The sequence below is a fragment of the Peromyscus maniculatus genome, chromosome 2 (genome assembly GCF_049852395.1).
Source record: "Peromyscus maniculatus bairdii isolate BWxNUB_F1_BW_parent chromosome 2, HU_Pman_BW_mat_3.1, whole genome shotgun sequence".
Taxonomy (NCBI): Eukaryota; Metazoa; Chordata; class Mammalia; order Rodentia; family Cricetidae; genus Peromyscus; species Peromyscus maniculatus.
The window spans coordinates 1,389,796-1,461,884 of NC_134853.1; the positions used below are offsets into that span (position 1 = coordinate 1,389,796).

The window sequence follows — 72,089 nt, forward strand, 5'->3', positions numbered from 1 at the left end:
ATATGCCCATACACAGAAACACAAAACAAACAAACAAAAAACAAATTAAAAAAACAGTATCCAATATGGTATCATTATTGCTAAAGTCATTTTAGGAATGAATTTAGTCATTACATCAACTATAAAACTTCACTCTTGCTGGGTGGTGGTGGCACATACTTTAATCCCAGCACTTGGGAAGCAGAGACAGGTGGATCTCTGTGAGTTCAAGACCAGCCTGGTTTACAGAGTGAGTTCCAGGACAGGCTCCAAAGCTACAGAGAAACCATGTCTCAAAAAACCAAAAGGGGGGGGGGAAGCTAATCATAAAAAAAAAAAAAAAACAATTTCACTTTAAGATCCACTGAAATGTCCACCAACTGGGAATGTACTTCATATATAAGTTCAGGAAGAATGGAGCCAGTGAAAAAAGATGGTGTGTTCTGTGAACAAATGAACATGTGCATTTCTCCCCACCACCAACTCATTTTCTGTGTCATAAACTTGTGGGTGGTAGCATATATTTGCTAACAACACTGTTGGCAAGACTGCAGGTATAGTCCAGTGGTAGGCTGTTAGCTTGGCATGGACAAGGCTCTGGGATCCACCAGCAATGGCAGAGGGATAAGTAAATGAAGATGGAGGTATTAGAGTCAATGTTCATTCTCCACACTCTCGCCTGTCAATCACCTTGCTGTACTGCACCATCAAACATTTGCATGGTTTGTCCCTTTGTGTTTCACCTGTTATTGTTGATGCTTTTGTAGTTTAATATCCAATATCCCAAGACATCATTTGCCCTTGTCTCCTACCCAATTTTACAGTTTAGATCCCCCTTTGTGTGTGTGTGTGTGTGTGTGTGTGTGTGTGTGTGTGTGTGGTACATACACATAAGTGTGTGGATGCTTGCACTTGCTTGTGTGATTATCCATACCTGTGCACTCATATATGCAGAGCTCTAAGAAGGACGTGGGATGTCACGAGCGCTCCTCTATCACTCTGTTCCTTATTGTCTTGAGACAACGTTTCTCACTGAATCCAAAGCTCTCCATTTTGGCTAGGCTGACTTACCAGCAACCTTGTGGGATCTACATATCTCTGCCCTTGCCTGTGATGCTGGGGTTACATGCACAGGAAACCCTTCCAGGCTTACTCCATAGACACCCTCTGGACATACAGGGATTCAAACTCAAATCTTTGTGCTTGCAGAATAAACGTTCTTACCCACTGAGACTTTTCCTCAGCACCAAGATTACATTTCTTAAAGCATTACTTTGTTGTATGTTGTAAGAAGAAACTGCCAAGAATCTACAGTGGATACTTTTTGCACTTAGAATCAATTCCATGAGTCTTGGCCTCACATGGAGGAACCCTTAATCTGCCCAACACTTGTACTTTGGCTACCTATCATACCCTTGCATATTATCGTAGTTTTGCTCCAACTTTGCCCCTCCACAGCATATTTTGTATTTATTCCTGGTCTCAGTGTCTTTGTGCTATGTGAAGAGCTTGCTTTGCCTCTTTGTTTTTGTTTTGCAAAATTTGTTTAAGTCAGGTAAATGTTTCTTTTCTTACGCGGTACTCCTTGCTTCAGAATTTTCCTCCCTCCTGCTTTCTCAAAATCCTTCACTATTCAAATGTGGTCTTTGATCTAACAGGTCAGCATTTCTCTGCCCTGAGTAGAGCTTCAACAGTTCAGGCCTTGCTCCAGCCTTACTGAATCAGACTCTGCAGTTACAAAGACAAATCTTAAGCCATTTTATATGCACACTAGTTTGAGAGGAACTATTATAATATAGCACCTATGTGGCAGATATTAAAATGATGCTTTGCATTACTCTACATATAATTTAGCAAAGAAAATAGTGCTTTAGACGATAAAAACAAATTTCTAGCACTAGTCCTGACTCCATTTCTGTTTCATATTTGTGAAGCCACTTAATTTCTCTGAATTCCAGCTTCTTCTACTATAAAAATTGAGAAAATAATCCATAATGGGATATTTGAGAACTAAATGGCACTACTTCTCTACAAGCGTGCTGCATTCTAGCTGGCACATAACTTAATAGACATTGACCTCATGTTCTCTATCCCTTCTTGCTACACTGAAATTAGTTAGAGAGGAGAAATTACTATTTATGGACGTTTTATGTTACTTAGTGACTTAAGAAGGTGTAAGTGATAGCTAAAATCCAAAAGGCAGAGGTTTGTGGTTGGTGTGCCACCTCCTCCTAATCGAAAAGTGCCAATACGTATATGATGGTGAGAGAGGGTTGTCTTATAATGAATGACTGGTTAAGATTAGAAAGCTCTAAGAGGATTGGAAAGAGCTTGGTGTGGTGTGCACGCCTGTTATCTTGAAACTCGAAAGACTCTGCCTCATAAAATAAATGAATAAAAGTTTAAAAATCATAGCTTACTTAGCCTAAAGAAATGTGGGGTGACAATAATACAGTTTTGTCTATGTCTATGAAACAGAGAAAGTAATATGTACATTTTTCTATTGTTGTAAGTTCTTGGGATATAGATAAAAAGCAAACTGCAAACAAGTTTTGGATTACTCCATATATTACATGGCTATCAGTGATGCTGCACACAAGGATATGATCACACCAAGCTGCAAGTATGACCTAGTGTTTCTATGCCATTTCCAATGCTCAGTCTTAACAGCAGGAGATGGAGCTCAGGTAAACTTGCCTTTATGTCAAGAGAGTTGAAGAAACTGTCCCTTTGTGAGATCAGTTTCCCAATGGGAAAATAAAACAATTCTCCACATATGAAGGGTTCTCATCTTAGTTCAATGGTGGTAAAGAATTACAAATATAAAATGAGTCATAATTTCTGCCAAATTGAACAATGAAAAACCCATGTTACACATGAAAGAACTTATTTTCTAGTAAGTCATTGTTGAAAATTCTTGGTTACACAAACAAACAAACGAAGAATAAACCATAAACCGACTGGTTACTATGAAGAGTTGTAACCACCTCCCCCCCTACTCCATTTAAGATCTTGCTAATGGGACTGAGTGATGGATCCATATTTGCAGATAATAATTCAGTTACTCTGAATTTCAATCTTAGAAACTTGTGGTTGTGTGCCTCAGCAAGACTGATTATCTCAAAGCACACAAATCAATAATTGGTCCCCTTTACTTTCTGCAGCTCTTCATCTGACACTGGTTACTAACTACCTTCCTATTCCTGAAAGTTGCAGGACTCCAGATCTGTGACAGTTAGTATCACACCCCTTGTCCTAACTACATTTATAGCTCAAATCAGAGTGTTTCTTCTTGACTAGTGAAGACTCAGTATCCTATTTCACACAATGCAATTTCCCATAAACCATAAATGACCTTTAATGCTTCAATGGCTGTATCAAATATTATGCTAAGTTTTTAAATGACTGAATAATTTGTGGATAACTGTAAGAACATAAAATACCAAAAGACAGATAAGGAAAAAAAACAAGGCTTTTTGTTATTTATTTATTTATTTATTTATTTATTTATTTATTTATTTATTTACTTATTTACTTACTTAACTTTATTTTACTTACTTATTTTATTGTCAATAGGGTTAAAAGGACTTTTCTAGTTTATCAGGACTATCTCCCCTGGCCCTCCACAAGAAAAGGAGCATCTTTAGCATCCTTTTATTCACTTTCCCTTATTCCTTGCTTTCTTCCTTCCTTTTCTGAGGCAGGGCTTCATATATCCCAGGTAGACCCCAAACTTTATAGACAGTAAGAATAACCTTGCAATTATGGTCCTCCTGCATTCACCTCCTAAGTGTTAAGGTTACAGGTGTGTTACACCATATTGTTCATGCAGTACTAAGGTTGAACTCATGGCTTCCTCCATGCTACGCAAGCATTCAACCAAGTATGCTATATCCACAGCCAATTTTTAGAATTTAACATTATATAATCTACAAGAATCAAAAATGTTTTGAAATATATACCTGTTCATTAATCAACCATACTCCAAACTTCAAAAGTTTATGCCAGGCATGAAGAATATTGTAGATCCTGACTGCATATTTTCTTGGAATATAAAGCAAGGTTTACACAAAGAATTGAGCTACATTGAGCAAAATAGACTAAGGGTTTTACCAGTTCAAACTCCAGAATTCCAGCAGAGAAAGCTCAGCAATTACTCTCACAAGTACAGCCTCTGCATACAGCCTCCATCTGCCACACCTCTCCTATTCCACCAAGTGTCCTATGCAATGTCTCTTTGCCAACAGTTCCCTCTGCAAGAGCCCAACTCCAGATTCTGGCTCTTTTCCAGAAAGCTCTAGCCTTACAAAGATCTGGGAAATAAGCTTTTAGCTATGATTCAATTAATTAAAAAGTAAATACAGTTGTAGAGTATATATGATCTCAGTTCACAGTTCCTGGATAAGTACTTGAATCGTCAGATTTGGAACCTATGGTATTTATATAACTCTGTTGCTTCCAGTACATGCAAAATGGTAAATTCAAAAGGAAGGGGTCTGAAATACAATTCAGTGGTGGATCATGTGTCTATAAAATGCAAGACCTTTGCGGGGGGAGGGGGGAGAAGCTAGATATAGAAACACTAATAGAGAAACAAGTACATTTCAGTGAATATATTAGAAAAAAACACCTAATTTTGGTGGAGAAATGAGATGATAGACTGTCAGAGAACAAAAAATTGAAGTTATGAATATAATTTCAATAAGTATGAAATGCTTTCATAGTGAAGAAAGATGACAAATATAGTCAGGTAAATGTAAAAGCACATTATGTATTTGGTGAACACCATACTGAAACAATTAGAAAATAATAAGCATGGGGAAATGCGAAGTGAAATTAGAGAGTGACCTTAAATCCACGGAGTCATTCAACAAACCATATTTATGTGTTCACCATATGCCAAGGACGTCCCATTAGGTGATGAGTTTAAATGGAGAACAAAGGTTCATGTGAGGTCTTGTTCCCCTCTAATTACATCATAATGCTGCCACAAATAAACAAAAATGGTGAAGTCTACAAGCGAATGAAGGAAAAGCCCTCATCATGAAGGCCTATTACAAAAGACCTGTGTGGAGGCCTGGCCTACTTTGGTGGGTTCAACTATATGAGGCTTAAAATCTGTAGGATTGTGTGTTTTTAGACAAATGGGAGAAAAAAAAACTTAGAGAAGGCTTTTCTAGCACACAGTCATGGGGGGCCTGAACCAAGAAAGTTTATGGCTACGTTATATTTGAATGTGTTTGTGAATTATTTTATAAGAATATTTAGATGAAAACAACATATTTTGGGTCTTCTAACAAATTAAAACATTATATTGAGTTTATGGATTTTTGCACATACTGTTGGAAGTAATAAAATCTTCTTTTTTTATCCTCGGCAATATTATTGTGTGATGTACCAATTGACTTAGAGTATTTAGAAGAATGTGGTTTTGTGCATAAAATATATGAAGGCAATAGTAAAGTAAGCCAGAAAAGGAGCATCTGTAGCCTTATAATCACAAAATACATGCCAAGTTGAGAAAAGATGTCCACTAATAGGAAGTGCCACACATCACTTCTATTATGAGGTCTGCATTTCAAACCAATAAGATTTTAATGAGTAAGTATATATGCAAATGAAGTAGCTAAGAAACAGGGCAAGATTAACATCTTGTGTTATTTTGTGTCTTGTGAAATTTACAAGGGGAGGAGAATAGAGCAATATAAGGGCTCTGAATAGAAAGACAAAAGTGAGCTTACAAACCCAGTGCTGACTTGAGTGTGAAGTAAGGAAGAATCTACAGAGCCTAGGATCCTGAAGTCTCTGCTTTGCTGTGTATGCATATTCAGAGCATGAAATTGTTGATTTGGACCTGAAGGAGAAATTCTAAATAGGCAGATAATGGGATTCATTCACTTGACTATTGTTAACTGACCTGGACTGCAGCAACTGTAGCCCTTTTCTCCCTTGAATACTCCTCCTACCCTTTGATACCTCCTAAGAAGTCCCAGCCAAGCCAAGAAACTTGGAATAAGAAAGAGTCAAGGGAAAAGTACTAAGAGTATGTGTCTTCAAAAACAATCCAAATTCAGGACCACGTGGATGGCTCCATAGGTAAAGGCACTTGCTGCCAAGCCTTCATGACTTGAGTTTGATCCTCAGAACCCATGTGGTACAGGGAGAGAGCAACTGACCAGTTGCTGCACCACACATATGAAAAAAATAAGTAAATATAACTTTTAAAAACCCAGATTCATTGTGGAGAAGGGATCGACAGGAGCAAGAACAGATGGATAGGACAGGATCTCTTCACATTACCATAAATAATTCTGTCCTGATTCTGTGTCCCTGGTCTGCTGAAGTGAAGTTCCACTCCACAACAGAATGTGGGTTGTCTCTTCTTGATGCACCATAAGCAAAAGAAACAATTCTGCTGCTTTTTCCCTACTCCACACTACTCAAATCTGTTACCCTCAACATGCTAATGTTTTATAGAGTCACATCATCTGAAATTGGAGATGAACTTTCAGGAATGCTCAGCATCTTTTTAGTTCCTCTGTCAGACCTCAGGATATTGAACATCTGATGTCAGGCAGCACTCAAGTGTGAGGATGTCTCTGTGTGACACTATACAATGTTGTTTTGCAGAGTGTGTCACAATAGCGCTCCAGGGTGGGCAGAGGAAGCAACTGTCCCCTCTTTCTGAAACACACACACACACGCACATGCACACGCACACGCACACGCACACACTCGCCCGCGAGGAAGATGGAAGTGGGGCTTAGAAAAATCGTACAAAGGTAGTCAATGATCAGTTTGGTTTGCACCCTTATTTGACCTCCAAGTCCTGAGCCTTTTGGACCCCGTGGTGCTGCCCCCTAGTGGACCACCTCTCTTTGCCTTGGTATGCCTAAAGCAATTGCTGTAATTTTTGAAACACTGTTAAATTAAGAAGAAAATAGTGTCCTGAATAGAGAATACTGTGGAAACTGAAAGGAAGATTTATTCTTTTTAAAGATTTTAATCTCTGTTTATTATTGCTCAGAGAGAGTTGATCAATATACTCACTGGGTCATTTCTTACAGTTTGTTTTTGTGGCACCAAGAATTTAAGGTTTTTACAGTTCAAAAGGATTCTCTACCACTACTGGTGACAGACAATGAAAGGAAATACAAGATGTCATGTGTAGATGACAAGAAATGACTTAGTAAAATGATCCCGGATGACAGACACCCATTGAAAACAAGAGGGAGAAGGAGCAAGTGTCCCAATTGGCAACATCAGTAAAAGAATAAACTGGCTACACCACCACAGCATTTATGAGGCTCTTTAGATACCTAATCCTCTAGTCTCTTGGGATGCACATATTTCTGTTTGTTTTCCTTGGAAGAAAGCTCAGACCTAGAGAAGTCAGGGAACCTGCCCAAGGATGCACAGCTCATAAGTGAAAAGTCAAGATTATAGCCCAAGTTTGCATGGTGGAAATGTCTTTGCTTTTCACCTAAGCAATCCTATCCCTCTCTAAAAAAATCTCTATGCAAAAAGAGTTAGGGGAATTTTAAAGTTATTTATGTAAGACATTACAGGAAATGCAGAGGAAAACAAAGTTGAACAGAAGAGAAATAAATCATGGTGGCTCCTTTTATAAGTTAATTGTCAAAAAATTCTCTAAAATATTAAGTATCTGTGATACTCTTATGGTCTAGCCAGACCTTTAAAATCTATTTCCCTTATACTGATGAATGGTGCTTTCCCTGTGCATAGTTCCATTTTAACTTCAAGAGCTTATATTTCAAAATAAAGACATCAATGTTTTTAGATTTCATATGGAGCATTTGTGTAATATATATACACGTGTGTGTGTGTGTGTGTGTGTGTGTGTGTGTGTGTGTGTGTGTACTTCTCCGAATTAATCCCTAGGTCATGCATTTCCCTTAGTCTGCCATTTCCACATTAGTTAACTCCATAACACAATAACAAATTGTCATTGGGCTACTTGAGATGCAATATTAAGAGGGCTTGTTATTACTTTGGTCTTCCTTTGGCTTTCAAGTTTACAATACTTTTTATTTTCTTTTAATTTTCAGTATTCTATTTAGATGCCTCTGAGCTGGATTTTTGCAGAACCTCAAATGTATTTCAAATGGAAGAGAAATGAGTCATTGCCCGTAAGACTTAGAGAAGAAGGGGATCCCCAGAGATTTGGGACAGAGAGATGCTCAGTGAACTAACTGCCCCCAACTGCAGGGATGGCCTGCCTCCTGTCCAAAGTAAAGCCCTCTGAAAGCTCAAAATAAAGAGAGCATAGAACAGGAGTAGAAGCTGTTCACCATTTGGGACTTCAGTGTGCAAGGCAAGCTTTTCCTCGAGGGACCACTCCACTCTGGGGTTAGTTTCTCTGTGTCCTACATCATTACCTCCTTGCAGACACCTGAACAGTTCATGTCCTCTTAACTGGAGCTGTGTTGTTAAGAGTAACCTCAAAAATCCTTCATTGCAAAGCAGGTCATTATCCAGTGGATAGAAACCTTAAGACAAAAAATCCTATATCAACTGGTGGTATAATCCCCAAGGGGAAACAGACTTTAGTTGAACAATCAGAAACCTGCCTTGCTTTATGGTGTTTACACTGCTGCTTGCTAATGGATCACCATAAAGGAAGCAAAAGAGCTCTTACACCATTGAGTAGGCTATCATGGGAGTCTTCTGAGTGTGCCTTTTTTATTTGCTGCAGTCAGGTTAATGAGCTCACCAGCCCACTTGATGTTGAGGACTTTGTAACAAAGCAATCTCTCATTAAATGCTGCCTGGCACCACTCTCTTGAAGCAAAGGGACATTCAGATTATTGAATGCCTTTGTACTCCTCATTCCTACCAGGCTATGGAGTCCAGCAGTGGCATCAGTCCCACACACTTCCTGGCAGGCATCCAGTCATCCGCCTGCCCTCTTCAAACTGCATGGGCATTTGCCAATCTAAGCAGCACTGGTAGGCAAACAAGCATGGCACACGACTCTCCTGGCTGAGAGCCAAATGTGCAGCTGAACAATCTAATTTGTTTCTACTGTAGAGGAAAACATTCTTCCCTATTCTTCCCTATTTGGTTGAATTTACATGTAAAAGTTTTGTTATGGTACAAAGGAATGTGCACTTATCTACAATTCCTTTCTGCTTTTACACCTCTTTCATCTCAACAGTACAGGTCATGATTTTGTCTGTGGCTTTTTTTTTTAGTACCTCCTGGCTGACAGTTTCTTCAATGAAATGACCCCAGAGTGTTATCAGCTAGCTAGCAGGTGTGTCTCTATTCAGAATCTTGCAGACAGAAGTGCATCTTGGGTAAAGAGCAATCTATGCACAATCCAGTTTTTTCCCCAACATTACTCATGAGATTTAATGGTTTGTTGTCCTAAAAAAAAAATCTAAACAAAATATTCTTCCAAGTTTGATGGCTTTACCTCAAGACATGCTGACCTAAGTTAAGATAAAAAAAATCACATAATTATTTTTAAATGCATTTAATTTTATTTTTATACAAATTATGCCTGATTATTAATTTCTTTTTCCAAACCATTAAATACTTAGTTTAAAATAAAACATGAGAGTAAATAAAATAATGCTCAAAATTACATGTATTTTTAACCCTGGGCCCAGATGAACAAGAAGGGATATTCTGAGATCAATTAAGTAAAGTTGTAACCACAGTCATACAAATTTTATTCTGTTCAGTTTTTCAAATGGAACCTGTACAATGTTTCTGTGACTATTTTAGAATGGTTCTTTCATCTATTCTTTAGAATCGATGAAAATAAATTATCATCTCCTTAAAAAGCAGGAATATGTTGCAGATTTTCACATACTCAGAAAGAACCATGACTATCAAAGCAGTAAAAAGAGTCTACTCCTGTTCTTAAATTTCTTAATGGGATATGGAATGCAAATTCAAAATTACTCTATAGAAAAGTTTCAAATGTAAAACCGAACAGACAAAAATTAGATATAACTGTTCAGTTAACTATACTGTAAATAGCTATAAGAAAGAAAACAATCACAAAACTAGTGTACATTTTTCAGATGCATTTTAAATACTAAAATGAAAATAATGACTAATACTGGCTGCATTCATTTAAGCTGCCATGCTCTATCATATTTCCATTTGTCTCAAAGATATGCACTTTATGAAATAATAGCTTTGTGGAATATAAACTTAAAGCTTCCCTCTGTAGATGGTTCATACTGCTTATTGCATTGTTTACAAGTACATGTTTACACTTTGTTTAATTAATGTCAATTCAAATGCTTCTAAAATTTTGGCATCAAATCTAATTGTTATTTAACTTTTATATATTTAACATCTATGTATCTTCTTTAAAAATAGTTTAATTTCCATTCATTCTACTATATATTAATGCCTAATTCTAGATGGCATGTATTTAAGTTGTAGAAGAAATTATTATTTTAAAAAACAGTTTATTATTTGCTATAGCCTTTTTTTTAAAGAAAGTGCATTCATACTTTTAATCTACTTTATTCATCATTTTCAGAAACAATTAGATTTGGATATAGTTTGTATTGCCAACCTTACTCTTTACTAACTAAGAGGATACAAGTATTTAAAAACACAAACTGCAAGAAGAAAAAGAGATAGTTAGAAATTAGCAGAATGTAGAATGAGCTTTTCTACTAGATGGGTGCTCTTTGTTGTTCTTAAGGATGCTTCAAACTGATGAAGCTTCACTCTACATCCCAGGTTTACACACATTCACATCTTAGTTGAGCTTGTACAGTTAAAGTCTTGGGAGCAAAGCAATCATTTGCTCATCCAACTTGATTGAGCTATTTTAGCTATTTTTGTAAATTTTTAGAGAGCCTCTTTTAATAGGTTTCAAGGAAGTCTGTTTTGGCTATTTGAAGTAGTAATATTCTCTATTCTTATAACTCAATGTAACTTCCTATCAGCTTTACTGATACAAAATTTATAGGAAATTTAGAAATACCCCAAACACAAAGGATTGTAATATTATTCAGTATAATATGAATAGCTTGAAATTTCAGAGTACTTGTAAAGAAATTGATTCATTCCAAAATACAGGCATGAAGCTCTCAGAGAAAATTGCATAGAAGAATATTACAATATGGCTGATTACATGTGAAATATGATTAAAGAAAATGTACATGTATCCTATCTTCTTGTCTTTTTCAAGTACTAATTTCTTTGTTACCATTTTAGTTCACTTTTTAAACCTTATTATTATTTGATTATTTATCTTACATTATACATTATTATTTGCCAATTTGTTTTCTAAAATAATAATTTAGATGACATCAGGAAATCTATATTATATGGACATGCATGATTACATGTGAGGGCATAGCCTGCTCCATTGGATGCTAGCCAATATTCATTTTTTACACTATCTTTTTAAAGAGTGAAGCTGTCATAACATTATTTATAATAAGCATATTGCATATATATTAGAATATATCTCTCCTTTTAAGATAATAGTTTATGTTGAGAATCATGGATAACTAAATATTTCAAAAACCAGAATCCTAGCCTATCTTGAATGATTTGGATAAGCAAATTGGTTGGCTAAATTCTCTGCAATAGTCTTCAATTTTTTATCTCACTATTTATAGAAAGCTGCAGAAACAGCTGAGCTGACTGAAGTGATGTCACATTTGCTGATTGAATGGTTTACTCCAGAGCACGCTCAGAGGCTGCATGAGTCTACTTAAGGTTTGGTACGCAACCCTAAGCAGTGAGAAGGTGTAAACATGGGCATTTTTCAGCCCAGCCAATCAATATTGCATTGATGACTTTTTACTGACCTTTAACCTCATGAAGAATTCCAATAGCACCATACTGAATCTTCCCGTCTTCAAGGGCTGCCTAGCATAAGCTACCAATTTTACAATCGATCAAAAGTCATCTCTGTGAATAAAGCTTGAGATTTCAAGCAACAGCAAGCAATTTTTAAAAGGTCAGGGCTAGGTTTTTATTTGCTTGACCTGTGCTTGCAACTTGTATCATAGTTCTTTATAACCACTAAAAGTAGTAAGAAATTTTCAGATTTTTCTCCATGTATTTTTAGTAAGCCTTTGGGCATTTTCACTGTCCCTAAAAGAATATGGTTGCATGGCAACCTTCGCAGTTGCTATGGAGACTCCATGTGTAAGCAGCTGCTGCAATCAGCATTAACTCCAGGCTTGCAGGTTTGTCATTCCAATACATAGGGAGGGGGAAACAAATAGGACAGCACACTGCCGTAAAGGGGAAGTCACCTAGATAATGTCACTCACAAACATATGTTCCACAATTATTCTTTCCACTGTTTTATTGCTGCAATTATAGCTAAGCTAAGATTACAAAATTATATGGTTTTAATTTGCCTCTATTGACTATGTTTCACTTCCATTAAAATTAAGTCTGAACTCGTTTATGTAGAGAACTGTAGGCTTTCAAAAATATTTTTTGCTTTCTTATTTAATGTCAACAAGGAAAAGTAAATCAATGTCCAGAGAAATCTTTGTATGAAACAAGCAACTCAGCCAAAATATAAATTAACCTATCTTGCCAAGCACATCCCTATCTCAAAGTTAGATCTGTACAGTTCTAATATTTTCAGTTGTGTCAGGATAGACCTCAAAGATTCCTCAAATGACACTGATCCAAGTCTTTCAAATGTAAGCAGAAATGCTGGTTAAGCCATCTTAAGCCCCTAGCCTTAACTCATCGCATCAAGCTTAAATATTGCAGCATGTGATCTCAATAGCAAAGTCCTTAAACAAGAAAGCCCAGGGACAGAGGTTGTACGAAACTAGGAGTGACACTTCTTTCAGACTAATTTTTTAACTAATCCTGATAAGCCTGGATAGTGTGGGAATCCTTAATATTATCAGATAAATTTATTCCATAAAAGCTGCAATCTCATAATGCATCAGCACAATGTTATTAACGTAGGAATCATTTGTGAAATAAGGTAAATTCATCACATTTTTGCAGATATGAGGTTAACATCACAAAAATAAAGAAAAATTGCTAACTTTAGTCTAATACTTCAACTTCTTATTTATAAAATCCTAGGGATTCCACTAAAAAATTATCATGCTACACAAAGCAATGACAGTATATGCTTTGTAATTTTTATGACACACTAGCAAACAAGCAAGAAGGCAGTGTTCAATATGTTGCGTCATGTTCTAGAGATACTGCGTACTTTTATTCTGTGATACAGAATGGTTACTTTTTATTATACCTTTGAAGCTTGAAAATAATCTGCAAAAAATATTGATCAAAGGAAATTTGAATATACATAAATAACTGAACAGAGCTATTTTAAGACAGAGTGAGCATTGTAAAACTGTGGGAAGTTTTAATATTTATGTAACAATAATCAATGATGTTTATAATATGAATCACCTAGAAGGTCACATGAATACATGCCTGAGAAGATATTTCTTGAATGGAATAGTAATGTATGAAGCCCATGCTAGTGTGTATATACACATGTATATCTGATATCAGTGGTGTTATCTTTATATTGTAAAATAGCACATGATAATAATGCATAATTGCTCATTCTAAAAAGTCTCCCTTATATACACTTTAAAAGGTGAAATTTAACAATAGCTAAGAGGCATCACATTATCATGTTCATAATTAAAGTATAGCAGAATCCAGAAACTTGTAATTACCATTTTAATAGATCTTTAAGTAGATATCTAATTGCACAATTCATAGATTTTTTTTTGAAAAAAAGTCCTGAATTTTGCATTATTGAATATTAGGATGATTGTGTTAATCTCATGTTTTCATTTTTCACCTCACATCATGTATTGCAGCAAACATTCATTTTTTTAAATTGAATACGATACAAGAAACAGACATCCCCTCATGGACCTTCCTTACTCTCATTTGGATGCAAGTTCATTTAGGCTTAGAGAATCAAGATCTAGGTTGGGAGCCCTTAAAATGAAAACATCAATAGATCCCAAAGCACAATAGCATTAGCAGGTGCCGCTGTAATACACAGATCCAGGTAACATTAAGTGACCCATTTTTAAAGCCTGTCTGAAAAAAAAGTGACATCAAAGAATTGAATTTTCTGTCCTTAATAGTTCCTTGTCATGCAGTCTTTACGTCAGAAAGTGTGATCACTGAAGAATGACCCAACCTTATACACATAACAGGGGCATCTTGTGCAGTCCTGCAAAGCAGATCTTATGGCTCATTCATTGCAGTTCATGGCTCAGTACAATACAGGGCAGAGCATGCATGTGAGTCAGTGCAAACATGCTGACCGGCATTTAAAGCCAAACACTTTGGATAACAACAACAAAAGTATAAAGCTGTATTGAGTGGTTGTTTTAAGGAATGATCATTTTTCAACACATTTTTATATTAATCTAATATGTGCTATATCTTGATTTACATAATAAATATATTTTAATAAAAAAATTGCAATTTGTACAATTTTAAAGCAATGTTATGACCCCAATTTGTCATTGCTACACTAATCAAGGCACTGTAGTCTTGAGTTTCATAATCTAGGAACCTACCCCAGTTAAAGCAGGAAAATGTATTCCTATAGTCATAGACTCAAAATATACTTCAGAGTGTGTCTCTGAGGAATGAGATATAAGTGCTACTTGCACTAAAAGTGACATGAATCTATAAGGCAATTATTTGGATGATTTTGAGTACTAGACTCTGTAACTACAAGTGAGGAGGGTATATTTAGTTTGAATAGTAGGAATTAACTGTATATACACAAGTATAATAAACAAGTTTCAACTGAATTGTTTTTACAGTTCACTAAAATAAGAAACAAACATAATATTTCTACATTTTACTTACAAACTTCATGTTATAGAAAAATCTGAAATAAAATAGCAAGCACTCATATATTTTTCTCTGACTTCAACAATTGTAAGTATTTTGGTATATCTGTTCTCTTCCTTAGCTGAATTTTGTGATGTAATGTGTCAACCAAAATCAGATTTTTTTCATTGAAACTTTCAAATTTAAGTGATAAAAGCAACATGACATTTTACCTCTAAGCACTTCGAAATATGCTTACAAAATGCAAGGGCAGTGTACGCAGTGAATCACAGTGTTGTTTTCTACTCAGTAGATTCTCCATTGTTACAATAATGCTTTCCCTTATAAGGTTCATAGACATGATTCCTCCAGTTCTCCTGGCTTCAGCTGAATATTTGTATGAAGGTGTTTAATACAGTCCAATAGTGTGGGCTATGCATCACATCTATCTATGTGTGCCTCTAGTTGTGTTGACCCTGGAGCAGGCCTTCAGCATGTACTGTCTATGCAATGAACTTGTTGGAAGAATCCATGTCACTTTCTTAAAGGTTTTAAGTTTTAATTTCTTCTGTTGCTTTCTGATGATTAGATTTATGTTGGACATTTTGTGAAATAGTACTGCAAAGGTCAAAGGTGATAACTGTCTGGCCATAGAAGATGACTGCTTCATATAAAAGCATAAGGACATACCTTCTTTCCCCCGATACGTTCATTTTTCTGATACTAATTTGAATGAATTGCAAGAAAAGCATAGCCATTTGCAACTGTCACTAACAATATGAACACTTACAATTCATTTACAATAATTTGACTTATTAGACTTTGAACTAGATTCTCTCTGTGTCTTGCGTTGAGTTATAATGAAATGTTGAAGTGTCTGAACACTTGGAATTGAATTCCCCTTCATCAATCCATCCAGTTCTAGAGAGCTGACATAATGGCCAGACTTTAAAATTAGGGTCGAGGCAACACTCTTGTTTCTAAAGATAACACAATGAACTCTTCTCCATCACTACTAAATTTCTGTTTATAATATTACATCTTTGGAATACCTAGGAAAGGAAGAAAAAATGAAAAGTATTTGAAAAAACAAAAAATTTCCTTCTTTATTTGAAGGTCAAGAGAACCAAAAATTTTTAACCAACAAATACAAATATGTTTCATTGTTTAGAAAATTTTGTGGAAAAGTATTTTATTAAAAAAGAATAAAGGAACTAGAAACAATGTAAAAAATCCAGTGCCAATCTACTTTAGTCCACCTGGTAATATATGAGTGCAAGTGGGCATTTATTATATTTTAAATATATTATAAAATCATACAATTCTTAATGCCTGCATTCTAACCCCATTCTGTACTGTGCTATCCTATGCTTGGTTCTGATTAGCCAATGAAGAATACATATGGAGCACTTGCATCCAATAGGCCACTTGTATTGGCTAAAGTATGCAGATCTTGCAGGCTGCACAAAGCCTTTCTACAAAATGTAAAATAATGCATATGTGTTCCATGCTAGGATATCAAATGTGAGGCTAACCCAAATGCCCTCGTGATTAGATTCTTTAGCATTTGTGAATTTTTGTTCAATTACATCTGAGCTTATAGGATCTTGCATATGGTGATGGTTTGTAAACTTCAGGTCTTCATACAACTGTGGGAACACAGCCTAAGTGGATGCAAAGGAAATGGTTGAAAACTCCAACTCTCACTTTTATTGATTGCACAGTTGTTGGCAAATTTGAACACTGATTGCCACAATAATAATAATAATAATAAATAATAATAATAAATAATAATAATAATAATACCATTTAATGATTAAGTATATAAAATGTCATGGCAGAGATTGGTGCTCAGAAAGCTGTGTTTGTAATCTCACAAAAACCATAGACATCATCTTTATTTCATATACTAAGCTACTCATAGCTCATAGTGAGACTCCTTTAGATGAGAGTGTAACACAGATCTGTTCTATATCTTCTTAGAAAAAATGTTACTTTGGAAATATATGTCTAACTTCGACACACAAATGCCTAACTAAGTACACAAACACAGCTACACATGTAAGTAAAAAAATTCAGTGTAACCAAAGTTTGGCAATAATATGATGTTAGTAATTGAAGTGGGACCACAGCTCAACAGCAACATTCTTGCACATACAAAGTCCTGGACCTACAGCCAGCACTAGAAATTGTATATTTGACCAGCAGGATGTCAACCATACATGCTGTTTTTGAGAATACAGACATACCTGCATTTAAACCTATAAACATACAAACTTATTTGAAAAAACAAACTTTCTGCTTATGTCCCTATGCCCAGGATTTTGTCCAAAAACCATGGTTGCATCCTTCTAGCATGTGTATTAAACCCCAAAAGGGAAATAATCTAGAAACCATCAAAATCTACCATTAATTTCACAAAAATAATGGAAAGCAGTGGGAAATGCTGACAAGGGGCTCATTGTTAAATATACTTGTTGTCATTCCATTGTACCTTCATTTTTACTTCAATGCATAACCTCACCCATGCCATTCAAAGCAGTCAGACAGTAGAATGTACTGGTTTCCACTTTCACTTACAAGTTCTATTTAATGGAAACCATAAGGATTTTAATTTCAACCAAGAAAGAAAAAATATTTTTGAGTGATTTATGGTCACAATAGAGATAGGTTTTAATGAATAAAGATAATAGCATTATATAAGTATATAATTCCAAAAAAGTACTACTTATTTAATAAAGATAATTTTGAAATTGAAAGTTGCAAGGAGGAAGAGGAAGAGGATGGGAAAAGGAAAAGATGGAAAAAGCACAGAAGTTTTTAGAGAAATAAGTTGAAACTCTTCATGTTAGCGCAGTTCTCACAATGACTGCACAGTTGGAAGATTCATAACAAACTACAAAGTAGCACTCCATAGAAAAGACTCAGCTTTCAAATAATTTCTGTTCATTACATGCTCACTCCTCCTATCAAGCTTCACTCTCTGGTTGTAGATAGAGGACTTTGCAATAGATTGTATTTGCTCTTTCATGATTTGCATTAGCTAAAGGTATGACTGGCTGAAACTTTATAAATTAAATAATAGTAGTGTGAATTCTAATAATGAAATATTGATCAACTAAAATAGTATAAAATTACTTAACACAATTTCTATATTTTATATCAAAACCGAGTGGTATGTATCACAATACTGTCACAATAAATATTCACTGATTCATTTATATTGAGGAAGGGGCGGGAACTTAAGAGCAACCAGTGTTATCATAAAATAAGTGTCCAAATTATGTATTGCCTATAATCAATCCTATTTGCTTGTCAGGTGTCAGTATAGATTCCAACCTACCATGATACTAATAGTAACTGACTCTGGAAATGATTTTCCAAAACAGCATTTGTTGTTTAAAACTTACTTGTGGCACTAAAATACAACAGTGATTAAAGTACACCACTCAAAGTCATCCTACTTGTTTTTCCTTGTGTTCAATTTAAAAATCTTAATCATCTTCTAGCTTTCCCTTAGTAAAACAAGAATGATTAGGTAAAAAAAAATGACTCAAGGTTTTTTGTTTGTTTTATGTTTTTAATGTAAACATCCTAAGTGGTGCTTGTGTTAAGTAATTTTATACTATTTTAGTTGATCTCTCTCTCTCTCTCGTTCTTTCACCCAATGCCTTTCTCTCAGCTTATTTTTAATCAAAAGAAAAAAGGAAATGTTTACATTAGCATCTACTATGCCCTTAAAATGTTGTGAACATGCAGCCTTTACTGATCGCAGTTTGCTATTACCGTCCTGTTGGTCTTTTCATGTTTTTCAGATGAAATCCTTTCTGGTTCCATGAGGTATAATGCCCACTCTCATTCATGAACCATTCTGTCATTATAGAGCCTCATGCCAATCAAATCAGCTGAGCAGAGGTATAATCTTGACCCAAACCCATCAGATTTTTCGTGGAAAAAGGATAATCAGATTCTAGGTTATTTTGCGGGCTTTTATGGGAAATTCCTTTTAACAAAAAGTGATAAAAATGATATTCACGCAGCAAGAGAAAGAACAGCAACTAAAGGTTTGAAAAGCCCACCAGGAGAGAAAATTCAACCCACTTATAATAAATCAACGGCTATATATTTTCCTATGTTTAGTAGCCCAAAAGAAGATGATATGAATCCATTTTATGTTCAGATTCTTTTAAATCTTACAGATGAAAACTGTCCTGCCGTTTGAAAGTGCTTTTGCATTCTAATATAAAAATAGCTACCATAGAGACAGGATTTCACTGCCCCACCCTTTCCAAATATACACTGTCACAAAATGTAAAACATACCCATGTAGGTTTTTAAAGTGACTACTTCCTAACTTGCTTCTTTTAGCCCGACATATTGTCAAGATAGTAGTGACATTAATGTTCCTGAATAGTAAAACGTCAAATAGTAAAATGGAACAAGAGAAGCCCATCATTAACTAGATTTTATGCACATAGTATTTCTGAAGCAGTACCATTCTCATAATAAATACCAGAAAACCAAATTTGTTTGGCAAGCTACTACCTGGTGGAACTTTAAATTCTCATGTCTTAGAAGCATGATATAGATTGTTCATAGTCTCGGGAAAATACAAGGAGACTTTTGACAGTCTAATCAAGATGGCTTGTACCACTCTAGCTATTCAGAAGATGAGAAATTATAATAAAAGAGCTTAAAACAATGTTCTGATATCAAACACTCTATTTGACATATATTAATTGTCCCAAATAGGAACTTTAAGAAGAATTAAATTGTGTCATTTATCCAAAATTCCACAACTGTCAAAGTATTACTCTACTTTGCAACTCACAATTCTTAAACTATACTTAATTTTTAAATATTTACATCAAAAGACCTTAACTAACAATTTATTCTCTTAATAAGTATGTTTTAGTTTTTATTCCAGAAAAGAATTATTCCTGCTGACACCCTAGAAAGATAATTATTTTGACAATTACAGTGTTCATATAAATTGCATCAAATATGCTCTCACTTGACATATTAAATGTAATGCACATAAGTTCTCTAGCATGTGAATTTCTCTCTGACCTAGATTCACACAGCCATTCTGCTTATGGTCATGTACACACTCATATTTGAAGAATCAAGCTATATATCTGCAGCTTTGCACAGTTGCAGTAAGAATAAAGAGCTATCAATGCAGAAGTGAAAAACTTATTTTATAATGTTTGATATTTACTTTTATTTGTGTGTATGTCTATTTGTGTGCTTATATTCACGTGTTTATGGAACTACCAGGAAAGACTAGAAGAATATACCAGATCCCCTAAAGCTGGAGTTGCAGGTAGCTTTAAGCCACTTGACTTTGGTGCTGGGAACAGAACTCAGCTCCTCGGAGCCACCTCTCTAGTCCACCTAAGATGTTTTACAGAGTTCACGATAACACAAGCTAACAGCTCCTATCTACCTGATAATGCTTAACTCAGTTAACTATGTAAAGATGAGAATTAACTTTTAAAAGTGAAATGATTATAGCACTAGTTGTGATTACTTAAAATTATAATTGTTAATATTTGGATCTCTCTAGAGATGGCTCAGTGTTTAAGAGCACTGGCTCCTCTTCCAGAGGACCCAAGGTCAATTCCTAGCACCCACATGGTGTCTCTCCAATTCCAGGGGATCCAACACCTTCACATAGACAAATGTGCACATAAAAATATAAATAAATAATAAATAAATAAATAAATAAATAAATAAATAAATAAAATATTTATTCTTATAATATATCTTATCTTGTAGCTCCAGCTGTTTTTCTAAATTGAAATAAAATACTGATTATTAATTACAGCACTGCATATCACTCAAATACCTGTTCCTATTAATCATTCTCCTGAGGTTAAAACAACTGGTTTTAATGGAAGTTTAAAGGTATGCTCCCCAAAGCAATGAACAAATAACACTACATAATTATTGTGGTTTAACAGATTTGGTTTCAAACCAAACCTTTTTTATAGTTGACCAACTTTATCACTTTCATTTCTTCTGATTGGCAGGAGGCAATCACACACTTAAAAATATGAGACAAAACTTAGTTAAGTCTTTTTTTTAAGTGTATATATTGGATTATGTTACTGATTGCCATGAGCATTAGGTATCTTTCTCTCTCAGTGTGCCAGCAAAGCCACACACATTCCGTCTTGCTACAAATCTGTAAATCTGGAAAGGAGAAAAGAACATGAATAGAAATTCTCTTTTTAGAATAAAAATGCCTGGGGTGTTTTTAAGGAGAACTATAAGCCCTATTCTATTCATAGTAATTACAGGATCAGATCAGGTTAATGTGGAGACCCAGGTCAATAAAGTACTGTGGGTTCCCAGCTTTAATCTCCTCCTTTTCTATAGTTTGTCATGTTCACACACTGCTGGACTCACCAGATCACTGTAGGTAACATGGATGTCATGAGTGTTTTCAGCATTGTGGAAATTCGTATGTCCAGCCAGTTACAACTTTCAGAAGACAAAGAAAAGAAAATTTCCCAGAACAATTTGACAAGTTTTTTATGTTTCAACTCAAATAATAAAGGTCAAATTTCATTTCTAGGTAATACATTTTCAGTGGTCTTTCACAATAAAATGTGTTTCCTTATTACATTTTTCATCTGCCCATCATTCACAGAAGATATTAGACATTCTTAATAAACATATAAGTGAAAACTAAAATAGATTAGAATCTAACCTTGTGTACCTTGAGATAATCTTTTCTCTTTCTTTTTTCCTACAATTTTCCTTAAAATTTCTAAGCAGGATGAAGAATGACAACTTTGAACCTTGTATCCTGTGCTGGAGAAGTCCAGTTGCAACTTGTTTCTCTTTGGTGTGTTTTCTGGAAAATACTTCTTCAGGCTCCATTTCTCCCCTGCCACTGTGAAATTGTCTTCTGATTATGGGTTGAATGTTCTTCTATACAATATAGTATCTAAAGCAGGGAGTTGTTGGAGTTACTATTAGTGATATTTTTATTTTAATTTTTAAATATGGAGGGAGGTTATCATCAAAAACATTTTATTCTTAAAAAAATTAAAGGGCTTTATAGGAAATAAAACACGCTTTAATAACTCATTTCACTACACAGACTGCTATGTGGTTTATGCTTAAGAATAGGATACAATTTCTAAAATACCACTACTCCTTTGGCTTAATGTGAGTAACTATGAATGACATCTTTACTCCAGGTCAGATTCCTACAACGATATTTCTTCTTTAGTCAGAATCTCGGTAAATGTTCTAACTCATGTTTCTTTTTAAAATTATCAGTCACTGTAAACCATCTGACACTCAACATTTCACATGCTAGTCCCAGGGAGTAACCTATAGGAAGAAAGCTCAAAAAACACATAAAGATCAAATTCCTTTGTGGCTGACTACTGAACCCCAGCTTTTATATCTCTCTTACTTCTCTCTTTCTTTTTACATAATGTAAATGGACAAAACAGAGAATTATAATGGCTAAAAAGTTGTCAAAATACCTCAAAGCTCTACACACTTTGTTATCATGTGATATCTGTTCTGAGCCCTGGTTATTTACGTTCCCACTACTTTAACCATTAGCTTTTATGGACACTTCTGGTTAAGTATGTGTATACACATTCTTATTGTACCAGCACTAAATAAGATAAGTGGCTTGTCTCCTTAGTGCCAAGGGAAGCACCTTAAAAGAAGGAACTCTGTCTTAACATGTTACATTAAAGTTATTGTACCCTTGTTCATTTGAATCATAGGTATCATAATATCAACAGGTAATTATTTTTATTAGCTTAAAATGTTAATCATCTACTATTTACCTTATAAACTGAAAAGAAAGTAAATTGGAAGTAAGTTCTCTTTTTCTACTAAAATTAAGGAAAGATTTCACCAACTGACCATTTGATATAAAAGAAGACATGTTAAAGCTGAGGTCATTCGAAGAAATTTTCTCAAAATGCATTCAATACATAAATAAGGTTACCAAATATGTTAGTACTTGAAAGACGTGAGCACTGGTGAACGCCAGCAAGCAATATGGCAAAAATGAATCTATCAGTTCGACTTAGTTCAGCCTCTGCAACTGGCCATCTGGTCCAAAATCAACCAAATGTATCCCTGCATATTCATCTTCATTTTCACAAATACTCAAGAGAATGCTGTTCTAGGGCAAAATAAAATTAAATCACCATAATTTTAAAGAATCTTTCCTTTCAGACCCTCTTGGGAATGTTGTGTTTATATGGAATAGTTATTGCAAGAATATTGTTGGATAATTCTTACTTAAACATAGTCTTTCTTCTCTAAAAGTTAGAAATAAAATATTTAATTTTTCAAAGAACGTCCTTTCAGATGAGGGCAACTTCCCTGCACAGGTCAGTGTGATTCTAGTGATGGCCATGGTAGATCAAGAGGCCTTAGCCAACTATCATGGAACTTTGTAGTTTTATAATTACCCCATCATGAAGTTTGCCTAACAATAATAATTAGTTATTGTTCAAGATGATCAAAGCAAACTACTTCATGTTTCAGTTCCTACTTACATGAAACCAGAAACTAAGATTTCATTTGATTGAATGAAAGTTTAACATAATAATCACACTGTTACAAAAAGTAAGCCAGCCAGAAAGGGATGAGGATGGAGGTTACAAGATAGTTTTTGAAATAAATTTGAAATTTAATTCAATGTTTATTTTTCAGGGAGATGCTAAAGAAGAACGTGTCCTTGGAATGTGTTCAATTAGAAGAGTAGCCCTATATCCTATTTAGAACCAACACTAAAATTTATTGGTAATTTTATTCATTTAATTATGTCCTTGAATTTTAAGTTATGATTTGACTCTTTAAAGATTTATTAAAACATGATAAAATAACATAATCATACAACACTTTATTTTCCCAATAATGTTTGTAGCAGACCTATTGCAAGGACTACCCTGGTAATCAGATTGATGAATACCCTAACTGTCATCATAGAGCCTTCATCTGATGGAAGCAGATGCAGAGATCCACAGCCAAGCACCTGGCCAGGCCCATCTTTGGGGAGTCCAGTTGAAGAGAGGGAAGAGGAATTATATGAGCAATGAGGGGATCAAGATCATGATGGGGAGATCTACAGAGACAACTGGACCAAGCTCATAGGAACTTACAAACTTTAGAACAACAGCTGTGGAACCTGCATGGGACCAGACTAGGCCCTCTGCATATGGGAGACAGTTATGTAGCTGGGTCTGTTTGAGGGGCCCCTGGCAATGTGATCAGGATTTATCCCTGTTGCATGAGCCAGCTTTCTGGATCCTATTGCCTATAGTTGGACACCTTATCTACCTTGAGGCAGTGCGGGGGAGTGGTTGGGTCCTACCTCAACTGAATGTACCAGGCTTTGCTGTTCCCCCATGGGAGAACTAACCCTTTTGGAACGGGGGGAGAGGGGTGAGTCGGGGGGTGGAGGTTAGGTAGGAGTAGGGGGAGTGGTTGATATGTAAAATGAATAAAAAATTTAATAAATAAAAAAAGAATATTCAATGTTCACTATGATTTTGCTTATTTAGAACATCTTTGCTGGAAGTTTTTAAGATGATGTGTGATCACAAAACTTAGATTTCTTGGCTAGAGAGGTGGCTAAGTGGTTGAGTGTGTACTGATTTGCAAAGGAACTGAGTTTGGTTCCTTTAACTACAGCCAGGAAATCTGACATTTTTCCCCAAACATACACAGAAGCCTTCACTAATGTGCACATCATACACACACACACACACACACACACACACACACACACACACATACACACACACACAGACACACAGACACACACACACAAAGTAAACACATCTAAAAAAGATTTTAAAACTATTATTTCTAATTTGTTGTTAATTTCTAATGTTGCTTTTCATGAAAAATGAAATTACAATCAATAATTAATTCCTATGTATTGTTACAAGATATTTTTGAGAATTATATATTGATCTACATCAACCAATTAATCAGTCAATCAACCATAATACAATATTTTCTCTTTCCCACAAGGCTATCTGCTGTTAAGGTTTATGGCACCTCTGCTAATGTTTTCCAAACTATTTCAGTGCAGATTCAGTTAATGGTTTAGGATCTCTCCTATAGAGCTCAATTTGCCTGTGTGTGTGTGTGTGTGTGTGTGTGTGTGTGTGTGTGTGTGTGTGTGTGTGTGTGTGTCCTTCGAGTGATGTTACTGTTTTCTCTTCTGTAAACTGACTCCAGTTTGAAAGTAATATTTTGCTCAGGCAGAGTGCATTATCAGGTTGAATGGACAAAAGCTAGGATGTGCTGTCAGCACAAAGAATCATGGTCTCATCATCCTGAATCTACTGCAGTGGAGAAAAAGCAGAGTCAGGGTTACTGTGGCTCAGCTCTTAGCTGCATCATCGATTTTGAAGTGTTGCTTGCCAAGAGCATGCAAACAAAATAAAAAAGAAGTTTGCTATAAAATATTTATTCATCTGTCATGCCTCTTTGCATCAAATCTTTCAAGGACTTGGAACTTTAGATTCTTAAAACTTATCTGTTTTAACTTCAGAAAACTAAGATTTTTATCATTGTGAAACTCAGTTGCTATAATAAAAAATGTATTCATTTAAGTAGTATATGCACACATTCTCTCATCTGGTCCATACAATAACCTGCAAAACAGTAAGTACTTTACCCCTTCACTTAAAAGGAAAGAGAAAAAGCCAGGATTGTTACACAGCTTGCTTGGAGTTACCATAGTCATTGAGAAGTTCAATTTACAAAAGATATATACAGACTTATGAAATTTCCATTGTTCTATGTCCTGACTGCTTTCACAAGGCCAGCATCAAGAAAACAGCTCATTATGTTTCAAAGTCCTTGACTATCTGATTCCTTCCTGTAAACTCTGAACTTGGTACAGGAGGACGAATCTGATATCAACCAAACTCTTTTTCACACTCAGATACTACCACAATTTCAATAATCCTTTTACAACTAAAATTTATAAGTTTTCTCCAATCATCACTCTCTAAACCAAGCTTCAGTCCATTGCAGTCTGCTAGAGCTCTCACTTTACAATCTCTGAACATCCTGACCTAACATTTTATGGTACGTGTATCCCTCATCAAACCAAGTACATCAAGAACAGAACCTCATTCTTTAAGATCTCTATGTACCTCCCCTGCACAATACTTAGCTCGTTATATATACCAATATATATTTGTTTAGTGAAGGAATAAGTAAGAATCACAGTGAGGTGGAAAAGGTTACTTTAAGACTGGAGCTGATTTTGACTGCTAATGTATTTCTCCTAAAGTGGAGTAACATGACACATGAAGTCATCAACAGACAGCAAGAGCCAGAGCAGCGAGGTCAAAGAAAAGCTAAACTATTTTTGTGAAAGACTAAGAGGAATTCAGCCTTCATGAGAGATCTAAGAGCAGACAAACAGAAAAAGACTACAACAGGAACTGAGACCAATCATTGTACTGGATCCCTTACAAATGGCTGAAGCAGATTCTGCTGGGAATAGGACACACAGTTAGTGCAGGATGGCCTTCTTATTGTACCAATTCCTCCTATCCTTTACTTCAAAAACTTCCCCACTCTGAACCTCTAATTTGCAATTTGATATAGCTTAAATATAGTGTGAATGTATACCCTAAGACTTCCTTTATTTAAATTGAATCTTCATTGGGCAGAGTCATGTTTGTAGGAAATATCCATTAGAGGATATGAGGATTAAAGTCATTGGCCCTCTTTTCCGTGATGGAATCTTAGTGGCTTACAGGAAGAAGACACATAAATACATGTTCCTTGTCTCACACAAAATGCTGCTCTGTATCACCTAATTTGACACCTATCTGACAGAGGAAGACCATCACAGGGTGGAGCACCTTAACTTTGGAGCACCTAAAACATAAACTAAAATAAACATTCTATTTATATAACTCATCCAGCCTGTGGTATTGTGCTATTGGCACAGAAAGTAAAATAGTTAATACAGGTTTTCTGAAAATTGTGGAAAGATTTGAGTTTTGTGTTTGGACTGGCTTAATGCAAAAATAAAAGAGAGAGAGGGAAGGAGGGAGGGAGGGAGAGAAGGAGATAGAAGGAAGGAGGGCCAGATAGAAAAATGAAAGAAAGGAGAAGAGAGAGAAAGACAGGGAGAGACAGAGAGAGTGAGAGAGAGACAGAGAGAGAGAGACAGAGAGAAAGAGAGAGAGAGAGAGAGAGAGAGAGAGAGAGAGAGAGAGAGAGAGAGAGAGAGAGAGAGAGAGAGGAGAACTAAGGATAAAATATTCATAGGCATAAAAGCCTATTAGTAGCTTTTCGAAATTTCCAGGTCAGATTTGAATGTCTAGCAACTCGGAGATGTGGCCCTAAGCCAAGCTTATATAGAGCTCAAGGAGATAAGAAATCCTTATGACATACAGATTTCACAACAAGTGAATGAACGAAGCCAAGCAATATAAATGGGAAAAGAAATCTACTTCATCATTCACATAATCATTCATTCAGGAAAGTGTTGAAGAATGTAAGATATGGAATCACAAAATATGACACACAGACATTGAGCAGACAACCAAAGCAAGAAATTCCTTGTGACTTTCCTTTTGCCCTTTTATCCTACCACAGCCATGACAGATTTCTATGACCTTTCTCTAGAGTAGATCACAAAGTCTTCATTCCAGAGGAACACACATTGTTCCAGGTAAAAGCAGTATCTGCTCTCTGAAGGTAGAGGGACGCAATCATCTGAACAACAAGCCCCCTCTAAATTCTCTTGTTTATGACCATCCTTTGTCTTCTAATCATCATTCTGATCACTTGGTATTGGACATCCTATGTAGGAGCTCATCCCTGGAGGAAGCTGGTTCTCCCTCTCTCAGAAGCTATTAATCACCTATCGTTTTTCATCTTAGGATGACACATTAGGAATATCAACTTACATTTACATTATATTATTTGTATTCAGGCCACCACACAGTTTAGATTTCATTGGTGTAGCTTCCCTGCATCTATGCATATTTTAAGGTCAGATGGCTGAGAAACAGTACGGCTACAGAGGAGAGCGAGGAGTAGAATAAAAGCAAGCAGAAGGTGAAGACGAGAGTGATGAGTGAAAGAAGGAAGAACCATATACAATGAGAGAATGTGAATGATTTGTATGATATTTAAGACAACATCCACAGCAGTTTGGTGATAAACTAGATATGGGTGCTATGCATTCATAACTGCTAGGTGTTGCATTAAAGAAATACAATGGGGGTATAATTTGTTCCTATTTGGGACACATGTTTGAAATTCTCTCTCTCTCTCTCTCTCTCTCTCTCTCTCTCTCTCTCTCTCTCTCTCTCACACACACACACACACACACACACACACACACACACACGGGGGGGGGAGGGGGAACCTCAAGGGAACCTCAAGTCAAAGTCTCCAGATCATGTAGAGTGAATGCCCTAATCCAATAGTCAACAATCTGAAATGTTCCAAAGTTCAAATCCTTCTGAACACTGTTAAAAAACAAGGGGAAAAAAACTCCTCCATAAAAATTTGTTTTTATATACAAAATATTTAAAATATTTTATAAAGCAATATTCAGACTTTATGGACATGGTACATATGAAACATAAGTGATGTGTGTTTAGACTTGCTCATATCTCCACATTTCATTATGTATGTGAAGTGCTGGTAATCCCAGAACTCAGGAAGTCCAAGTAAGGGGCCAACATTACAATTTTCATAGTCACATAAGCTACACAGTGAAATTCTGTTTTCAACAGCAAATATAACAGTGTTACACAACCTTTAAGAGAGAGTTAGCAACAATTAAGAAAGTATAAACTATATAGTTTATGAAGATTGAATAGGTGAATGATTTGGGCCTATTTATGTAATATCAAAGAGCCATTGTTTCAGAATGACGGAAGAGGGATTGTCAATAATATCCAAATCTTCTTTCTTAAGGAAGAAAATGAAAATAACTCAAGAACTGTCCTAAAAAATGGTTACAGAAGAGGGGGATAGGGAAATAGATATACAAAAGATAAGTGCTTAAATTTGTGTAGTATTAGGACTAATGCTTATACTACAAATGCAATCAAGGAACAATGAAAAGTCTGTGGTTTTGGCAAGGACACCTCGGGAGAAGCTGACATACACACACCTATTGCTCAGGATGCTGCAGGGTCAGCAGGTGTTGATGTCAAGAAGAGCCCTGAGGCCAACCGCTCTACTGATTCAGAGACAATTTAAAATGTGAATTGGCATATTTTAAAAAGAAAAACCCACAGAGTTTTCTTTTGGGACAAATGACCAAATAACTGATATCTCTTTTATAAAATGTAGGTCTATTTGTTTATGAAGTAGACAATAATGAAAAGAAGTTACGATTTTCCTATCAGTTGTGAAACCAGTTGACCAGATGTATTTCTATAGGCCTTTAAGAGTACCACTCACCTAGCACTGCTCACTGTGAAATAAAAAGCTTTGGTGCTATGATGGCAAATTTGCATTTTGTAACATTTCTATTAAATCTGTCATTACTGTCATTAGTAATTCCAGTTAAAACCTAAAGAATTGAGGATGACTATAATTACTGCATACCATCTTTCCAACTTATTTATTCATCCTTTGGACAAATACACTTGTTTCTGGAGGTAAAAAAAAATAAAAACCCAATCGCTATGATCCAGTTGCTCACAGATAATACGAGATCAAGAAATGTGATGAATGATATAAAAAAAGTATCACTTGACTGTGCCATATAAATAAGATCAAGAGGTTTTCATTGTGATACTAAATTCATCATATAGCTAAGCTTACTATTTGCAGTTATGCACATAGAGATGAATGCATTACAAGAATGATTTGAGATCATATCCTGAGATTCTTACAATAGTGAATTCAGACATATCTAGACCCATAACTCAAACATCACAACATCTATTTTTTATATGTAGGGCATCATAAATCAATCACCTGAGCTTAACCAGAAATAGGCTTTCAAAAGCTTAATATCATACTCAGAAATAAGGATTAATCTTTCTCTATTATATTGTTGTTTGATTACAGTCAGCCATCTGGTATTTTTGAATTATAGTCAATCATAACATTGGTAGAAGAGGCAGAGCTCATATAAACCTGGCCTTGCAGAACACTACATTCTAAGATTGCAAGGTACTGTACACAGGAACAATATAAATGGCAGGACTGAGAACAATTAAATGGAATTTTTCTTGTAAGCTTTATTTGAAAGCTAATGTTCCAAGGCTGTAGGTCAAGCAATGTACTAAATATACAATTCTCTATCCATTGTTATTCGGTGCTTTTAAGCTCATCTATAATCAGTTTATTAAAAAGTACAAGGGAGATATAAAATGAACTGGTAGAGCACATATTACATTGGAAGACATTTATTAATACAGAATGTTATCAAGATAGTCAAAAATATATTAACTCAGTCTCTCAAATGCTTAAACACCAGAAGAAAATGTGACTCTTTCTACTGCATTAACTCTTTCGTGATAACATTTAGTGAATTTCTCAGACCTCATGTATCAGTGACTACCCTTCACACATCTCATTTTATTCCCAATGACCTGAATCTTCTCACTCAATATTAGATGCTATTATTTTGACAATGGGTTGTGATTTCTAGAAAACAACTAACTTGTCAGAATGTCAGTCTTTGTTCCTGTAAAAGAACATCCAATTTTGATTTAAAACAAATTGTATAAACTTGTGCAAAAATATATTCATAACCACTAATATCAGATAGATTCTCAATTCTTCCTGTTGATGGTGACATCTATTTAATGAGATTTACAGAAACTTTCAGATAGTAACTATTTTCTATTAGATATAATGATATATAATAAACTAAAGCTAAATAGCTATGGCATATTGTAATATAATTTCAGAAATAAGAGTCTGAAACCATCAACCATAATCAAGTTAATAGCTGCTTGTGCCCAGCACCTTCGAAGATATCCCTGTCTCCCATGCTGTTTATCACTCTTATTGTCTCCATCTTCAGGCAAACACTGATCTCCTTATGATTCACATTTGCATATTTTAAAGAGAATAATTCATATAGTTAGAATTCAAAATTGTATGCTGGCTTTCTTTTATTTAACACAATTTTTATGATGCTCATTTATGCTGTTCTGTACATTAATAGTTCATTTCTTTTTATTGACGAGTAGCAATTCTTTTTATGAATTACCCATAATTTATTTCACTCTTAAACTGTTGATGGACTTTTAGATTTATTCAAGCTTTTTTTAACTATTGCAAACATAGCTGCTATGAATATTCATACAAAAGTCTTTGTATAGACATACACTTTCATTCTCTTGAATAAATACTCAGCCATGGGATTTCTGGATCATATGGTGGTGTACATTTAGCTTTTAAAAAAGAAACTACACAACTTTACCAAATGGGTTATATCATTTAAAATTCCCATCGACTTTCATTTGGTTAATGTTAGAACTGTATATCTCTGTTCCTCCTTTAATTTTTAGCCCATTTGTATACTTATCTAAACTGGGTTTCCTGTACGCAGCATATAGTTGAACTGTTTTATTTAATCTGAAGATATGTGGCTTTTAATTAGAATATTTACACAATTTACTTTTAATGTGACTACTAGTATGGTTGTATTTAAATCCCTCATTTTATTATTGGCTTTCTCTCTAGGTGATTTGTTTACCACTCTTTTTTATTCCACCTCTTGGGATCTATGAGGTACTTTTCTAATTATCCTTTTTTTTGTTAATTTTTACTAGCTGTTCACTGTTCTTTTGGGTTTGGGGGGTAGCTATATGTGTGTGTGTGTGTGTGTGTGTGTGTGTGTGTGTGTGTGTGTGTGTGTAAACACTATTATATACCTATAGTTTTATAAGGACTTTCACCTAATCTAGCTATGCAAATTAATATTATAAACCTTAACACATAATCTAAGAGCATATGACAATGTATTTGCAGTTTTTCTCTCATAACCATTGTGTTGTTATTTCATGAATTTTGCTTTTATAATCTTATACTATTATGCCATTATTTTTACTAAAATAAAAGCAAAAATCATTTGTGTTAACTCATATATTTAACATATCTGACATACTTCTTTCATTTTGGAAAACTGTTCTATAGGGTCTCATTTGCCTTCTAATGCTGAAGGGCTTTCATTGTTTTTGCACAAAAGTCCTCTGAATAACATATTTTACCTTTTGATTGTTAAGAAATTTTTCTCTCAGCTTTAGTTTAAAAGTTATTTCCAGCAACAGATTTTCTTTCTTTTGATATTTTCAAGACTTCCTCCACTGACTTTTCACTAGCATCGAGTCCAAGCACTCTGTTGTCATTCATACTTTAGCTCTTCTGACTTTAAGCTGACCTTAACCTTTGAGTTCCTATAAAGGGCTTTATGTTGTGCTTCAACTAAGATTTCTCCCTAAGTCTTATGCTTTCTCTCAAACATTCATTTTTTCCAGGTAGTATACATTCAAATATTTTTGATTCTTTAGCAATTAAAATTTTATGAGTTTGAGTTTATTCTTTCCATGTATCATTTTGAGTACTTTGCTTTTCTTTGTCTTCAAGTTCAACAGATGATTTCCTCTATAGTTTAGAATCCATTATTAACAGAATACAGTATGCTTCATATCTCTGAATATGCATCTTTATCATCTAAAAGTTTTGCAATAGTATTTTTATATCTTTCATATATTCAATTAATAACTTTAACCCATGAGTTCAATTAATAAATTATTACACATATAGAATAAAGCCTTAAAACTATCTGAATATCATCATCTAGAGAACTTACTGTTTATGCCATTTTGGGGTCTGCTTCTGCTATATTTTCCTTTCACTGCATGTCATATTTTTCTCTCTTTGCGTATGTGGTATTTCCTAATGGATATAAGACATTGTAAATTTTACTTTTTTGAGTATTAAATATGTAGCTATAGATAGATGACATAGATATAGATGATGTATAGATAATCTTGGGTGCTAGACCTCTTCAGATCCCTATATTCTTGAAGTTACTTATATGATACAATTAAAAGTTAGTTGAAATCCATGGTGGTTAGTGTTAACTTGACAGGATCTAGATCCAGCTGGGGATGAGCCTCTCCACACACCTGACATGGAAATTATCTTGGACCAACAATTATGCATGGAACCATTCTCTAACTGTGATCCTGGACTCTATAAAATAGAGGCAGGGAGAGCAAGCTGAGAATTTGGAAGTATGCATTTATCATACTCTGCTTCTTGACTGGGAATGCAATGTTATCAACTCCCCCAAGCTCCTGTGATTTCCCTACCAACATAGATAGGAACCTGGAACTGTGAGCTATATAAAGCCTTTCTCCCTTATGTTGATTTGGTCAGAGTATTTTAGCACAAAGACAGAAAAAGAAACTAAGTCAGAATCAATATCATTTTCACAGGGCTTGAGTTTATAGATGAGACTGAAGCAGTCTTAATATACTACAAATTTACATTTGCCTCTAACAATGTCTTTCTGATGACTTGACTTGAACCTCATTAGTCACAAGGTTTTCCATGATGGTGAGCAAGAAATTTACCTGGTCTTGGGTCGATTAAATATGAAAGTTTTGATTTTGTTATTTTGGTTTTTTTTCCCTTAATGTTTGATGTTTTTCCCTAAGCATGACTACTGTTTTGCTAGAGAACTGAAGAGGTTCAATAGACCTCTAAATTCTGCTCTAAATCTCTTACCATCTTACCTCTCTCTCTTCTCTCCATCTCTCTTTCCCCACATCCCCTCTGTGTGTGATTATACTCCTTTAAGCAGCTAGTTATTTCCAATGTCTGAAAATATTTCTTATATTTTCCAGGAATTGAATTGTTGATAGGAATAAGGTACATTTTAATTTTGCTTGCCCCATCTAAGCCAGAAGGAAATTCCTCAGATACTCTATTCATTCTTTAACATCTTCAAGTTTCCTGCCCTAACACCTTCTTTTCCTTGCCTCTCAAACAGCAACCCTGCTCAAAGCCATACATACAATTTGATAACTGAAGGTCTCTTTAAAATTCATGCAAACCCATAACTACTTTCTGGCCTCTCTCTCTTCCCCTAAATTAACTCCTCACCTCCTAACACATGCTGCCCTCTATGTGCAGCATCTCTGTTTTCCTGGAACTTGCCCCTCAGGTGCTTCTCCATAAGTCTGTTCCCTCTTCTATAAATGATTATATATTCAGAGCTTTGTATTTAGTTGTCTTTTCTCCTGTCCCTATAGACTCTTCCTCATTATACTATTTTGGGGCTTCCATAGCACGAATACTTTCTAGATTCAATGATATAGTCCACTTTCTCACAGCTTTAATGCCTGGAAGTCCAAGATGAAGGTGCAGACATGGTTGAATTCTTATAAGACCTTCGTTCCTGGCTAGTGACTGGCCACACATTCACTGTTCACAGATGTCTTTCCTGTAAGACCATTCATCACTGGTACTTCTCCCTTTTCTTGTAAGGACATGAGTCCTCCTGTCTTAGGATGCTACCCTTAATATCATTAGCTTTAATTGACCTTCTAAAGACTTGAGTCCCAAGTACATTGAGGTTATGGCTTTAACACACAGATTTCGCAGGAACACAATTCAGTCTATAACACCAATGTTCTTCACCCTTCCCATTTACTTTACTTGCTGACTACTATAAATGCAATTCCAACCCCCAACATATACAGCTTCTTTGGACCACAAACATATATGCCTAAGTCCTTGTAGCTCTTACATTTGGATATTATGCCTGTACTTTACATAATATATTTAAAATAAAATCTCATTATCTAGTCTTTTTGCATCAACTTTCCTGAAGCACTTTCTCCAGAAATGGCATTCTTTCTTTGAATCCATCTATTGGAGGAATGGAACCAATTAATCTCCTCAGCCTCTCACATACCTTCTGAACCCAACTGTCTAGCATGCTTTATCCATATCTTCTTTTGTATCCACTGACTTGGCCGTATTCTCCGATGTCGTTACTTTTGTTTGAGTTGAACTATGCCTTGCCCCAGCATCTCATTCTAATAATACTCAACTCCATTGTTAAGATAATGCTATTAAGGACAAAGTGAAAAATATTATTTGCATAGCACTACTTTTTAAATATTTTGAATTGTTTTGACTTCAGCATAAACCCAAAGTCCATAACAGAATGCACTTTTATGACTTCATGTCTGTATGACTATGTAAGCTTTCTATGTACTCCTGTCATTGATAACACTTCAATAATCATATCCTGTATTCTATATATTCTATATTAAAGGATTATGATTTTTCAAGAGCATATTATTTTAATGAATGTACTTCTTCTTGGCTATTTTCCCTGGAATGTTTTATGTGTGTGTGTAGATGTATGTGTGTTCATATGTATGCAGATACAGATTTGTGGGGTGTACATACATGTGTGTACTTGTGTAGGTGGAATCCAGAAGACAATCTCAAATGTCACTTCTCAGGTTTCATCCATGCTTCTGTGTGTATCTGTTCCTGTGCAGGAGTGTGGACACATGCATGGAAGTCACTGAATAATATATGGTGTCTGTCTTCACTTTCCACCTTGTTTGAGACAAGATCTCTCTATTGTTCACAATTGCATTCTCCAGGCTAACTACAATTTTTTTTTTGTTTTCCTACTTTCACTTTCTACCTCCCCATAGTAGTGCTGGGGTAACATGTGAATCACTGCGTCCATCTGTGTGTGGGTTCTGGGCCTCTGAACTCAGATCTTCATGCTCCTGCTGCAAAGCATTTTACCTATTGAGATAATGTCTTCAGCCAAACTGTTTTTGAGAGAAGGCCTCAAATAGCAGGCTAGGCTGGATAGTAAACCAGTTGTGGAGAACAGAACTCAATCTTTCATTCTTTCAAGACAAACACTGTACCAACTGGGCTGTCTTCTGGCTCTTGGAATGTTCTTCTCTAAATTACTTATTTTTTTGTCTCAAAATCCCAATAGGTATTTATTGAGCTAGCCATCCTCTGTTTTCCTTTACAAGTACCCTTCATGTTTCCTATCACTAATGATATTTATCATTAACTTGTCTAGACCTCCATTAGATATGATCTTCTGGAATATATATATACATATATATATATTTCTTGATAACTAAATCAATCACAGAAGCAATTAAAAATAAGATTTTGTTGAAAATACATCTTCTTATTATTTATTTTATATACCACATCTTCTTATTATTTATTTTAATATATATATTTCTTGATAACTAAATCAATCACAGAAGCAATTAAAAATAAGATTTTGTTGAAAATACATCTTCTTATTATTTATTTTATATACCACAAGTGTCTGCCTGCATGTATACAAGACTACCACATGTGTGCCTGGTGCCCAGGAATTTGGATTCTCTGAAACTTCAGTTACAGATGCTTGTGATCCACCATGTGGATACCAGAAACTAAACCCAGGTTCTCTGCAAAACAGCAATGTTCTTAACCATTGAGGCACTTCTCCAGTTCCAAAGATACATTTTAATAAATAGAAGTGTGTGCTTAAAGCCATTGATTCAGATGCATTTGTTGGACTATAAGAGCTCTAGAATTTATTTTATGTACTGCACCACAAATGTGTTCTATATTTCTATATTTGAAAAAAATGTTATAGTATACTATTGAGAAAATAATAAGTAAGTTTTAATCAGCCAAAAATAATGTACAACAACTTGACTTTATGCAGAGCATTGCTTTATCTTTGATCTCACCTTAGGAATCACAAAGTTATTCAAATGCAGGTAGTTATAAAGACATCCAAGTTGATGTGATTCAGTTTGTCACAGTAATCAAGCATTTACAAGGCTATTCATCCAGGTTTCATTTCCAAGTCAGCTGCCTCATTACATGTTGTCCAATCCTCAAGAAATATTATTCTTTGCAAGGCCACAAGCACTATTAGAATCTTAACTCCACATTAAGATTTCATTATTGTTTAACTCCAACTCAGTAAAACTTTCCCTAACACTTCTTTTTTCAACCAAGTAATTCCTTCTAACATAAAGTTCCAAGACCCCCCAGACTCAACAGTTTCTTACCTTATTCTGCACAGACTCCAAATTTTCACAGCCAGTGGACTATTCCTTTACCGATTTGTTCTTTCTTTGTCTTTAACCTCCTAGGAGCCACCCTAGAGTTTCACCATACCTGCCAACTCCAAGGGTAACACTGTTCCTTTATAGGTAAGATCATTACTGTCATACAGGCTGGCAGGCATGGGAATCCAGTATAGAAAAGAAAATTCACAGTCTGAAATCTAAACACGCATTAAGACCTCTGCCTAATGAAGCCCTCATCTACTATACAAGTTTGCAAGGGGCATTTTCAGGACATCTTGATTTAAATGTATGAATCATCATGAAAGTCTGTGCCAACAACAGTTATGGCCAGGTGCTTCCCCAGTCACAAGGCTATTGCCACTAGAATCTTCCTGGTACGTGAGGAAACCACTCGGACTCTTGAATGCACTATGGCATTTCAGACCTTAGAGCTCTTCTCTTACCCTAGCAACTGGGGTGTTCCACTTTTCAGGCTTCCCTACTGTCCAAGACAAAGCCACATCTTCAGAGTCAAAGGGACATTCTCTTTGTCACTTCTTTGACCTAGACCCTGAGTTTCACAACCGTCATTTGAGTTTCTAGTTTGATACATAGCTTCATCTCATTAAAACCTTGCTTTGACTGTTCATTTTATGAATATATTTGACAGGCTAATGGGATACTCAGATTTTTTTAAAGTATCATTCCTGGGTGTGTATGTGGGAGATATTTATAGTAGATGTGAAATTTGGAAACCCAAATGGGTCAAAAAACACAGAGGAAGCAAAAATCTCTGCCACCCTCTCCTACTCTCTGCATGAGCTGGCACACATATCTTCTGCTTTCCCATTGAAATTGTTCCTTGGGTCTCTTGGTTTCTTGTCTATGGGCTTGGGCTGAAATGCATACCATAAATTCTCCTGATTCTCAGATCTATGAACTCAGACTGGAAGTGTATACAAGTTCTCCTCAGTCCCCAGCTCGACGTGTAGGGGTTACAGAACTCAAACACCATAGTCAGGCAGGGTAATTCTATCCCCTTCTCTCTCCTTTCCTTTCTGTTCTCCACTATTCTCCCCTTACCCTCCCTCCCCATTTGCTTTATCTGTTCTCTCTCTCTCTCTCTCTCTCTCTCTCTCTATATATATATATATATATATATATATATATATATATATATATATATATATATATCTTTAGTCTATTCAACATCTGTTGTATTTCTGAACTTCTTAATGATTCTGGCAATTACAGATAGCTACTACTCCATGTTTAGGCCACATTATCCAATATACACTATAATGAGAGGACATTTTTATTATCTGGCAACTACTCCAAGGGAATATATAAATAAAATATCTTGTTTCCCAACAGCTTTTCATTAAAGAAGAACAAATAGAATAAGCAAAACCATGATGTCTGTGCACTGTTAGTACTAGCTATGATGCATATAGGCCACTATGAAGAAATCAATAGGTAATTTGAAGATGAGATCAAGACAAGAAGGGATAGAAAGCATTAAAAAAATTACATAGAGGTGATGTTTAGACTTAGATATACGTGTGTGTGTGTGTGTGTGTGTGTGTGTGTGTGTGTGTGTGTGTGTGTGTGTGTGGAGAGAGAGAGAGAGACAAATTGGAGGGCATTTGGGATAGGTACACATGTAACAAGACACCTTTCCACTTGCAGAACAGAGGCTGGCTTATATGACGGATGGTAGAGCACCAACTAAAGAAAGAATTTCCAGAAAGTCCTTGCTCTAGTAATTTGGGTGACTGGGTAGATGACAGTGCCTTAAATACATTATTACTTATATTGTTTTTTATTAATAAACCTAAACTCTTAATCTTGACAGATAGAAGTTCTGCCACTTGCCCAGCCTCCTCTGTCATGAGGTCTTGCCAAACAGTACATACCTTTTCTTCCCAGCTCAGGATCCTCACCTACCCTTCCTTTCCTAGACAAAATTCTCTCTACAATTTCATAGCTACCTTCACAGCCTAAATTTCTCTTGTGTAGGGGCCAGGGGCTTCTCTGACCTCCCAGAGGGGAATAAATTAGCCAATTGGATATTTTGATAATATCTTCAAATTTAGTTTCACAACTTCAGGGTATGTAGCTATGTAACCTTACCTCAACTGAAATTCTATAACCATTTTTCTAAATATATACTCTAACACATATCTCTCAAAGTTCTGTATTCTTTATTCACTGTCTGTAGGGCTTATCTCGGTATTAATTACTTAGAAGGGCTGTATACAAGGTAGAGAATGACAAATTGTGAAAGGAATACAAAGCCTTGGAAGGAGAATAAAAATTTAGAGATAAACATAAGATATTTGTAGACCATCTATGTAAAAATATTCAAAAAGCAACTGTTTTCTCTTTGGAATCTTGGGATTTTCGTTTCAGCATTCAGGTAGGACTTTAGGCAGAGTACAAATGTAAAACTCAAACTGATTTGATTATAACACATGGTATATGTGCATTTAATTATCACATTATGCCATATAAATATGTATAGCATATTAGTTAAAAAAATAAAATATCACCCCTCAGTATCAGAAAGAAAAAAAGGAAGGGCTGAGAAAATACAAATCCTGAGAGTTATGAGAGTTGATGAAGTAAAAGAGAGGGGAGGAAGGAAAGCAGAAGGAAAGAAAGAAAGAGAGAAATGGAGGGAGGAAGGAAGAAAGGAAAGAAAGGGGAAGGGAGCAAGGAAGGAAGGAAGGGGAAAAGGAAGGGAGGGAGGGAGGGAGGGAGGGAGGGAGGGAGGGAGGGAGGGAGGGAGGACAGAAAGAAGAAAGGAAGGGAGGAAGGAAGGAAAGAGGGATAGAGGGGATATTGAAGGGAAGGAAGAAGGGAAATGGGAGGAAAGGGGTTATCACTAGGAATAATAGAAGAGGCTTGTAGAAAAATGAGACCTGGCAGAAGTAGCCTAAGAGGTAGGAACAAATTTTCCAAAGAAGGGAAAGTAATAATGCAAAATATTAATAATATCAGTTAATAAAAATGATTTTTACACCTCAAAAGAAGTCAGATGAGGTTATAATATATAGAGTTAGATCTTGCAATTCCAAGAGTCACTGACAACCACAAAAGCAAACACTTTCAGGGAGCTGTAGGAGAAAAGTGCAGCATAGTAATTCATGGCCTCAACCATTTCTCTTACAGACTGTAAACATTGAGCCCTGCACATGTTAATGGAGATGCATCCAAAGGGAATAGGAATGTATCATATGTTTCTTCATGGAGTTCAATGCACTAAGACCAGGGCATAAATTAACTTTGCTACAAGATAAGCAGCTATGGCCTTACCTACTAATTCCAAGGAGGTATTTATTTCACCTGTCTGACTCCTCTAGGAATAAGTTATGAACTCCACAAAATAGTGTAAAAATGGTATAATAAGTTACAGCTGTCAATACAAGAGGGCTACTGCACTCTTAAATGACTAGTCCACTCTGTAAGATCATAGACATAATGAATTAGAAAAATTCAAGGTGATAGCAATAAAAATAAGGTATGTTTGCTATAATCAAAAAGTGAGGTTTTCAAAACTGGATAAGTTTTAAAAGAAGAATTTGTAAGTGGAAAACATCAAAGGAAATGTGAGTAAATACTAACCCCCACTTCCATCTCTGTGGCTTGAAGACAGGAGAGGGAGCATCCTCCACCCAGTATTGCAGCAATGTCTAACAGCAAAGCCTGTGAAAGGAGAGCTCTGTTTTCATAGCATTCCTTCTCTGACAAAATACCTGAGTTAAATCAATGCAACAGAGCCAAGATTTGTGTTTAAAGATGGTTTCAAGGTTTCAGGCAATGGTTCCCTTGTCCTCATCTCTGCAGGCCTCTCACAGGACAGAAAATCATGGTGGGTCAACGTTGCTCACATCATGAAAGCCAGCAAGTAGAGAGTGGGGAACTCAGAAACAAGAGATAATCCCCAAGAATGGGACTCAAGCACCTTCAACCAGGTACATCTCTTAAGGTCTCACTACTCCTAAACAGCCCATCAAGTGATCATCCATAATACTAATGACACCCAAGCCCTTATGACATAATCACTGACCCACATCCCTACTTCTACACACTGCTGCATTTGAACACATCCTTCAACACATGAGCCTTCATAGGACATTTCAGATCCAAACTATCTTCTCTTAACCCTACTAACTATCTGTCTCCTAGCTGCCAATCAACACTCAGACTTTGCCTGTTGCTCTGGTTACTCTATTATGAGATCATACAGAGCAATGAGCCCCCAAGCTGCCATCCAGATTCTTTTCTGCTTTTATCTAGTGTTCATAATTTTGATCCTAACCTATTAAGAAATGCTAATAACCAGGCATATTCTCGCACTAGTGTTCTCCTAAACTCCTTGAGACATCCCACCACCCTACATGGTAGCTTCTTGGGCCTTTCTTCCAAACTCATTTCTTAGTACATTTTTAAATAATTTTATGAAACAAAAAATATCTTTCTCCCTTATTTCTACATATTTCATTTTTTGGAATAACAGAAACTTTCTTTGGAGATGGCAAACCGCAATATTTATTTATGGAATTCCATCTGGTACCAAGCTACTTGCCAATAGAAAGGTGACAAACATAGTTATTTGCCAACTTTAATTCAATATATTCTTATGATGTCTTTAGTAGCCATTAGACAAAAAAGTTTTCCTTTACCTTATTGTGAAGTTTAAGCCTTCTAAAACAGAACTCTCAAGCTTTTATACACTTTATATTCTATAAGTATTTAGAGTTTAGTACAAAGTATAATATCCAAGAACAAAAAAGAAAATGCTATTAGATAAAACAATACCTGATGACACAGGTCCATAATCTCAGTTTCACAGGAGGTTGAGGCAGGAGGATCCCCAGTGAGAAGCTTCCCTGAGTTACAGGGTAAATTTAACACTAGCCTGAACCAAGCACCTTATTAAGACCCTACCTCAAAACAGAAAAGAAAATCAAGGCTAAGGCCTATTGGATGAAAACTGGCCTATTAAGCACAAGGCCTTAGGTATTTTATATTTAATATTCAGTACCACAAAAAAAGAAAATAATAAAAAGAAGTCAATGATCTGTTATCTATTTGTCAACTATCAGTACCCAGTGTGACAACGATAACTTTACTGGGTGTGGTGGCATGTGCCGGTAGTCTCAGTACTTAGAAGGCTGAAGAATGACTGCTGTAAATTCAATGCCACATTGTAAGCTGGAGGCCAGCCAAGACTGTGGAGAGCCTATCAAAGAAAAGAGAAAAGAAAGGAGGCTGTTTTAATGCACCTGCTCTCTAATGCATTTGTTCTGTCTTTATTATCTTTGTTCATTCCTCTGTGCTTATCTCTAAGACCTTGCCTCTGTGTTTCTCCTGATTTTCAAACTATGGTCAAATAATATGAAAGGAAACCAAAATTATAAAAATTACCTACCAATTTTATTATTATTTTACATATATTTTTACTCAGGGTGTCCCCATAGGTTATTTTCTCTTTTCTTTTGATGTTTGATGATAGAGATAAAATCCTCCATTCTTACAAAGGCCAATGATTGTGCAGGGCTCCACAGGATATTGAACACAGTCAACATCTGCTTTTCCTAAGGAAAGTCAGAATGACATGGGATAGTTTGTTTAGAGTGAAAGTGGGGAAACCAAAAGTTTAAATTGTTCTCAATAACTATCTCAGCAACAGCACCAAGACCATGGAAAAAGGTTTTATAAAAACCCACATGAGATTCTCTGCAAAGAATCCTTTCCAGAATAATTTACCAAAAATAAAGCTTGTCTAAATTTAAGAATTGGCTGCAAGAGAATAACTAGTAAAATCTCAGAAAGCTGTTCTGTAAGTTCTCCATTGCAACCCGACAGCCAAGGGCAAAATGCCATTGTAGTCTGTCATTGAGGTCCCCATCAATGGTGAATATGCTCTTTCTCCATGTGGAGCCAAGACAGTGCATGAAATGGAAACAATGGAATAAGCCAGAAATCACTCTCCCACATCTCCCTGGCCTGAGAAGGGCAGCAATCCTTAGTAAACAAGCAGACATCAGCAAAATTGATGGCAGCAATCACATGAGCAGAAGCAAGGGCAGCTGAAATCACATTCCCATGCACAGTGGATGCAAGCAAATAATAGTGATCTAAGGAACCAGTTCTCCAGAGCACAGGGGCTGCCTTTGAGTACTCCCAGGTAAGAAGAGTTGCTTCAACATGATGTTTTCAGAGTTGGGAGGTAGATCTAGAGGGACTACTTTCTCAAGGATCACAGCAGCCAATACACATTGAATACCAAAGTTGAATTACTTATATGTTCTGAAACATAACCACCCAGTATTAAGGCCTCACAATTGTACACACAGAATTCAATACCAAGTTCACATGCATTGACTTTTATGACAATTCTGTGAATCATTTTATATGTTGAAAATAAAATAAAATAAAAGTCTAAGGCTTATAGTGTTTAAGAAACTTGTTCAATTGCCGGGGCAGCACAGTAGAGCCAACTCGGTTAGCACAGGTGTGGCTTAGGCAGCCTCAAAATTGTGAGCATGGGAGAGATATCCCCATTTCTCATCTGTCTTGTGGCAGCATGGGTAGAGGAGAGTTGCCCTCCCCCCAACACACCCATCAATGCCTGGAGCTGGTGGGAGAGCTGGCCCTGTGGTCTTAAGAGTGGGAAAGATGATCATGTGGTCGATCTCAGTCCTCGGGGGTGGCCTTGATCTGGAGGTGGTGGGAATGGGAGGTTGGCTGGGGGGGGAGGGGAGGGGGCAGGAAGGGGGAGAACAAGGGAATCTGTGGCTGTTATGTAGAACTGAATAGTATTGTAAAATAAAAGAAAAAAAAAAGAATGGGAAAGACACGTCTGTTAGCACAGATGTGCCTAAGCCAGCCTCGAAGTTGTAAACATGGGAGAGATGTCCCCATTTCTCATCTGGCAGATCAACTATACAGCTACTCAGGCCCAAACCTAGGGTTATGACTTGACCCAACCCAACATCCACCCCATATGTCATCTGCTGGAGCACGTGAAGGAACCTTACCCAGAGACCCAAAGCTACAGGATCTCCACAACACAGAGCAACAACAGGATATCCAGAAAGAGTCCTAGTGAGGGCCCAGCATTCATAGTGTAGTAAAAACCAGAGGCCTCGAACCAGACCAATGACTCTACAATGAACATTTGCAAGTAAAGATAGATAAACAAAGGGATTTATAGTATGATTCTGTTTCACACTGCAGCTGCCGTGATGAGATTTTTATTTCTTTCCCATTTTTTTTCCTTTTTTCCTCTTGAATTTTATTTTATTGGCAGGGGTGGGTACAGGGTTGAAGGGCAGATTCAAAGAGATGGGGAAATAAATGGGATCAAGATACATGATGTAAAAACACATAAAATAAATAATAAAAATGAAACTTGTCCAAGTTTACAGAACGAGTACATGATAGAGTAAAAGTCAAATCTAATGACACTAACCACAAAGCTCTAATTCTCAGCCACTTTCTTGCCCCAGGTGGGTTTGAAAAGCTAAGTATATTTGTCATGGACTTGAAATAAATTACAAAATCAGAAGGAAGTCAAGATATAAAACAAGAAAACCAAGACATAAAAAGGAAGATAGTCACATTGAAGAGGAAAAGAAAGTGACATTACATCATGAAGTCCATGGCATGAAAAGTGGACCTAGTTCTAAAAATGGAGCATATGTAAGTCCCTGAAGTCAACAGCCTCCAAAAAGATGTCACTGGCTGATTTCTCAGGTATATGAAATAGGACTTGCAATAGCTATACTATGTTAATGTTTCTTGATCATGAAGTAGTCCCTAGGAGCATATACTAACCTCCCAGCACATCCTGACACATGTAGACATGCAAGTGAGTGACACAACTCTCCTAGGTTGGACACTCCTTGGAAGCAAAGGTAGACATACTGAACATGACAGGCATGGCTTCCACAAGCTGTTTGTGATCTCACTGTACATTTCCTGGTTTTGTCATTTGTCCCCTGTTCTGAAAATCATGTTGAGAGGTAGAGCCAAAAGGAACAGGAGTTCAAGGTCTCCCTTGGGTGCCTGGGGAATACATGGGATCCTATATCAAAACCAAAAGAAGAGTCTTTCATTAGGACTGACAAACATGGGGCCATATTTGCCCCAAAACTGTGAAGGCCTCTGGCATTGGTCATCATGAGGTACTATACACGCCTGGGTCAGAACTTCAATGTATGTTTATATGAGGAGAATGTGACTGTCGCCCAAAAGAAACTCTACAACAAGATATCAGGCAACATGGCACACCTGATTTATCAATCAGATTCAGAGAGCTCCTGTGAAAGGGGTCTCCATCAAGTTTCAGGAGTAGAGAAAAAGAGATCACTATGTTACTGTCATCTCCAACTTGAATCAGACCATTGATGAAAATCCTGACACAGAGGAAATCCTGAAGCTTCTGGACTTTGGCAGTATTTGCATCCTATGTGGCATTTATTCTATAGTTGAGATGAATTTCAAAGCACCACATGGAGCCATTTGAGTCTTTTCTGCTATTTTGTAATATTTTCAATAAACCTGTGGATAATAACAAACAAAGTGCAAACAAAAGACAGGTCCATTGCAACTCCCTTCTAACCTCAACCAACCTGGGAGCACCCTTGTCTTTTTGTAGAAATGCTGAAGTGATCATTGTTTCTAGGTGGCCTTATCCTCTGGCCTCTGGAATGATTGTACCTTCCTCTTGCTATTTCTATAGGCAATTAGGTAGGTCACAGTTATATCATTTATCATATTATGTTTTATTTTGGGGTTGTAATAAATTCTTGTTTTGTGTATATTTTGTCAACCCAAACAGATGCATGTGCACCATCTATACACAGGGGCCTGAAGAGGCCAAAGGAGGACGTTGGACTTCCTGGAACTATAGTTGCAGGTAGCTGTAAGCTGCCCAACATAGGTGCTAGAAAGTAAGCTTGGGTCCTCTGTAAAAAGAGCTAGTGTTCTTTGTTGTTGGTTTTGAGACAGGGTTTCTCTGTGTAGTTTTGGTGCTTGTCCTGAATCTCACTCTGCAGACCAGGCTGGCCTCGAACTCACAGAGATCCACCTGGCTCTGCCTCCCAAGTGCTGGGATTAAAGGTGTGAACCACCACTACCTGGCATCAGCCAGTATTCTAAACTACTGGTCATCTCTCCAGACCTCTTTATTTGGCTTTTGACAAGTTTTCTATCTGCTGAGGAAGAATTAGTAGCAGGATAGAACATAATCGTCACTCAATAGACTCTGATTAGATGACTAATTTTAAAACTTAGTGTCATATCTATAGCACTTAAACTGAACTTTGTACATACATTATCTTAGTTAGAGGTTTTTGTGCTATGGTAAAACATTATTACCAAAAGTAATGATGAGGAGGAAAGGGTTTATAAGCTTATAGCTTATAGTACACCATGAAGGGAAGTCAGGGCAGGAACTAAAGGCAGGAACATAGACAGAGGCAAGAACGGAAGTAGAGGCTGTGAAGAATTGCTGCTTACTGGTTTGTTCCCATGGCTTGCTCAGCCTGATTTTTATGCCATCCAGAACCACTTGTCTATGTGTGGCACCCCACACAATGGGATGGGTACTCCTTCATCAAGCATTAGTCAAGAAAATGCCTCATGGGTTTGTCTACTGACCACTTTTATGGACATATTCTCTCAATTGAGGTTCCCTCCTCTCAGATGACTCTAGCTTGTGTCAAATTGACAAAAAATAATAATAATAAAAAAACTGGCCAACACAACTGATTCCTTGTCACATTGATACAGGAGCACATCACTATTCCTTTCTCATTTGTCCCAAAGATGTCAGGTTAATATTAATATTACAATATAAAACGCCCCAACTTTTAAAAGTTCCAATCTTCAATAATTAAAACACTTTAAAAAATTCATCTCTTTAAAAGGTTAAAGCCTCTCTAAAATATCCAGTCTCTTAACTATGGACTCTTGTAAAATAAAAAATAAGTTATATGCTTTCTCTTTTTTTTCATTTTTTATTAAGAATTTTTTTTTTCATTTTACACACCAATCATAGATCCCCCTCTTCCCTCCTCCTGCCACTCCCAGCTTTTCCCCCAACCGGCCCCCCATTCCTCCCCCACAAGAAGGCAAGGCCTCTCAGGGGAGGCACATCCAGTATATACTTTCTTACTCCAAGACAGAAGGACCTCTGTATCTTGGACATACTTTCACTCTTCTGGCTCCAAAGGGCATTGGCGGTTCCATTTCTTCAGCTCTGTCATCCATATCACATAGTTTGTCTCCAATGCTCAGGACAGCTCTACTCCATTACCACTGTTGTCCTAGGTGGAGGATCCTGATACTGATATCTCCAAAATGCCAAGGTCTCCACTTCAACTAGATTGTACCTTCAACAGTAGCCTCTCCTGGGCTCATTTCAAGGAATTCTGCCACTGACACATGTCGCAAAGCCTCAACTTCTTTTTATAAACTCTTCAGTCTTGGGGCTTCTACAACTGAGGCTGTACCTTCATCATCTGATGCTGGCCTATCGAAGTGCTAAGCGTCAGCTGCTCTCCACAATCCCTCATGCCTTCAAAACCAGTACAACTTGGGTGACACCTGACCGCTTCTGCCAGCATGAGGTACAGCATTAGCCCCTCTGAACCACAGCAGACTGTTGTGACCTGTGGAAGCATTTCCCAGGAGATTTTTTTTGACCTCAGTAATACTGATCCTTTCTTAATCATCACTAATTTCTCAGCTCCAGCTAACCATCATTGATTGTCCTAGCAAAGCAAAGATTTCAATTTAGTGGTCCTGGTCTCGTTTTAAACAACACTGATTCTTCAGCTCCAGCTGACCAGAATCACAGTCTTAATTCAAAATACTGAATGATCCTAATAGATCCTAAACAGATTTTCAAAATTCTCTCTGAAACTTCACTAGCCGGACCTCCACCATCAACTTTACTCTGAGCATTTAGCCTTATTTTCCAAGCTTCCACAAAAAGGGCCCCATTATCTATAAGTACTCCGTAGCTTTTCCAGCCCAAAGTTCCAAATGCCTTCCACAATCCTCCCAAAAATATATGCTCAAGTCTGTCACAACTATAACTCCAAGACCTGGTGTCAATTTCCATATTAGTGAGGGTTTCCATTTCTGTAATAAAAATACCATGACCAAAGGCAACATTGGGAACAGTTTATTTCAGCTCATAGCTGTAGTCCATCATGAAGGAAAGTCAGGGCAGAAACCTGGAGGCAGGACCTGAATTAGAGGCCATGGAGAATGGCCGCTAACTGGACCATTCTCCATAGCTTGTTCAGTATAATTTTTTTATACTATCTAGGACCACCTGTCCATGGATGGCACTACCCACCGTGAGCTGGGTTCTTCCATATCAACTGTTAATCAAGAAAATCTCCCCCCCCACCCCAGGTTTGCTTATTGGCCAAATTTTCTCAATTGAGATTTCTTCCCCTCAGATGACTCCAGCGTGGGAAAAAAACAAGTCAGCACAATAACTATTTTGTTCAGTGCAGTGTACACAAGATATATCACCAAAGAAAGAGATAACCACCCTGATCCCATGGCTTGCTCCAAGCTTGCCTCTTGTGTGTTTAAGATATTTTCACTTACAAATCCCCAGTTTATCTGCTTTTGTCAAATGACAGATGTTCAATTAATTTTTCTTCATTTCTCCATTTTGCCCACAGCCAATTCATCATCAAATTCTGCCGATCTACTTGCAAGGTGTATCTCAAACCCACCCATTGTTTTCTATCATTGCTAACTCTATCCCAGGTTTTTCCACCATCATCCCCTTGTAATGGTCCTTCCTGTTTTCATTCTTGCCTTTATAGTCTAGTCTCTGCACAGCACCCAAGAGTGTCATTTTAGAAAGGCTCACAGGATTCTTCCCTTTTTCTTTCCATTGCCTTTAAAATCAAAGCTGACTTCATGATCTGACTTGTTCTATTTAAACCAGCCTGTACTTCCTGTATTTCTCACATTTTGCCTGGCCCCAGTCACATGACAATATGGCTGCTGCCAGGAAGGTCCAGCCTGCTCTAACTATTCAGTTTGCACTCACCCTCCCTTGGTATACAAGCACTCTTTATGAGCTTCTTTCTATCCTAGAGTCCTTCCTTGATCTTATTTCTGGATTATTCTCTAGGTAGCATAGACTGGAGAATACTTCCTTCTTATATCTTACTCATTATCACTTTGAAGCTTAAAATCTATAATGATATATTTTCATCCCCTTGGTACTATTTGCTTTTCCATCAGTCTTCCACAGACCCATATACAAGAAATGAGAGGACCTTGAGTGCTGATCTTTATATTTTGAAATATAATGGCCATCTCTCCAGGGTCCACAAAATATGGAGATACAAATTTGCAAGAGAATGGAATATTATATTTAATGTGTTTTGTACAGTTTCACATTTGCACAGAAAGATTTTTAAGGCAGAGCCCATGTTTTATTAAAGAAAATGTTATCAGGTACTGTGTGACTACAGAAAAAAAATAGTATTAAAGCTTTTGAAAAATCTAGCAGGAGCACATCTACTCTGATTATGATCTTGACTTTTGTGGAATAAAAATATGCCCAAAAAGCTACAATATACTCTTCTTACATATATATATATACATATACATATAATAGTAAAAGTGAGACTGGATGAATGAATGGCTCCACAGTTAAAAACAAATGCTGCTCTTGCAAAGAGCAGAGTTCAGGTCTCAGCACCCACTTCAGGCTCAGACTCACCTGTAACTGTAGCTCCAGGGAATCTAGCTCAATGGGATAATTCCACAGAGTCTATTTGATGGACAAAGGAATTTATTGGGTGGGGGTTAACTCACAATCCAGGGAACTCACAATACAGGAAATATGGATCCCAGAAAGGTGAGGTACGATCCAGCACTGTTCTCCAGAGAACTCTGCCCTGAACTGCACCAGCATCCAAGACCACAAGGAAGCGAAAAAGAGAGCACTTACGTGCATCCCAGGTCTTAAGGGGTCCCCGTCTGGGCCACGCCTCAGGGGGTAGGTACCTAGCAGTTATCTCCTGTCTCACTAGGGGTGGTGCTTCAGGGAAAGGCACAGACAGCCACCCCTACACTAGCTCCCTCTTCTTGCTGCCACGGGTACCTGCACACATATGCACATACCCCCACACAGATATGCATGCAAATAAAAATACAATAACTATTTTCCATTGAAAATAGATTCTTTTCTCATACAATATATCCTGATCATAGTTTCCCTCCCTCTGCTTCTCCCAGTCGCTCCCCACCTCTTCTGCCCTCCGGATCCACTCCCTTTCTGTCTCTCATTAGAAAAAAAAAATTCTAGGAGATAACAACCAAACAGGACAAAATAAAATATAATAAGATGAAGCAAAAAACTTTCATATTGAAGTTGGAGATGGCAACCCAACCACAGGAAAAAAGTCCCACAAGAAGCAGGAAATAGTCAGCAGTCCCATAAAAATACTGTTAGTAGCTACAATGTATAAGCAGAGGAGCTAGTGCAGACCCATTGTAGGTCCTGTGCTTGCTGCACCAGTCCCTGTGAGCTCATATACACCTTGCTTAGTTGATTCAGAGAGCCATGTTCCCCTAATGACCTCCATCCCTCCTGATTCTTACAGTCTTCCTGCTTCCTCTTCTGCAGGATTCCCTGAGCTCCAAGGGGAGGGATTTAATGGAGACCTTCAATTTAGACTCACATAATGTCTGGCTGTGGGTCTCTGCATCTGTTCCCATCTGCTGCCAGAGGAAGCCTCTCTGATAATGACTGGATAAGGAAATGATCTATGAGTATAGCAGTATATCATTAGTGATTATTTAATTGATTTTTCAGACCAGTCATCTTTGGTTTTAACCTAGGTCTCTGAATATCTAGACTCTGGTTCTTGGTTACCCAAGAAGGGTCTGGTATGCATTCCTTCTCATGTGGCCAAGTCAAATCAGACATTGGTTGGCTACTCCCACATGTCCTGTGCCACTGTTGCCCTAGAGTATGTTTCAGATAGAACAGATAATAGGTCAAAGGTTTTGTGGCTGGGTTGGTGCCCAGGTTTCTCTTCTGATAGACTGCAGAATAACTTCCCCCACCAGAAATCCACAACGATATCTCCACAATAGACTACTGGCAATGGTCGAGAGAAAGCCCGAGCTGACCTACTCTGGTGAAGGGATAGCCAAACACCCTAACTGTCATGATAGAACTCTCATCTAGTGCCTGATGGAAGTAGAGGCTGAGATGCACAGCCAAGCCCCAGGTGGAGCTCCAGGAGTCCAATCGGCAAGAGAGAGGAGGGATTGTATGAACAAGAATTGTTGAGACCATGATTGGTAAAAGCACAGGGACAAATAGCCAAACTAGTGGAAACACATGAACTGTGAACCAATAGCCAAGGAGCCCCCATGGAACTGGATCAGGCTCTCTGGATAAGTGAGACAGTTGATTAGCTTGAACTATTTAGGAGGCTCCCAGGCAGTAGGACTGGGACTTGTCCTTAGTGCATGAGGTGGCTTTTTGGAACCTAGGGCCTATGCTGAGACATTTTGCTCAGCCTTGGTGTAGGAAGGAAAGGACTAGACCTGCCTCAACTGAATCTACCAGGCTGAGCTGAATCCCCAAGGGAGACCTTGCCTTGGAGGAGGTGGGAATGGGGGGTGGATTGGGGGAGAAGGCTGGGGGGTGGGAGGAGGGAGGACCATGGCTGCTATGTAAAATTAAATTAATTATAAAATTTTAAAAAATTAAGAAGTAACTTCCCCCACCAAAGAAACTAGAATGTAGGGATGAAGATGGCATGTAGGCACCAGCTCAACTTCTCCATGTTCAATGAGTAGTGTGAATGTTTTCCTCTGCAATTTTGGACTTCTTGTCAGTTTATGGAGAGTAACCCTTTGTCTTAGGTTAAGCCTTGGTGACCTGTGTATTTCCATGGGATACCCTTGTCCAAGAACACTATTGAATGCAACACAGTCCCTCCACTAGGAGAAGTATTGCCTGGCCACAAGAAATGGACAACTGAAGCCGGGCAGTGGTGGTGCATGTCTTTAATCCCAGCACTCAGGAGGCAGAGGCAGGTGGATCTCTGTGAGTTCAAGGCCAGCCTGGGCTACAGAGTGAGTTCCAGGAAAGGTGCAAAGCTACACAGAGAAACCCTGTCTCAAAAAACCAAAAAAAAAAAGGGGGGCAATTGGGATTCTGTATCTCCCATCTCCCAATACTAGGAGTCTTCATTAGGATCACCTTCATAGATTCCAGGAAGGTTCCACTGCACTAGGTTTCCCTAGAACCCCAACTCCCCCCTCCCAGTTAAAGCCATCTCTCCCTCCATTCTATTCCCTCCCACCTGATTCCTTTCCCTCCCTTTCCAACCCATCCCCAATCCACCCATAAAATCCATTTTATTTCCATTTTCCAGGAGATCCATGTGTCCCTCCCTCCAGACCCTTCCTCTTTACCTAACCTCTCTTGGTCTACAGATTGTAGCTTGGTTATTATTTACTTAATGGCTAATATCCACAAATAAGTGAAGACATATCATATTTGTCTTTCTGGAACTGGGTTACCTCACTCAGAATGATTTTTTCTAGTTCCATCCATTTGCCTGAAAATTTTGTGATGTTGTTGTTTTTTTTTAACAGCTAAGTAATACTCTATTATGTAAATGTCACATATTTTGTTTATCCATTCTTCTGTTGAGGGACATTTAGATTACTTACAGATTCTGGCTATTATGAATAAAGCCACAATGAACATGGTTGGGCAAGTGTCCTTGTAGTAGGATGGAGCATCCTTTGGGTATATGCCCAATAGTGGTATAGCTGGATCTTGAGGTAGACCAATTCCCAATTTTCAGAGGAACTGCCATATTGATTTTCACAGTTTCTGTACAAGTTTGCATTCTTAAAAGGGGAATATACAATATGTACATTATATGACCTTACATAATGTAGTAACTTGTCTATATGAGAATTGTTGGACAAGTCTGAAAATTTTTCATTCTATCTTCAAAGAACAATCCTGTTTACCTTCATTGCTGGGAGTGCTTAAAGTAACTGTTGTTTCTAGGTCTTTAGGGAAGCTCAGATTATCTTGGGAGATCACAATATCAGGAGAAAGAAAGTCCAACTGAGGCAATATATCTGAATTCAGGGCCTGAATTAAAAGTTTGAGATTCAGTTTTCCCAGAAGTAATTTCTTCTCTCATCAGGGAACACATATGCTATAAATAAGATTATGTAGCTCAAAAGCTAATTGTTTGAGAACACCTAATTGAAAGTAATAGCTAATGAGAGAATCGCATTAGTGACTTAACGTTAGTGGTCACATTAAAGTCTCACATTTACATGAACCTGGTTTATTTCCTCTTTCCTAGTTGACATTAGAGGAGTAAATTATCCTGGAATAGCTGAAGAAGCTGATTGCAGGCTGGACCTGGATGAAAGGGCATTAATGAACATAATAAAGAATGTCTCACTCCTCATTCAGAGATTCTTAGAACTGAGGTGTGATTCTGCCTAAGCTACAACAAATAATGAGGCTGTGAGAGCATCTAATGAACATCAGGAGAAAATAGCAGAGTTCATTGTTCCAAACTTAATGTTTAAGGAAACGGGCCAAAAGTCAGCTAGAAAACACAATAATGTGTTATCTTCTCCCACAGTCCCTGCATTATACTAGCATCTTCCACATGGGGTGGGATTCAAGTTTAAAAATGAGAAAGTGTTTCCTTCCATCAATAAACCTGGCCTTGGAGAAAAGCACACAAAACAGATTCACACATCACTGTCTGACAAGATGCTCACTGATAATTTTAGCAACACTGAAAAACTTATTGATACACTTTTCTCTCTCAGAATATCTGAAACTCGTGGAAAAGAAGAGTACAGAGAGCAAACTGGAAACTTGAAACTTTCCAAGAAAGTGGGTGTCTGAAATAGGACATCTTTAAAAAGGTCAGGCCATATGGCATTGCTTATGAACAACTGCCTTTGTATCAGCAAATTTCTACTCAAATTTTTAAACATAAAAAATGCTCAACAAAACTGAAGCTGATGCGGCATGCTGAGAGCAGACTTACCCTCTCTAGCTTAAAAGTTATGGAAAAAACTGGCAAAGGCCACAGCTTTGGTTATGTACATCCAAAACAATCTCTCTCCACCAATAATTATTGGGCTGGGAATGTTACATCAGTTACAAAGAGGGGTTTTCATTGTTTGTTAATTTTTTTACTACTAAATATGCTAATAAAGGAACACATTTAAATGTTAAACTTATTGTAGGGCTTTGAGGTTTGACAACTTTTATTTCCATCTAAGTGCCAAATATGTCTTAATATGGTTCATTTCTTTACCAATCCACTGCCTTACTGAGCGAATATCTACACAGGACAGCTCTGTAGAGCAGCGAGTCAGGCACTTTGAAGGACTTGTCACTGCTTCAGGGATTAGATTCCAACTGTATTATGTTCTTTCTATTGACCTTACTAATTTTATTTTCTTTCCCCAAAAGTAGGTTATTATTTCATTATCGTTTTGGCATTTGGGAAAGCTAGACCAAATAACCTAAAAGGAAAGAAAACCTCGACAGAAGAACATTTGAATCAATTAAGAAAGTCAGTCTCAGGCCGAGATTGACAGGGACCTTTATTCTTTCATTTCCTAGCTCCAGCAGTTGCAGCTACAGTTTCAGCCAGAGCTTTATGCATTCTAGCCCTTCAGTGTGTTCTAACAAGCAAAACTCAGAAACACTATCTGGAGCAACAAAATTATTTGCAAATCCCACTTAGTTTAGGGAATGAGGCTTCTCATTTATCATCAGAGTTCTCCAGAGGTTTGGACATAAGTTTTCTCAATGGTGAGGCCTGATAAATGAAACAAAATGAATTAGAACCTTTGACAGGAGCTTCCTTTGGAACCTGCTATAGGTGACGTTGAAAGCTACCTCCATTCCAACATAAAAGTTCTTGGTGCTATCTATTATAACATTGGCAACACTCATGTAAGAGCCTGAAACTCATGCTGTTTAGAAAAGTTGAAGGCATAAAACCAACTCTTCCTGTTAGTACCTGAAATTTTTTAAATGAAGTATATACAAATAACTACATCTAACCATATTGGGACTTCATTTATAAATAGTCATGGAATATTTCTAGAACTTCTACATATTTCTGTTGTCTTTTAGGCAGGGAAGTTATTTTGAAACATATGTAAACTATATACCATTGATTTTCTTGGTTTTGTAAATTAAAGTGGTTTATAGTTTGATACTGGATTGTGGCAATATAACACAGGTAAATTTTATAATAATGTATTTGTAATATATAAATATGTTATATACAAATTATATGTTTATATAGATTTTATTATACTGCAGTGTGGTGATATTTTAATTGTGCTGAAATGTGATTTTATTTGTATGTTAATAAATAAAGTTTTCCTGGAGATCAGAGGTCAAATAGTGAGCCATAAGCAGAAGCCCAGCAGTGGTAGCCCACACCCTTAATCTGATCACATGGCAAGCAGAGTCTCTGTGTGGTCAAGGACACAGCCAAGTGTGGTGACATGAGCCTTTAATCCCAGGACCAACCATAGAAACCTGGAGGTCTGTATGGACAGACAGTGACGAGGAAGTCATGTGGCTGGGCTTAGAGCCAATGAAAAAGCAGAACAGAAAGGCAATAAAAAACACCGGTTACACACGAAGAAGCTCTCTCTGGGGAAGCAACAGTGGCAAGGTGGTAAGATAAGGTAGTCGTGGCTCTTTGCTAGTTCTTTGATCTCTTTGCATATTACCTCTGTATTTGGCTCCATGTTTCTTATTTAATAAGACTGTTTAGAAATTCATCTACACTGGAGTATAACTTTAACAATTAAAGATCTTAATCATTAATAATTCCAAATGACACAGTAAAAACAACCAATACTTAAAATATAAGTGAATAAGAAGAGTTAAAACATAATCCAGTAACAAAGCTCTGAGGATAAGCAAAACACAAATACATTGCTCTACAGATTCCTAGAGGGCTTTTATCACTAAGTATGAGCCCACAACTGCCACAGTGTCTTCTGTTTTCCCAAATACTAATCCCCAACTGGGGAAAGAATTAGAGCTTCATGATGTAGGCCAGTAATATTAACAGAACATCAAATCCCAAGATCTTGGGCAGAGATATTCTTTTTTGACAAAATAACAAGAAAATGGGGACCTACATTTTAGTTAAGTGGATGATTAATAAAAACTGTGCACCTAAGAGAATGTAAAACTAAGAACAGTGTGCCTATTTAGGTCAGCTATTTTTGATCTACTCCCAAATTAAACCAGTAATATGAATACAGTTAGTTCACATTGAAGCAGGCCAGGGTCTTCATTGTCAACCAAATGTAATAGTTGTACATAATGCTTACATATACCATAATATACAGTAGTAATTTCTCCATGTTACACAGATATTTCCTGAAAACAGACTAATGCTGAAAACATGAGTGAGTCTGTATCTAATGAGCCGCTACAGACAATGTAACACCACTCATAAGAGCATACTATGTTTAGACTACATGGGAAGTGGAAAGCAGGAGAGAACATGGTTAAGTATCTAGAATATAAAGTAAGTCACATATTCTTTTGTGAACATGATGTATTCATTTCTTTTTATTTGACATGAAGGAGAAGATTCCAGGGGAAAGAAGCACAGCCCACTGTAATGTGTAGGCCTTTGATATCATGTTGCTTAGCACTGCTTTACCTTCCACTTCAGAGCATATGGCTTGATGCTATCTTTATCCACTCAGGAACTACTTGCTGGCTTTCTGGTATAATCCAGGTACACTTCCAGACACGACAAAACATGGGAGTGCAGTCAGTGATTTCCTCTCCTTATGGAGCTTGCATGGCAAAGGCTTAGAAAATATGACACATGTGAAAACATGGTTGAAAATAACTATAAATGATGATAACCTCTACCGGAGGAAGAAGTCGTGCAGTCAGTAGTTGATGACTTTCGTATGATCAAGAAAGGCTACTATAGGAAGGTAAAGAGTGGGAGGGGGCAGCAGGGTGAGTTCCAGGAAGACTCTGGAAGGAAAAAGATCAGGTGTAACTTCCAACGTGAGTGAAAGAAAGAAAGAGAGGGAGGAAAGGGAGGGAGGGAGGGAGGGGGCAGAACAGGGCTCAAAAGCCTGAAGAAAGACTAATTTGTGATTCCAGCTAAGCTACCTTCCTCCCATGACAAGCAACTCAAGCCAGCACAGAATGTACCAAAGCACTTTCTCCGAAAGTGTCTGTGACTCCTGAAAGATAAAAAACACCACATGAGGTGACTCCTCTCATTGCCTCAGATTTCTGAGGAAGGTTTATAGACCATGTTCCTGTCAGGGGGTGGAATATCACATGCTCAGAGTAGGGAGGGAGACCCGGAAGCCTCGGCATAAAACAGTACCAGAGTGGAAGAAGTACTGCACAGAAGCAGCTCCAGAAATCCGAATGAGCCTCTGGAGCCCTTGTCCCAGCACAAGCTGCAAGCACAGGGATCTAGGACACTGGGGGCACAAGCAGTCCCCAAAGCAGACATATGTTCCTGCAAGCCAGGAATAACAGTTTTTAAGAACCTGGAACATTGCATGGACATTTTCTGTAAAAGGACATTTTCTAAAAAAAAAAAAAAAAAGGACTAAGGCTCAAGTACCCCCAGAGTAAAGGCTTCTTTGATTCCAAAACATAATTAAGCTGCCCTGTCAATAATTAAAATTCCTCTCAATAAAAGTGATAAGGGAAGCTAACAAAAATCAAAGACACTAAAGGTACAAAATACTGTCAAATGTAGCACACGCCCTCAATTAAAACCTGTTAATAGAAGCAAACTAAAAATAATAATAGACTTAAATCAAGAACTTTGGAATTGTTATTATCAATATGCTCAAGATCTTAAAGAAATAAGTGGGCATAATAAGGGGAGAATGAAATCTACTGGAGTGGGTGGGTAACTAGTGAGACTTCCAGAAGTGAAAAGCACAACACCTGAAGAAAGTTTTAGTAAGTTGGTGGATTAGATCCTGAAGAAAAAACATTGATCAGAGAATTTGAGAGAAAACATAAAAGTCTTTGCCAGTTTCTTCAGTTGGAGATTTAGCTCAGTGGGAAAGGGTTTGCCTTGTAAACAAAAAGGCCTGAGTTCTGGCCCTGGCACTAAAAGAATAATAAAGAAAGTAGTTACCGTTTTCCAATATCAAACAAGAAGCATTGCTACCAAGAAGCCAACAGCGTGGCATCATTAACACAATGAAAATGTTATGAAAAACAGAAACAGACATGGAAATGGAATAAAAATATGTTCAAACAGATAAAAGCTGAAACAATCTGAAATTAGCAGACCTGAAGCCTAAAAACTAATAAAGAAATTGCCTTAATAGGGTAAAAATCAGGCAATTCATGCAAGTAAAAATAAGTCAAGAAGGGTTAGAAGTAAGTACATAATAACTCAGATGCTCATAATTTTAAATTTTCTTTAAAGAGAGTTGACAAAAGCAAAAAGAAAATCATTGCTATAATTTTCAAGGGTGTAACATCTTTAAAGGCAAATACATTTTAAAAGCACAAGCAACTAGGTGTGGTGGCACATAACTTCAATCCCAGCACTCAAGAGGCAGAGACAGGTGGGTCCCAGAGATTGAGGCCAATGTGGTCTATACAGTGAGATTCAGGACAGTCAGGGATACAGAGGGAAATATTGTCTCAAAAAAAAAAAAAAAAGAAAAAGAAGAAATGAGTGGGCTGGAGAGATGGTTCAGTGGTTAAGAACACTGACTGTTCTTCCAAAGGACACAGGTTCAATTCCCAGTGCCCACATGGCAGTTCACAACTGTCTGTAATTCCAGTCCCAGGGTACCAAACAGCCATGGTAAAACACCAATGCACATAAAGTAAAAATAAATTAATTAAAAAGAAAGAACCATGCTTTCATTTTTTACAAAAAGCACATGAAGTTGGTATGGGAAAGTATATACAGTCATTAAATTCTCATGTTTATATTTCTATACAGAGTATTTTGCTGTTGATCATGATAAATTTAAAAATAAATTATGACCCACATAATACAAATGTAGCCAATAATAGTGGTAAAATCAAATACTAAAAGTTTCATCTAATTCAAAAACATCAAGGATGTAGTAAAAAAGACTAGATGAAACAGTGAAGACAAACATCGATACAAGAGACTTACACCTGATGTCAACTCTTACATTACTAATTAAACATCCAATTAAAATACAGAATTAGATAAGATAAAAATCAAGACGTAACATCCTAGGGAACCCACACATCAATCCTACCAGGGAAGCAGCAGGCTAACTTCACATCTTCACCTGCTCCTCCAAGTCCAGTCTCCTGTCTCATCCCCACCACTGCAGAATGCCTTCCTTTGCCTTCTGCAACATTCCACCCGACCATACACATCTTCCCCTCCAGCAAAGTATCTTGATACAAAATTAACTCACAAAAGTCAGTAGCCCTCCTACATACAAATGACAATCAGACTGAGAATGAAATCAGGGGAAAAACACCTTTCACAATAGCCTCAAATATTATAAAATATCTTGGGGTCACTCTATCCAAGTAAGTGAAATGAGCATGTAATTGAAAAAAAAAAAAAAAAACTTAGGACCTTGAAGAAAGAATTGAAGAAGATATCAGAAGATGGAAAGAACTCCCCTGCCTGTGGATTGATAGGATTAATATCATATTATAGTAAAAATGGTCATCTTACCAAAACCAATATACAGACTCAATGCAATCCCCCATCAAAATGACAACACAATTCTTCACAGATCTTAAAAGGACAATTCTGAACTTCATATGGAAACATTAAAAAAAAAAAAAACCTGAACAATAAAAGAACTGCAGGAGGTCTCACCATTCCTAATGTCACATTATACTACAAAGCTATGCTAATAAAATCAGCATGGTATTGTCATGAAAGCAAATACCTTGATCAATGGAATTGAATCAGAGACCCAGACATAAACCCACACACATATGGACACCTGATTTTTGATAAAGAAGCCAGAAAGATACAATGGGAAAAAAAGACTGCATCTTCAACAAATGGTGCTGTTCAAACTGGATGTCTGCATGTAGAAGAATGCCAATAGAACCATACCTATCACCCTGCACAAAATTCAACTATAAATGGATCAAAGGCCTCAACAATAAACCAGATACTCCTATCCTTTTAGAAGACAGAGTAGGGAATAGCCTTGAATGCACTGGCACAGGAAACAACTCTCCGAACAGAACACTGACAGTCTAGGCACTAAGACAATAAATGAGACTTCATGAAACTGAAAGATTTTGTAAGGCAAAGGACACTGCCAATAGGACAAAATGGCAGCCTACAGAATAGAAAAAGATTTTTACCAACTCAATATCCAATATAGAGATGTCTAATATCCAAAAGATTACAAAAAATTGATATCAGAAACCAAATAACCCAATTAAAAATTGGGGTACAAATCCAAACAGAGAATTCTAAATAGAGGAAATTCATATGACTGAGGAACATTCAAAGAAATGTTCAATATCCTTAGCCATCAGGAGAAAAACAAATCAAAACTACTTTGAGATTACACCTTAACACCTTTCAGAATGACTAAGATCAATAATATAAAATAATACAAGCGACAGCTCATGCTGGAGAGGCTATGGAGCAAGGGGAACACTCCTATATTTCTGGTGGAAGTGCAAACTTTTACAGCCACTGTGAAAATCACAGTGACAGTTTCTCAGAAAGATGGGAATCAGTCTACCTCAATATCCAGCTACACTACTCTTGGGCATATACCCAAAGAACCAAAGTATGCTTTATCGTATCACAGGAACACTTGCTCAAATATGATATACTTGCTCAAATATGATTATTGCTGTTCTAGTCATAACAGCCAAAAGCTGGAAACTACCTAGATGTCCCTCAACAGAAGAGTGGATAAAGAAAATGTGGTACATTTACACATTGGAATATTATTCAGATATTCTTTTAAAACTGTATTATGAAATTTGCAGGCAAATGGATGGAACTAAAAAAAATTGAGTGAGGTAACCCACACCCAGAATGACAAATATGGTACATGTTCACTTATATCTAGATATTAACCATTTAATAAATGAAAATCAAGCTACAGTCCATAGACCCAGAGAGGTTAGGCATAGAGGAAGGGACTAGGGGACACACATGGATCTCCCTGGGATGGGGAAATAGAATACATTTTGTGGGTGGACAGGAGCCAGAGGAAGGAAGAATGAGGATGGAAAGACAAGGGGAAAGAGGGAGATGGGATTGAGGGAGGGAACAAGGGGGAAGACTGCTAAACTTTATAACACAAATCTTAAAATGTCTTATTAATAAAAAATCAGAGCCAGATTTTGGGGTGAAAGCTTAAAGATCAAAGAAGCAGAACAAGTCACAGCCAACCTCACCTCACCAACTCCTTAGGCAATCCTATTTCCATGAATCCTGAGACTTAAAACATCTGAGTCCTCAACCCTGAGTGTCTCAATTGAACTGCTGCTAAAATGCCTCTAGATCCTGGTCCTCGAGCCTTATATACCTTTCTACTTCCTGCCATCACTTCCTGGGATCAAAGGCATGTGTTCTTCCCAAGCAAAGACAGAAGATCTTAAGTGCTGGGATTAAAGGTATGGACCACCATCCCTGGCTCTGTTCCCAGTGTGTCCTTGAACTCACAGAGATCCAGATGGATCTCTGCCTCCTGAGTGATAGGGTTAAAGGCCTGTGTGTCACTGGCTGGCCTCTATATCTAATCTATTGGCTGGCTCTGTCCTCTGATCCCCAGATAAGTTTTATTTGTTAGAGCACAACTAAAATATCACTACATTTCCCCTTTTTTGTCTAAAATAAAAAACCATAACTAATATAAGAAAAAATATATACAATAAGTACAATGAGTATGTATAATATATACAGTCAAGAAATTACATTAACAATGTCCAGTCTATTAACATTTGACAAATTCAAACAAAAAATTTTATTATTTATCCTATTTTGGTGAGTCCAATACAAAATTTGTGTACAACATACAAAAATACATTCCAATGTCAAATATTTAAAACAAGTAGTTCCTTTTTTAAAGTAGATTCAATAGTCTACCTTTTTATCTTATCATATTCTTATTCTCCCTTTTTTCTTTCCAGAGTAGATTCAATAATCTACCCTTTTATCCTATTATCTCTATATCTCTTTATTTCAGAGTAGATTCAATAATCTACTCTTAGCTACATCCTTTTTTTCTTTTTCTTTTCTTTGTTTTAAAACAAGAACCCTGAATCTAATCTCCTTTGTTTGACTTTTTTTCCTGACCATTAACAATTAACAACTTATAACCAACCATCCTAAACAATGACAATTATCCATAATCCACTGGAAACCAAAAACCACCCACTCCACCTTTTGGGAATGTGGGCATCATTTTCTTAAAATTCCTTCCTGCTGTATGGGGGCAAAGGTATCTTTAGGGAATCCTGAAAAGAAAATTTTGGGGTTAGTTGTCAAGTCCTGGGAAAGTTAGCTGTTTCATTTGTCCAGTCTCTGCATAATGGGAAAGCACAGGGCATGTCTTGAGTCCTTGCTTGAGTAGTCTCTGAGGCTGGATCATCTAAGCTCAACATCTTGAAATTGTTCTGAGCAGTGTATAGTCCAAAGTCGATTTGCGGTGATATTAATCAGCTTAATGGCTTTATCATAGTCCATGTGGAATCATCATTGTGGGATCCCCTCATCTTTTTGGAGATTTCAAAGTCACGGTTAGGCATGGCCATGGTTCACTGCAGATTTTGCGTGTGTGTGTGTGTGTGTGTGTGTGTGTGTGTGTGTGTGTGTGTGTGTGTGTGTTGTATATGTGTGTGTGTGTGTGCCTACTCTGTGGTTTGGAGCAATATCAACTTTATCTGTGGAAGAATTGTGTCTCACAGCCAGTCCCAAGTCTACAATACAACATGTTCTATTCTTCACCAAGATATTCTTTGATTTCAAATCTCTGTGCGCAATAGCTGGCTTTCCTTGGGTACCAAAAATCTCCATGTGAAGATGGGCAAAACTACTTGCTGTAGACAGAGCAAGTTTAATCATCCCTTCTACTGTAACAGTGTATCTATTCAAGTAATCAAAAATGGATCCATGCTCGTGGTAATCTGACACCAGCCACAGCTGAGTCCATGTGCTATTGTCTTTGTTGTCTGCTGCTATGAATCCTAGGATGTTTTCATGGCATAACATCACAGTCTGATAAATCTCTGCCTCTTGGAACTGGAAACATTCTTCTGTACAAGAGAATATCTTCATAGCAACTTCTTCTGCCTAACACTTGCCTGTCAAACTTCTCCAAACTGACTTTTGCCAATGCTTTCTTGTAACATGATGGTTCTGGCAACTATTCTCTGAACAAGCAGCTATAAACCTTTCATCCCCAGTAGCAGCATTGCAGCCTCCACCAACACAATGGGAAGCAGCCTGCAACACAGAGCAGCAGTCCCCTGCATCCGTGGTCCCACTGCCACCCTTCATTGCCCAGCCCTGGCCACAGCTTCTCCTCAGCAAGCCTCCCAGGCTGGCCTTGAACTCATGATCTTCCTGCCTCTGTCTCCTTCAACAAATCCTACCTGTGTGTGCCACCACAACCAGCCACGTGCAGATCAGACCTGAGCTAGGGAAGGCAAGGCCACTAGCAAGCAGTTTTTTTTGTGAATTCATTCCACAAATGTTGGGCACCAGATGTAACATGAATCTTAAAAAGTCTTATAATAAAAAATCCAGAGCCAGATACTAGAGTGAAAGCTGAAAGATCAGAGAAGCAGAACATGCCACAGCCAACCTCACCTCACCAACTCCTCAGCTGATTCTGTTTCCTCAGACTGAAAGCATCTCAGTCCTCAACCAAGCCTCTAGTTCCTGGTCCTCATGCCTTAAATACCTTTCTACTTCCTGCCATCACTTCCTGGGATTAAAGGCATGTGTCCTTCCCAAGCAAAGACAGGAGATCTCAAGTGCTTGGATTAAAGGTATGGACCACCATCCCTGGCTCTGTTCCCAGTGTGTCCTTGAACTCACAGAGATCCAGAGTAATCTCTGTCTCCTGAGTGATAGGATTAAAGGTGTGTGCCATGACTGGCTGGCCTATATGTGTAATCTATTGGCTGGCTCTGTCCTCTGATCCCCAGACAAGTTTATTTGTTAAAGCACAAATAAAATATCACCACAAAACTTAAAGAACATTTGAGGACATTAAATAAGCCTAGTACAGTGGAAACTTCCTGTAATATATGAAGATGATCCTAATGAGGACTCCAAAAAATGAAGGAGATGGAACCCCTACTGGTCATGTCTTGTCACCAAACAAAGCCTCCATGAAGGGACTAGGATTCATCCAGTTAAGTTGCTGGCCAAAGGTTCAGTGAAAATCCCCAAACGACCCAGGCTGTTGCCAAGACAATTGCTCTCCACAAACTGACAGGAAATTCCCATTGCTGAAGACAACACCCACATAACTCATTGAATACAGAGAGGTTGAGCTGGTGCCTACAAAGAACCTTCACCTCCATGTTCTGGTGTCTATGACCCAGAAAGGTACTCTGCAAGCTACCAAAGGAGAAAAATAAATACCAACCCAACCTCAAAATCCTTAATCTGCAATTAATTTGCACTGCCTGTGAAATGTGGTAGGGCATTTGCTGTGGATGATTGATTGGTAAATAAAACACTGATTGGCCAGTTGCCAGGCAGGAAGTATAGTCGGAACTAACAGAGAGAATTGAGAGAATAGGAAGGTGGGAGGAGACACTGCCAGCCACCGCCAGGATAAGGAAGATGTAAGGTACCAATAAGCCATGAGCCACACGGCAAAGGATAGATTAATAGAAATGGGTTAAGATATAAGAACAGTTAGCAAGAAGCCTGCCACAGCCATACAATTTGTAAGAAATATAAGCATCTGAGTGATTATTTTATAAGTGGACTGTGGAACTGCCAGGGCTTGGCAGGAGCTGGAGAGAAAAACTCCAGCTACAGGCATTGGTGGCACAAACCTTGTGGAAGCAATGCCTCAGCAAGCCTCCCAGGCTGGCCTCAAACTCATGATCTTCCTGCCTCTGCCTCCTTCAACAAATCCTACCTGTGTGTGCCACCACAACCAGCCATGTGCAGATCCAGTTTGGTGCCTTATTCAGCTTATATAGAGAGGCTTCCTCCTTCAACATATGGGAACCAAAAATAGAGACCCACAGCCAGACAATATGCAGAGAGAGAAAGAGACCTTGGAACACATAGCTCTAAAGGAGATGTCTCCATCAAATGCCTCCCCTCAGAGCTAGGGAACCCCACAGAAGAGGAGGCAAAAGGAGTTGGGGAGACAGAGGGTACAGAGAATACCAGGAAACGGGTCCCTCTAAAACAACTAAGCAATGATCTTGTGAACTAACAGAGACTGAAGCAGCAATCACAGTGCCTACATGAGTCTACACCAGGTCTTCATGAAAACTATAGTTTTCAGTTTAATCCCTTTATGGATTCACTGAATACATAAATGAATGGGTCTCTGATTCTTGTACCTTCTCGAGGGCTTCTTTATTTTTTTCTGTTGGCATGGCTTGTCCAACTTCAATATGATGGTTTATATTATATTATATTTAATATATTTTGATATGTTTTGTTGTTATCTCCTAGAAGTCTGTTCTTTTCTGATGATAGAAATGGAGTGGATCTGGATAGAAAAGGAAGTGGGGAGGAACTGGGAGAAATAAAGGGAGGGAAAAATATATTCAGATTATGTGGTATGAGAAAAGAACCCGTGTTTAATAAAATAGGGGAAAGGGAAAAAAAGAAAAATATATATAAACAGTCCAATAAAAACAATCTTATATTTAAAAAAAAAGATAAAGCACTTCCCTAGCATATGCAATGTACAATGTCCTGTGTGTGATGCCTAACAATGAAAAATATTGAATTATTTTAAAGATGAGTTACACGGTTTTATTCTAGCCTCGAAGCATCCCTAGAAGGACTTAAAAACAATGGATTCTGGAAATCCAACATTGAAAGTAAGCTAGAGAATTACTTTCATACTTCAGGCTAGAAATAATGGTGGTTTGTATTAGAGCAATATGTGCTGATATGGAGAAAATTAGATACAATCAAGGTCTATCCTCAGCTTGGCTCACATAGAACTAAAACTTGTATCTATTTCTTATTTAATATAATACATATATTTCAGGAAAATTTTTATAAAGACAAGTTGTATTTCCTAGATGATATTTGAAGATGTTTGCTCTCTGAGAAATATTATTCTATATGTAACAAATTTTTATTTAATAATAGATAAATTAAGTGGTGAATTTTTAGAATTGGAAAAAAAGGGTGAATACAGCAAAACCCAAATATTGGCGATTTCTGGATTATGGTCTAAATGCTGACTTAGCTTCACATGTTGTGCTCACAATTTTAGTCATATTAGACCACTGGAGTTAGTAATGACTAAAATATAACAGGAAACTACTTAAACCCAGATAATAGTGCTTCCCTGAATCTGTAATGAGTTACAGAATTATACTCAGTTTGTACTAGGATTGGATTGTTGTTTGCTCTTCCTGGGGTATGCTTTGCACTAAAGATACATTCAATGTTTTATTATTTCGCTATTTTAAACTAGCATTATACCATTATGAATGTGTTCAATGTCACAATTTTACTATCAGTGGAGTGACTTAGCTTCTGTCCAATATGATATTTTACCAAAGAATACCTAGAATAATTTAGTGAGTTCATAACTCTATATCAGTAAAATTGAAATAACCCACTATTACTCTCCTATTCTGTGCCACTGAGTAGCCAAAGAAGTATATATTAAAATTATTTATATGCATATATGGGTATGTATATAACATAATACAAGTAGCATTAAACAAACTGAGCAGGTTATATTTAGGATTATATGCTTATACATACATACATATCACAAAAATTTAAGGAAAAATGAAGAGGCCATGAGCCGGGCGGTGGTGTCGCACGCCTTTAATCCCAGCACTCGGGAGGCAGAGGCAGGTGGATCTCTGTGAGTTCAAGGCCATCCTGGGCTACAGAGTGAGTTCCAGGACAGGTTCCAAAGCTACACAGAGAAGCTCTGTCTCGAAAAACCAAAAAAAAAAAAAAAAAGGCCATGAATTTGAAAAAGCAGGAGGAGTAAGAGAAGATCTGGAAGGAAGAAAAAAAAAAGGCAGAAATGATGTAATTATTTTATAATATTAAAAAAAATAATTCTAAAAATGAAATTACACATTTCATCACATCTCTGTGCTCCCTATTACCTTGGAGAAAAAGCCCACAGTTTCTTTATCTCTGATATCTCTGAGAAAATGCTATGGAATCTACAAATGTTTAAAGTGACCAATTCATTTACTACAGTTTTAAAGAATTATAAGCAGAATTCTATATTCTCTAGTGTTTATGCTTAGTCCTTCCCCAATGTTTGGAACATACTTGCTTGTATATTTTATTTGGAATCTGGCATAGTCCTCACTGCTCTCTTTGCTGACACACACTACTCTGGGTTTTCATTCCACCTCATAACAGATATTGTCTGCTTCTTAATCTATTCTTTTTCTTCTCATCCAAGTCATTAGTGTCTTAGAGCATAACATATCTTCATAACAAGCTAGTCCCATGAGAAAATAAAAGTTATGTGGATCTGATAAATGTTGGTATCTGTAATGCTTCATTGTACATCTACAGACTGTGTCCATCTGTAATGTTGGCTCAAACCACATCTTCCCCTATCTCCACAAAGTTAACACCAGACATTTCTTGTGCCAGTACCTTGATTTGCAATTTGTAGTAGATGAGTAATTGGACAAGAAAGTTACAATTCTACAGAGAAAAACAAAATCTAATACATTTACCCACAAGATTAGAGACACTGAGAGGAGGGGAAATGAGCACAAAGTCCTACCCCTAAACAAGAAGCTATTTGCAATTGATACCTGATGGGAAAGGAAAATCAGCTTCCTCCAATAAAATGTCCCTGGATATATCAACCTCACTCCAGGGCAGGCCCCATGCCCAGGGGTAGCTGACGAACACAAAATAAACTGCGTGCTGGTTTATGCACTGTTTGGTTTTGTTTCGTTTGGTATTCATTGTTTTATTGTTTTGTTGTTATTTGCACATTTGTTTTTATTTTTGTTTTTGTTTTGTGTTTCAAAGACAAGATAAATAATACAAAGTTTTGTGGATAGGAAGATGGGAGGATATTGGAGGAATTGGGGGAGAAAGGAATATGATCAAAACATACTGAATGAAAAAAATTAACAAAAATAAAATTTAAAAATCAGAGCCAACCCTTACGAGCTGCAACACTCAAGCAAATGGACCCTGTTTCTCACCTGGACAGCACAGTAGAGCTGACCATGTCGGCAGAGGCACCAGTGAGATAGCCCTGAGGATGAGAAACTGGGATAGCTGGCCACACCCCCTCTTCTGCAATGTTTTGCTGAGGGCCAGGGAAAGATGCCCTCTCTGCCTCCCTTACCCCCCGCCCTGTGGTGGGAGAGGGAGCTGACCCTTCTCCTTGCAAGCAGCAGCACTTCGGAAAGTGGACTCTGCACCTCACCTGGACAGCGCAGCAGAGCTTAGCCCACTGATGGGGAAATGGGTGAGCTGCCAGAGAACGTGACCATGGGAGACCTGGCCCCACTCCTCGTTTGCCATGTGGTAGCATGACAGGAGAGAGATGCCCTCCCTCTCCCCCCACCCATCAATGCCTGAGGCAGGTGGGAGAGCTGGCCCTGCAGTCATAAGAGCAGGAGGGCTGCCCCTGCCCCTCATCAGCTGCAACACTTGGGAAAGGGGCCCCAACACCACATCTGGGCAACACAATAGAGATTGCCCTGAACGTTTAGATGTGGGAAAACAGAATCTGAGGACAGGAAAGAAGGGGAACTGCCTCCCCACCTCCCACTCCCCACCCCTGCTCATTGTTGCAAGGGGTGAACTGGCCAGGGCAATGAGGGAAAGCTCACCCTGGTGGTGAGGATAAATGAAAGCTGGTAGGCTGACCAATCCTGCAACTACCCAGGCCCAGAACTAGGGTTATGAGTTACATCCCTATATCCACCTCATCTGCAGCAGACCCAAAGCTGCAGGATCTCCAGGACACAAGGCAACAACAGGATATCAAAGAGGAGTCCCAGTGAGGGCCTAGCATCGATAGTGTAGCAGAAGCCAGAGGCCTCGAACCAGACCAATGACTCATTGCAATGATTACTTGCAAGTGAAGGGTTTACTGCATGACTCACTGTGTCACACTACAGCTTTCATGACTAGACTAATTTTTCTTTTTTTCTTCTTCTTCTTCTTCTTCTTCTTTTTCTCTTAAATTTTAATTTTGGGGGGGTTGCAAGGGCAGAGGGTGGATATGAAGGGATGGAGAAATGAACAGGATGGAGATTCATGATGTGAAAGACACAATGAATAAATTTAAAAGAGAGTTAAATAAATAATCAGAGACAATACTCTTAAGTATGACACAAAAGTGCTATATTGTAAAATTAAAAAAAAAAAAAACCATTTTTTCCTTTTAGTCAAAGTGGATTTTTTTTCTGACATAATATATCCTGGTTATAGTTTTCCCTCCCTCTGTTCCTCCCTGTACCTCTGCATGTCCCCTCCAATTCAGATCCACCCGCTTTCTGTCTCTCATTAGAAAACAGGCTTCTAAGGGATAATAATAAAACATAACAAAATAAAATATACTAAGAGAAAACAAAAACTATCACATCAAAGTTGGGCAAGACAAACAAACAGAAGGAAGAGCCCAAAAGGAATCAGAGACCCACTCTTGCGCACTCAGGAATCTCAGATGAAACACTAAACCTGAAGCTGTAACACACAAAGACACAGAGAACATGGTGCCGATCCATGCCAGCCCTACGCATGCTGCCTCAGTCTCTGTGAGCTCTATGAGCTTTGATCATGCTGACTTACAGGGTATTGTTTCCTTGGTGTCCTCTACCCACTGTCTCTTACATTCTTTCTGCCTCCACTTCCAAAGGGCTCCCTAAGCTTTGAGGGGAGGGGTTTGATGGAGACATCCCTTTTAGGACTGAGTGTTCCAAGGTCTCTCAGTCTCTGCATTTATGTCTGTCTATGAGTCTCTGTGTTTGTTTCCATCTACAGCAAAAGAAAGCTTCTCTGATGACGGCTGAACAAATATTGATCTATGATAGCGCAGAATATCATTAGGAGCCATTTTATTACTACAGCTTTTTAGATCAGTAGTATCTGGTTTTACCCTAGGTCCATGGGCTGTCTAGTCTCTGGTTCTTAGTCACCCAAGCAGTGTTGGGTATGGCTTCCATCTTGTGGAGCAGGTTTTAAGTTAAATCACATATTGGTTGGTATTTCCTCAAGTTTGAGCCACCAGTGCCCTCATATACCTTGCAGGCAGAGCACCATTGTAGACCAAAGGGTTTGTGGCTGGCTTGGTGTTTATGTTTCTCTTTTGGTAGCTTACAGATTACTTTCCTGTACTGAAGACGCCAGAACATGGGAGTGAAGGCACCAGCTCATCTTCTCCATGTTCAGTGAGAGTTGTGTCTGTGTTGTCTTCAGCAAGGGATTCATGCTGTCGGTTTAGGGAGGGCAGCCTCTAGTCTCAGCAGCACTCTGAGTTGTTTGAGGATTCCCATGGAACGGTAAAATTTCCATGAAATCTTTGGTTTTATATCAAACAAATAGTGGCAAGGAGTGATGGCTCTGATCAACTGTAACTCAAGTCACTAATGTTCCTTTCTATTTGTTCTCAGTCGTGTCCCACTGATAACCCACCAAAAAGATCTGAATATGTATAGCATTGGTATATACACTCATGTTTGTAGTAGCAAGTTTTGATGGTCTTAACAAAAAACACAATGTTACTTCCATTTTTAACAGAGGAAATTAGCTTGTTTTTGTCTGAAACATTGATGAAATCAACTTATAAAAATGACAGTCTACTCTAGATTATTTATTTAGATTATTTAAGCTCATGCAAAAAGGATGAGGCAAGTTACATAACTGAAAAATTATCCTTAATAATGTGGCACTGCATGTGGCAATAACTTCACTGCAATGAATGATTTATTTCCAAAGAAACACAGCATTTGTTGTTAAATAATAAAGTAACTTGATTAAGTATGATGATAGCAAAAAAATAAACAAAACAAAACAATCGAAAGGAAACTACCCTATTTGTTCCCTAAATCCTTTCTGCTCTTGGTATGGCCATGCATCTTCACCACTGGAAGTTCATTAGAGTCTCAAGGCCAACCCAGACCTGCAAAATCATAACCTTCAATTTGAAAAGTTACCTAAGTTATTTGTATATATGTTAAAGTTTTAAGAAGATTTTACTAAAAGACAGTTGTTCTGGATATATTAACAAAAAAAAATCGAAGTATTTTGCCACTTCATTTGCATTAAGTATTTCTATTTAATACACAGATATTTACCTTTTTTTTAACATCAAATGGCAAAGTTTTCAACAATGCTAATTAAACTTCTGCCTCATTTATTGAGGTGGTCACCAAGCATCTACAGCTCCTATAAGTAGAGAGTTTTTTATTTCTATCATTCCTAATCCTCAAGTGCTGTGTTTACATGAAAAGGGAAAAAGTAACAAACTAGATTACAAAGAATTAGCAGTTTCTCATGTCCCATTAGTAATTATGCTATTTAAAAATCTAAAAATAAGGTTTTATCTTTATAGGCAAATATCTATCTTGGATTTTGAAAAGAAAATTATTTTCTTACTTTACAGTGTTTAGATCAACTAAAATTTTAAAAGCTTAAAGTGCTTTGCCTTGAAATTGTCTTGTGAGCATTTCCTCCCATCCCCTCACATGAGCTTATGTGAGATCAAAACAGTGAGTGAATAATGACAAGTGCAGTCAACCCCGGCTGTATCAAAAGCGGCTCTGCTGATAATGCAGATCCAGGCATTCGAAGTGTAACTACAGCAAAGAACCCCAAACGTTCATCTGACCTACTGATACAGAAAGGAACAGGCTATGACTGCTCAGGTGGTAGCTAGGTGTGGCTAGTTTACTTAATACTGTTATCTAAATGATTACCATGGAATCCTTTGCTA

At 37.3% G+C, this 72,089-nt stretch overlaps 1 long non-coding RNA gene across 1 annotated transcript; it reads right to left on the reverse strand.

Annotated features, from left to right (window-relative positions):
* Positions 1-21,261: 21,261 nt before the first annotated feature.
* On the reverse strand, positions 21,262-40,861 carry LOC121827120 (uncharacterized). The gene is made up of 5 exons (XR_013048828.1): positions 40,503-40,861; positions 36,876-37,011; positions 34,727-34,883; positions 32,612-32,697; positions 21,262-21,742 (listed from the first exon to the last, which is right to left on the reverse strand). It is a non-coding gene; the product is annotated as an uncharacterized LOC121827120 (long non-coding RNA).
* Between the last annotated feature and the right edge of the window lie 31,228 nt (positions 40,862-72,089).